Here is a 72,089-nt window from a genome sequence, read left to right on the forward strand (position 1 = left end):
ACAATGCAATCCTCCTGGGAGATGGCCATGTTGACCAACTCATTGAAGCTATCAGCCCGGACAGTGTTGAGTCGTTCCCGTGGTTTGGTATTGAGACCCCTGCGGAAGCGATCCCTCTTCTTTTCATCAGAATCAGCATGATACCCTGCATACTGGCATAAGTCGTTGAAGGCTTGTGCATACTGTAGTACCGTGCGGGTTCCTTGATTAAGGGCCAGAAATTCATTCAACTTCCGATCAAGAATGCCAGCTGGGATGTGGTGTCCTCTGAAGGCAGTCTTGAATTCCTCCCAAGATACCTCACGATCAGCGGGGAGCATAGCACGGAAGTGGTCCCACCAAGTCCGAGCAGGGCCGCGAAGCTGCTGTGCGGCGAAGCGAGCCTTGGCCTCATCAGGGCAGTCTCCTGTGAGGAGGGGAAACTTGGACTCGACGACGCGAAGCCACACGTCGGCGTCCAACGGATCCTCTGCCTTGGTGAACAAGGGCGGCTGCGTGCTCAGAAACTCCTGGTAAGTTGCCATAGCCGGAGGTCACTAATGCTGGCCTCCACCATGCTGCTGTTGGTGGGGCTGGCGCTGCAAGAGCTATCGCAGAATCTCATTCTGCTGGGCCATCAGCTCCTGCACTGTGGGAGCTGGGGGAGGTGGCGGGGGAGCTTGCTCGTTCTGCCCGCGACGCTGCCTAGCTGCCATCTGAAAACAGAGATTGTCGCCATTGTTATCCCAACTCATAGTTTCGAACGGCTAGATATCATCTCATATGGAAGGAAAATGCCATAATCATAATATTGGGTTCGAAATGAAGGTAACATGGTGACAATATCCCACAGATTTCAAAAGTTTACAGGGTTACATCAATCAGGGGAAAGTACCCATAAGCCTAGTCCAAAATGTGATTCTACTAAGCTCGCATAGGTTTCTATCCGCCTAAAAATGTCAAATCGACTGCTTAACCCTGAGCGGTGGAAGCGACACTGGATACGGGTGAAGGAGGCATCGCGGAGGTAGTCCCATTGGCACCAGGGGCTGGTCCTAGCTCCTCGGGAGCCTCTTCTCCCTCGCTTCCTGCTTCATTGGCCTCCATCTCCAGGTGGTGCATGTCCAAGTGGTCATTTGCTTCCTCGAGTTCCCTCTGCACATCGTGAAGCTGGTTCTCCAAGACATCAATAGTGTTGTCTCGGATCTCCACTTGCTGCTCTAGGGTGGTGATACGCTGGCTCAGCCTCTCCACCTGCAGATCCTTCTCCACCAACTCTGTGGATAGGTCGACCACAAAATCTTCCCGACTGTCGAGAGTGAGCTTGGCAGTCTGAGCGGTGTTAGCAAGAAGTGTCATAGCATCGCTCTAAAGGGCCTGAAGGCGGTACAGCGCACTCATGCACTGAACAGTGACCCTCCCAACCAAGTCAGGATACATTGCCCACACATCCTTCACATGGCTCACGCGGTTACACCACATGGGATCATCCTTCTTCTCGGCAGGGAAGAGTCCCAAAGGGTGCATCACCATCTCCAGGGGATGGTAGCCACAAAAAGTCGTTAGAGTCTTCATGGCTGCTGCCTCAACGGTGTCGTCCATCCTGAGTCCAATCGTCTCAGAGTCAAGAGAACGCCAACCCGGCTGAAGGGGATGAGCCTCCAAAGTCAGCCAGACCCGACAACGAGGTACCCGATGCTCCTCATACAACTGCACCGTGTACAAAGGGGGCGTAGGGTAACCGGCGGAGTTAAGCACTTCCCACAAGATGGAAGGAAAGCCATCGCGAGAAAGGAAGTCAGAACTGAAACGAGGTTCTCCTCCACTAGCGGGGGTGGGTGAATTCATCTGCGGAAGGGAATCAAAGATAAAGATTATGGTGGAAGGAAAAAGAAAAAGAGAGCCCGAATGGTTTTAAAGAAAGGGGGTTAGCTCAAATTTTTAATTCCTCTTGGTGTTTTATAATGCATGCATGCTGGAAGAAACGTTACCTCTTAAGAGAAAGATAGGGTGCCTTTTTAGGGCATCCTTAAAATATAAGTATTGGCCCACGGGGCCTAATTAATTAGCCACCTATATTTCCCTCTATGCCTAAGGCCTTTCGTCCTAGGTCTAGCGGTCCAGTCCTGACGATCTGTAGTAGTTTCTAGGCAAGTTTTAGATTTTGAAAATTGGTATTCATGGTTTACTGTCCTTCTCTGTGGTGGAATTTGCTCCGATACCAGCTGTGGCAGAACCACCCGAATTATTCCAGCTTAAGTGCCTAAGTCACGCCTCAGGGGCTGTAACACACTTAAAACGGAATAACCCGTCAGTCCTTCAGATCTAGTCTGATAGAGCCACTTAACCAGGATCAAATTTCACAATCTCACTCGAAGGTGAGTCACAGAAGAAATACAATAAAACAGGAAACCTCAAATTAAGTACTGAGTTATTACATAAATCGGAGTTTTTGAGTAGCAAATAAGAGTTCACAAAATAAAGTGCAGTGGATAATCGATGTCGTCGGTAATGAGGATAGGGGCAAGGCCTAGCCCACTATTCCTCATGCTCCTCTCCTGCCGGAGCAACATCCCACTCGACCGTCCAACCCGGTGGCAGGGTGGTAGGCCAAGTCACACCATCAACCATTTCCTGAATGGTACCTGCAAAAATGGTGCCACAAGCAAGGCTGAGTATACTAATACTCAGCTAGACTTAACCAGTGTGAGGAGTCTACTCCTCTACCTCTAGACTATGCAGCTGTTTGGCTGAGGGGTTTGGTTTGCCAAAAGCACTAGCTGTTTCTAAAATCAATTTTTAGCTTTTCAAATTCTATCATTATCAACTTAGCTAGGTTTGCTCCTTCTAAGCATTCATGATAGCAATCAATTAGTTCAATCAACAAGTTATCTCATATAACCACATTTCACTTCTTACTCGATGCAGTACAAGGAATCAAGCAGTCTCATTAGCTGCGAGAAGCAGACGATTCGAATCGAGTTTTAACCTTGCAAGGTAAACCTAAACACACGACATGTCAGGGCACTCCGTCCCCACACATGTCAACCGTCCCCATCGATTCCCCGTTCGCGTCCAGGCCTCACCGCCTTGGCGTACAATGCTCCACTGACCCCGGCTGCCGCCGTGCAGTGACCGCACTTGTACCCACCATAGCTAGCATGGGAGACCCAGTCTCAGGTCGCATGAGGGATAAAGTCCGCGCCCGGCTTCAATCAGGTACTAGGTTTACCGGTTACCATTTTTCCCGGCATGTGCTTAGTACGTTCAAAAGCTTGACTCAATTATCACACATTAATCCTTAATTCATTTTTCCCGTCTCAAGGACAAGGCATCCTCCCTAGATCCAAGTCCATAGACCAACATAAATCCCGTTATCAAGATGAATACAATCAATTCCTGACCTCGCGCGAGTGCTAGAAAATCACTCGACTTCTACCGAGATCCTGATTAGCAAGCAACTACTCGACCTAGCATACTAGTATTCATCTCAAAAAGGAATCCTAAGTTCATGCAACTAGAGGTTTCAAGCAACTCCTACACTTAAGTGCACATTTCAATCCTACAAGCATTAAGTGTAGTAAAGTAGCATATAATAATACGGTTATGCATAAAACCGGGGCTTGCCTTCAATTGCTGGGGCTGCGGGGAGATCCTCAATAGCAGCCTCTGAAGCCTGCTCCTGGTCCTCCTCTTGGACAGGTCCTTGCTCGGGGATGAGCACGTACTCTCCGTCGGCAAGATTACAATCTAATGAATGCAATGCGTAAGATATATGAATGATATGATATGTGCTTTTAGAAATTACAACTTTAAAGGTGTATGATCTTTTGAGTTTAAACAAGTTAACTTTACTTATGTAAAACCCTTTAGTGGTATACTTGGTAAATTGGGTTAAACTTAGCTAAGGTAAGTGGTAGGTTTAATTTTTTGGGGTTCCACTGAATTCCTTTTAAGTCTTAGGGATAAATGATAAGTACTCAAGTTAGACTTATTGAGGTGGGGTTTATTTCTTCTTTCCTTTTCTTTTATTCTCTTTAATGTTTTGGAGTAGGTTTGAACTACAAGTTGCTTTATAAAATTCTAAAAATTCTGCAAAAATTACAGTGGCTTGTTACTGGTGTGTGTTCCTCTGTCTCAAAATTTGGGGATCAGCAAGTGAATAGTTTTCTCTGGATAAAATTATCAAATTTTAGGGCAGAAGGGGTGCTTTGAACTACAACTATTATTTAACAGTGGGTAATTCTTTAAAACTCATTTTGCTGGCTTTTAGGTGTTATCACATGACTTGATACAAATTTCTAATCATTAATACCTTTTAATTATTTTTCTGTGGTTTTCTCAAGTTTCTAGCCAAATAGATGCTTTCTACTATCACTATATTTGAAAAACATCAAACAACAGAGTGCTTATTTTTCTTAGTTATTGTTTTGTGCAAGAGCAATCATTCTGAAGTTTGGCATCTTTTTGCTTAAGGGAAGGGGTGGTATGCATTATTTGAATTAAGTGGCCTTTCTCTAAAATCATTAGCAATTGGTATGGGTTTGCTTCTTTTTCATGGGTTTGCATTTTTCTCTGGTAGTTTATCTCATCATGGACTTAGCTAATTTTTGGTTGCCCATTATCACATTAATAGGGGTTGTTCATGATTTATTTGGAAAATGCCTTATTATCACTTTGTATTTATTTTCCTTACTTAAAAAGTTGGGCTGAGGTGCTCTGTATTTTTGTAGTGGGGCTCTGGTGGTTATAAGTCCACTGGATTTTTATTAAGCATTTTGGTTATAGTTTTGCCTCTTTAATAATTGATTTTCAGTCTATATAAGGCTAAATAAATCATTTTAATTTAACACTGGTCCAAATTAATGGTCTCTGTATTTTTCCTAGGTTCTCTGTTACATAAGTAAACTAGGAAAAATAATCTTAATCACTGTTCATTAATTTCTAATGCCTTTCTGAATTTCTCTAAGTTTTGGACAAATTAGCTTTAAATGAATAACTATATCATATTTTTCAATGCTGGGGTTCCTATTATTTTTAAACAGTGTATAAATGAGGTTTAAACATCTACAAATTTTCTTAAGTTCAGCACAGAAGAAAAACTAATTTTCCTTAATTGAACAAGGTTTAGTGGGTTTCTGTTTTTAATTTTAAACTCTAAAACTTTGAACAGAAAGCATGGGGTTTACTATTTTTAAATGATAGATCATAATATTCAGGAGCTAGCAAAATTGGTTTGACAACTTTTTATTAAGATTTCATCAAGTTATGGATTTTCTAAGTTCTCTGGTTATTTAAAAGAATAACAGAATTGGTTTAAATGGAAATCTACTTTGCACTGGGGTCCCTGGCGGGTTTTCTAAGTTTTCTTCGCGAATCAGTCCTTAGGTTACTATTCACATGAGTCACTGACGTTACAGAAAACCCCTCGGGTTCTACAAATCCTAACCCGAGGTCCTTCTTCTACCTCAAACAGTAACCGCGGCAGAGAAAAGGGCGGAGGGGCTTACCGGCGGCGAGATTGCTCCGGTGAAGTGGTCGAGGACGAAGGGGAGGTCTCGGGGATCACAACGGTGTGCGGAACGCCGTCGGAGATGGCCGGAGTCGGTCGGTCCATGCGAGCAGGCGGGGATGCTCGTCGGCGGCGAGGGGACCGGCCTGGTCACGGCGAGATAGTTCAATCAAATGGGTCAGGGAGGTCCACGGGATGCCAGAGAAGATATGAGCGCAAGGAATTGGGCGGAGACTCACTGGATAGCTCGGTCCACGCGCGGCGGCGGAAGACCGAAGTCCGGTGAGGTCGATCTCGGGCCTCCGGTGAAGTCCGGCCGGGTCCGAGGGCTTGGCGAGCTTCACGAGCTACTGGCGGAGCTAGCCGAAGCACTGGCTTGGCTTGAGGGTGGTTGGAGTGTGCTGGCCACGGTGGCCGAAGCTCTGGCGGCAATGGCGGGCGGAATTAAGCTCGCCGGAGCTAAGGAAAGGTGGCTGGCCGGTGAGGGTGAGTGCGGGGCGAAGAGAGGTGCGCCCGGGGAGGCTTTATAGGCGCGGGTGGGCACGGCCGAGGGCGTGGGCGCGCAGCGGACTTGACCGGACGCCGGGGTGAGCGCGCGCGGGGGTTGGGCGAGCTCTGGCGTGCCGACCAGGGTCGAACACGTGTGCCCGTGCGTTCTGCCCAAGTTCTGGCGCGTGTGGTCGCTCATCCGAGCCTGCTCTCGCCTTGGTCAGTGCACAAAACCTCTTCTCCTCCCTACAAGCTACCATTCTTGTGTGGGGGTCATAGGATTTTGCCTACTGGTTGCAGAGATATGGAGCCAGGAAATCTGGTCTGTCTCCCTGCCCAAACCCGAGGCAAATCCAAGGTTTTGTCGTGTCTAGGGCTCGCGTACCAATGCCATCTTTTGGCACACGACAGAGGGGTTAGTTAGACACAATTTTGTCAATGGGGCCATTAGGATTTGAGTTAGGGATCAAGGTGAACATCCCTGATCTTTGGCTCAAGGTCTGAATTTCAGAATTCTGAAATTCAGAAATCCCATTAAGTCCCCACATGAGAAGCTTGATTTGGGGTTTTATTTGAGTTAATTTGGCTAAGCTTTCTCAACATTTCTTGTTGCCCATCAAATTTACTTCAATTTTTATAATTGGCTCAATTCATAATTTTAAACTTTTCATACCCTTTTTCTTATTTTCTTCAATTTTGCTCATAGGGCTCACTTAGGGTCTTTAATTAGTGTTGCACATTCTTATCTTTTAAAAGTCTCAATTGTTTTGATCATGACACTTTTAAGTATATACTTGGTGACTTCTTTATTACTTAAGTTATTTTGATGCTCATGCTTACTTTGGTTCACATAAAATAATGATTCTTGGTTTGGCATTTGAGAGAAACCCTAGGTGACACTGGGGTGTCACACGATAACTATGTGCTCCTAAGTAATAGTGAACCGGCTGAACTTATCTCCCTATTATCCTGCCGACTTATCCTCGTTTAGTTCCAACGTCTGAGGGTGCTGCACGGGAGAATCGGATCAATGCTGTGGATATCGTTTAAATCCAGTGAGCCATCTGGGCTCGAGTTGATCTTGTGTCGATCCATTCTACCAGTGACTCCTCCCCTGGCCCACGAAGGGGTGGCCTTGCAAAATAATGGGCCCAAAGTCTTTCGCGAGGCCTTCTAGTGGACCCGGGGGATATCTGTCCCCCATAGCGGCGACGCTCTAGTGTCGCACGGCGGAGGGCCCATCGGCGATAGCCGTGCCGGTGCGCAGATGCCCTGATCCCGCTCCTAAGGGTTCTACGTGAAGCGCATAACATAGGGAATAGGGAGGGGTGGTTCTCACCGACAACAGTGGTCCGGTCGATGCTGTCCATGGAGGATGGTGGGCCCGCGACGGCGTAGAGACTCCGACGAGCAATTACAGCGTGTACCGAAGCTCTTCGAGCTGATTGGCCTTCAAAAACCTCCTCGGCGACGAACCCTGACCACCAGCACAGGCGAGAGCAGAAGCACACTCATGAATCTACGGCGGTGGGCAACGGTGCCTCTTGCGGCGCGGTTCTCGCAGTGAAGGAGGGGAACGGCTGGTCCGAGGACGGTATGGAGTTTCAAGGTTCGCAGTCTGGAAGTTCTGATGGGTTTTATCCGCGGCTCTCGCCCGTTGACGCAATGACAGTGAATGCGGCGGAATCGCGTGGCCAGTCCGCACACTTCCTGATGCGGACATCAACACCAACACGAGCACATCTACACCAGCAGCACCTTCTCCAGCCCAGGCGCTTCCACCTGGGCCAGTGACTCGGGCCCGTGCAAGAGAATTGAACTACATCATGTTGTTAAAGAACGAAGGTCCGGAAGAATAGACGACCAGCCCAATTGCGGCCCATAATGGACGACCTAGGGTTGGCCGCCCCTAGGGGCTGCGCCCCCTCTCTATTTATTCAGGAGCTGCGCCTCCTTTATTTTCCGAGTTTTGTTTTAGATCTAGCTTTAGCTACCCCAGAACACGCACAAATACGTGCTGTCCTCTGTGATTCAGAACTCCACCTCGAGTGATATTAAGATTGCTCACATCTTTTTCTTGTTCGTTCTTCGATTGCGCACAGGAAACGATCTTCGTGATCAGGCCGATCTCGCAGCAGCAAGGTCGGTAACCATTGGGAGTTGGTTCAGCGATTGCATTGGCGCTTCGGGTTCGCTCGTCGTAGTCGGATCGTGAGGGTCTACTTCCACCAAATCGGAATTATCTCCACTCACCGAAAGATCGGGCACTCCAGCTCTATCAAGTGGTATCAGATTTCCAGGTTGATCGGTGAGTTTATCGAGTGTTTTTTTCCTACAGTCCACAAAACCACATAAAAATTCAGGTTAGACCTTATCCCAGCACCCTTTTGAGCCTCGCACTTTCTTTCAATAATCTGCATTGTTGAATTTGTGTGCTTTCGCGTTATTTGTTGCTGGTTGCATTGTGTTCTTCCACCATTCAAACCCTAGCGCCGCCACCATCTCCCGTTTGATCACGCCACAAACCGAGTCAACATCGTTTCCTTGTTTTTCTCCTTCGGTTACGTAAAAAAAACAGAAAAAACAAACCGAGTCAACGACTGTTTCCTTGTTTTTCTCCTTCGGTTACGAAAAAAAACAGAAAAAAAACAAACCGAGTCAACAGCCGCCTCCTTGTTTTTCTCCTTCGGTTACGTAAAAAAAACAGAAAAAAAAGAAAACGAAGGAGAAAGAATACTGTTGTCTCATTCCGGTCGTTTTAAAACGAAGGAGAAAAATTGAGGTACCTTCCTTAAACCGGGCATAACTTTTCGCTCGGGTGTCCAAAAAATCTGAAATTTTTACAGCAGCTTGTTGACACCATTCTGAGACCGGCCAAACTCACCTTCGGTCTGTTTGGTTTCGACAAAATTGTCAAAAAAATTCAGGAAAATAAAGAAAAAAATCCGTCAAAGTTCTCGCACGCTTTTCAAAGAACTTCCTGATTTTCTGTAGACCACATCTGATCTCTGTTTTTGGTGAAACTTCGTCTAGCTCCTATTTTGTTGCTTCTTGTGCTGAGAAAAATATCAAAAAAATCATACAAAAAAAGAAAAACAAAATCACTTGTGATTCCTACTAGTGGCCTCGCTAGTACAATATTTACGGTACTGCCATTCTGCTAGTTCCATCCGTCCTTTGCACTTGTGGCCAGCAATATAGTTTCGTGTTCTGCACTATAATTCAACTTTGCATTATTGTTTGATTGTGCTAATCATTGACTTGAGTGCAGCCTACCCAAAACTCCACGTATTTCTACGACGAGCAGGCTTCTGTTTCTCGAGGCAATCGCTCATCCAATCTTTCACCGGTTCCACCTGTTGGTTGCAGTTCACCACTGTGGCTTGGTAAGAACGGATAAGAACTTGATAACAGCACTAGTGTGAGCGCCTTGTGAGCAGTACACCCCTGTTTTTGTCGTTGGTTTTTTTTTCTCCTTTTGGTGTTTTGGTGTTTGCGCTAACTATGGCAGGAGCACACGACACGGTGGATGCCCAGTTGCTGGAAGTAAGGGAACAAGTTGATGGACTTGCTGCTGACATTAGGACGATGCATGAACGACTTGATTCAACGGTCACTTCGACGACCGAGCGTTTCAACCAGCTTGACCTTGCTCAAACGGCGACTCGCACCACACTCGACACCATCCTGGCACGCCTTGATGCGTTGACCACAAAGATGGAGCAGGACTACGGCGGTCACACTGAGCAAGACGATGGAGATCGACGTGGTCGTGCACGTCGTGTGGTTCGTCATCCCCCTAATGACTTATTTTCTAAGATTAAATTTAAAATTCCACCTTTTAATGGCAAATATGATCCTGCTGCATATCTTGATTGGGAGTTAAAGGTTGAACAAAAATTTTCATGCCATGATATTGCTGCACATTCTCAGGTTAAAGCTGCTATTAGTGAATTTACTGATTTTGCTTTAATTTGGTGGCGTGAGTATAAAATGAAGCATCCCACTGCCATTCCAACCACTTGGGATCAGTTGAAAGCTGCGATGCGACATTGATTTGTGCCTTCGTATTATGCTCGTGATTTGCTTAATAAAATGCAGCGTTTTCAGCAAGGTTCTCAATCTGTTGAGGACAACGATGCTGCTATGACTACTTTATTTGAATATGCTTGCAAAGCTGAACGTGAAGTGCAGGGACGCCGCTCGAAGACATATTCTAACCCTTTTGCAGGACGAAGCTCGACATCCACCTCAGCACCAGTTCCCCCTGCACCATCCACGTCCACCACTACTCCACGTGAGAAGACGACCAAACCAGCCAGCACTGCCCCACCCACAGGTCGTACACGGGATATTCAGTGTCATCGCTGTAGAGGATTTGGCCATGTGATTCGAGACTGCCCAAACAAGCGCACTTTGCTCATTCGTGACGATGGTGAGTACTCTTCCGCTAGTGATTCTGAAGAAATTGAACATGCACTACTTGCCACTAACCATGCAGCTCAGGCGGAGGTACATGTCAACCCGGGCGACGCTGATAGGTATGAAAGTCTTGTTGTGCAGCGTGTTCTTAGTACACAGGTTGCTTTGCCCGAGAAGAATCAGCGACACACTCTGTTCCATACAAAGGGTGTTGTGCAGGAGCGGTCAATTCGCATCATTATCGACAGCGGCAGTTGCAACAATTTGGCGAGTACCATGCTGGTCGAAAAGTTATTGTTACCCACTCGTAAGCATCCAAACCCATATCACATTCAATGGCTTAATGATGGTGGTAAAATAAAAATCACGCGTTCCGTGCGTGTTCCTTTCTCCATGGGTGCTTATTCTGATTTTGTTGATTGTGATGTTATTCCCATGGAAGCATGCTCTTTGTTACTTGGTCGACCTTGGCAATATGATACTGATAGCTTGCATCATGGTCGTTCGAATCATTATTCTTTCATTTTTAAGGGTCAGAAAATAATTATACATCCAATGACACCTGAACAAATTGTTAAAGATGATCTTGCCCGAGCTGCTATAACTGCTAAACAACTTGATCCATCGCCCTCAGTTCCTTCTGAAATCAAGTTGAAGGCTCCTGTTTTACTTGCTACACGTGCTGATTTTGATGATCTACACGGTGCTCATTTGCCATGCTATGCACTTGTATGCTCTAGTGTCCTCATTTCACTTGATGATGCACCATCTTTGGCTATTCCCCCTATGGTTGCTAACCTTTTGCAGGAGTACGCTGATGTCTTTTCCAAAGACTTACCACCGGGTCTACCACCGCTTCGTGGCATTGAGCACCAGATCGACCTCATTCCCGGCGCACAGCTTCCGAACCGCGCACCATACCGTACAAATCCGGATGAGACGAAGGAGATTCAGCGCCAGGTACAGGCGTTGCTTGACAAAGGATACATTCGTGAGTATCTTAGCCCTTGCTCTGTTCCTGTGTTACTTGTTCCCAAGAAAGATGGGTCATGGCGTATGTGTGTAGACTGTCGTGCTATTAATAACATCACTATACGTTATCGCTATCCTATACCACGCCTTGATGATATGCTAGATGAGCTTAGTGGTGCCATTATTTTCACTAAGATTGATTTGCGTAGTGGTTACCACCAGATTAGAATGAAACTAGGTGATGAATGGAAAACGGCTTTTAAAACGAAATTTGGTTTATATGAATGGTTGGTTATGCCGTTTGGATTGACTAATGCTCCCAGCACTTTTAAGCGAGTGATGAATGAAGTTCTGAGGCCCTTCATAGGATTGTTTGTGGTTGTTTATTTCGATGATATCCTTATTTACAGCAAATCTAAGAAAGAGCATTTGGAACATTTAAGTGCTGTTTTTAATGCATTGCGTGCTGCCCAGTTATTTGCTAACATGGAAAAATGCATCTTTTGCACACGACGTGTCTCGTTTCTTGGTTATGTTGTTACTCCACAGGGCATTGAGGTGGATAGCAGCAAGATTGCTGCCATTCGGGAGTGGCCTACACCGACGACGGTCACACAAATTCGGAGCTTTCTTGGACTTGCCGGTTTCTACCGCAGATTTGTTCGTGATTTTAGCTCCATTGCAGCGCCTCTACATGAGCTTACAAAGAAAGATGTGCCGTTTGCTTGGAGTCATTCGCAGGAGGAAGCGTTCAACACTTTGAAAGATAAGTTAACCCAAGCTCCCCTATTGCAATTGCCTGATTTTAATAAAGTGTTTGAGCTTGAATGCGATGCTAGCGGTATTGGGCTAGGTGCTGTTTTGTTACAAGAAGGAAAACCAGTTGCTTATTTTAGTGAAAAATTAAGTGGTGCTAGTCTGAAATATTCTACTTATGATAAGGAGCTTTACGCGTTAGTGCGCACTTTGCATACATGGCAGCACTATCTTTGGCATCGTGAGTTCATAATTCATTCTGATCATGAGGCTTTAAAACATATTCGTACCCAAACAAATCTGAACCGTCGTCATGCTAAATGGGTTGAATTTATTGAGTCTTTTCCTTACATTATTAAACACAAGAACGGGAAGGACAATGTTATTGCTGATGCTTTGTCTCGTCGCTATACCATGCTGTCACAGTTAGATTTTAAAATCTTTGGTTTGCACACTGTGAAAGATCAATATGTTGACGATGCTGATTTTAAAGATGCTTTCGGCCATTGTATTAATGGGAAACCATGGGGGCAAATTTCACATACAGGATGGGTTCCTGTTTCGTGCTAACAAGCTGTGTGTTCCAGCTAGCTCGGTTCGTCTTTTGTTGTTACAGGAAGCACATGGAGGCGGTCTCATGGGGCACTTTGGCGTCTACAAGACACATGAGGTGTTGGCTGCCCACTTCTTTTGGCCTCGGATGCACGCTGATGTTGAGCGCCTTGTTGCACGCTGCACTACTTGTCAGAAAGCTAAGTCACGGTTGAACAACCATGGTTTGTATATGCCTTTGCCTGTTCCTACTTCCCCTTGGATTGATATTTCGATGGATTTTGTTTTGGGATTGCCTAGAACTAAGAAGGGGAGGGATAGCATTTTTGTGGTTGTTGATCGATTCTCCAAAATGGCTCATTTCATACCTTGTCATAAGACTAATGATGCTAGCAATGTTGCTGAATTGTTTTTTACAGAGATTATTCGTTTGCACGGTATTCCCAATACAATAGTCTCGGATCGTGATGCTAAGTTTCTGAGTCATTTTTGGAGATCTCTGTGGAATAAATTGGGAACTAAATTGTTGTTTAGCACCACTTGTCACCCTCAGACTGATGGTCAAACTGAGGTAGTTAATCGAACTTTGTCTACCATGCTTAGGGCTGTTTTAGACAAAAATTTGAAACGTTGGGAGGATTGCTTACCTCATGTTGAGTTTGCTTATAATCATGCAACACATTCTTCTACAAAGATGTGCCCTTTTCAAATTGTTTATGGTTACATTCCTAGGGCGCCTATTGCTTTGTTTTCGCTTGATGCTGCGGACGCCCCACACATAGATGCTCTTGCACATGTTGAACAAATGATTAATCTCCATGAACAAACTCAACAAAACATTGCTGCTGCTAATGCTAAATATCAGATTACTGGTAGTAAAGGTCGGAAACTAGTTACTTTTGAACCTGGTGATATGGTTTGGTTGCGTTTGAGAAAGGATCGTTTTCCTACTTTGCGCCGTTCTAAATTGATGCCTCGTGCTGCTGGTCCTTTTAAGGTACTAACCAAGATTAATGATAATGCTTATATCCTTGACCTGCCTGCGGAGTTTGGTGTTTCCACTAGTTTTAATGTTGCAGATTTGAAACCGTATGCGGGAGAAGATGAGGAGTTGCCGTCGAGGACGACTTCAGTTCAAGAAGGGGAGGATGATGCGGACATCAACACCAACACGAGCACATCTACACCAGCAGCACCTTCTCCAGCCCAGGCGCTTCCACCTGGGCCAGTGACTCGGGCCCGTGCAAGAGAATTGAACTACATCATGTTGTTAAAGAACGAAGGCCCGAAAGAATAGACGACTAGCCCAATTGCGGCCCATAATGGACGACTTAGGGTTGGCCGCCCCTAGGGGCTGCGCCCCCTCTCTATTTATTCAGGAGCTGCGCCTCCTTTATTTTCCGAGTTTTGTTTTAGATCTAGCTTTAGCTACCCCAGAACACGCACAAATACGTGCTGTCCTCTGTGATTCAGAACTCCACCTCGAGTGATATTAAGATTGCTCGCATCTTTTTCTTGTTCGTTCTTCGATTGCGCACAGGAAACGATCTTCGTGATCAGGCCGATCTCGCAGCAGCAAGGTCGGTAACCATTGGGAGTTGGTTCAGCGATTGCATTGGCGCTTCGGGTTCGCTCATCGTAGTCGGATCGTGAGGGTCTACTTCCACCAAATCGGAATTATCTCCACTCACCGAAAGATCGGGCACTCCAGCTCTATCACTTCCGCCATGGCCGGTGCGGTCAGTTGATAGGTGGGCCCAAGCACCCCGTGCGACGAACGCATGATGAGAGGTCAACGCCCGGGTAATCTGCCAGAACGGCGGGGAGGTGGGTGTTCCCACGCCCACAGATTCTGCGACCGCCTATCCACTCATCCGCGGAGGACGGAGCTTCTTACATCGCGACCCGCAAGTCAGTGGAAGCGAGAGAAGCGGGCGCGAGAGGAAGAGATCGCCAAGCGGGTCCGGATGACCAGTCGCAGAGCGTCAAGCGTGATTGCTGGAGCGACTGACTGGTGGAGCCCGCATGGCAGTGAAACGGTGAAGGAGATGGGCTGGCGCACGTGAGAGTCGAGTGGGCCGAATCCCGCGGTTTTGGCCCAACTCGGCTGTTTTTCTTTTTCTTTTAGCTTTTCTGTTTTCTTTTCTCATTTTGAATTTCAGATTCAACGTCTCCATTTAAATTCAAATTTGTTACTTATTTGTACTCATATTAATTATTCCACTTGCTCATACCCAAAATGTGATGAAGTCATTCATTTATAACTTTATTTTATATTGTATGATATTTCTCTCTTTTCTTTTCTTTTCTTTTTCTCGTTTTGTTTTCTCTTTTTTCATTTCCGAATCTAGGATTTGAATTTCAAATTTTTGTATTATAATTTGTTCTCAAATTAGGTTTTAATCTTGAACATGCTAGTGGGGTGAACTTATATATTTATAACTTTTATCTTGTCTTTTATAGTATCCAAATCTAGGTTTTAATCTAAATCTCCATCTCTTTATTGCATTCCCCTATTATTCTTTTTTTAGATTACAAAATTTCAATTCCAATCTAAGTTATAGTTTAGTAATTCAAATTTAATACCCACTAAAATTCAATCATGATGAAGTAGATATCTATTTATCCTACTTAATTTATTTGTTTGATAAATGTTTGAATTATAAGACACACTCACAGTGTTTTCTTTCTATTTAGAAAAATAGTATTTTGAATGTGGGATAAGAAGTAAAAGTTACTTCAAAATTAGATCTTCATGTAAATAAATGCTTATGGTGCATCATTTAATGATATGCATAATTATTTAGTTGAATAGAAAACTTTTCTATTTCTTCTTTTCTAAAATAGTTCTTGGTTTCAAAATTCAGTTCTCAATTTTGAACTCTCAAATATAATTTGAGATATCAGAATTTACTATTTCATTCCTTCATGTATTTGTTTTATTTTTTTTCTTATACAGATTTTGGGCATTACAAATCCTACCCCCCTTAATAGAAATCTCGTCCTCGAAATTTGTAAGGAAAGGGATGTATACTCATATTGTCTCAAAACATATGCACAAACAAAATCTCAGCATGATGCATAACTTATTAGCAAAACACAGGGTCAAATAGACCTTATTATTCCTCCTAAAATAGTATCATATCAACCACTAACTAAAGCAACATTTAGATCTTACAAATAGTAGTAACGTATATATATGTTTATGTAGCTTGGTGGAGCTGGTGGTGGTGATGGAGGTAGTGGTTGTTATTGTCGTTGTCTCTCCAACTGTGTTTGCCTTATTTCTTGACGTATCTCCAGCCGAACCTGACGTATTTCCTTGCATTCTTGTCTTATCTGATTTTGCATTTCCGTCACCAAGTCTGCCAATAGTTGTATTACCAGCATTTGGGCGGCAACCACTTGATCGATTCCAACAGGTGGAGGATTTGGAGGATTCATTTCTGTTTGTTGTTGTCTAGTAATCTTCCCTTCCTAGTATTGACCATGAGAGTTAGAAGCATATGGCAAAATAGTTTTGCAAGGGAATTTATTCGATAAGCAGAATGAATAAGCTAGTAGCTGGTTATGATCTGAAGATTCTTTAGTAGGGCTTAATCTTTGTTTTATATCAAGAATGGGATAACTAGTCGTATAAGGTGAATGTCCAAAGGTATGATAGAATTTTGTCAAGATGAGATAGTCTACATGATGTAGGTTTAAAAGTTTGTTTAATATTAGGTGAGGATAGATAGATTTAAACAAAGTCTTACTTTGCTTTTGGGATGATTGGGTTGGGCAACCTATATCATAGACTAGGTCATGGTTTCACGGACGAGTTGGTCTAAAACACCCGTTTTAGGTTTAAAAGCCCTATATAAGTATATGGTTTAGTTAATACTTGTAACATAGATTAGACCATATTAGTTTAGGTAGGGTCTAGATTAGATTGGATATAACTGGATTAAACTTAGTTTAAATTGGATAAATCTACCAGGGTAGAATATGTATTATTAATATGTGTTAGAATCCTTTGAGATAGGATGAATCATATAGTGTAGGTAGGTCAGAATCTCTGTTAGGTTAAAACAGAGGGGTTATGTAACCATCGAATGGTTAGGGTAGTTGCATATGGCCAGGCTGTTGTATGTGGTCTAGTCTAAATTGGAATCTTAGTCCAACTTGGATTAAAACATATTTATAAGAGTAGGATCCAATCTTATTTACCAGTATTATCTAACATGTTTGTCCATTAGGATAGATCTGATCAGATTAGATGGAATGAGAACTAAATTGGTATAATCAGATTAGACTATATAAGATCTACTTAATTTACTTTGGAATAGATCATGTTTGTTACACTATTATGCGATAAGCAAAGTGGTGGGATAAGAATGCTTGTTAGGGCAAAATGAGTCTCTAAGAATAAGATAGAATCTTTTGAGATTAGTTAGATCGATTAGGATAAGATGAAAATCCTTTCAAGATGAGATGAGTCTATTAAGGTAAGAGAGTATCTTTTAAGATAAGATGAATTTATTAAGATAAGATAGAATCTTTTAAGATAAGAAGGATCCATTAAGGTAAGGGATAATCTTTTAAGGTAAGAAGGGTCTATTTAAAATAGATACACTTTAATGGAAGGTAATCTAAATCGTTTAGTTATCTCATGAATTTTATTTATACCTATATGTATATGCAGATGTAATTGTGGACACTGTTCCACACTAATCACACTCAATTAAAGATCTAAATCAGACAAATATCATAAGAACAAACACTCAAGCATATAAATAACTATAAAAATAGTTTTGTTTTTGTTCCTAAGAGGAGGTCTCCTATTCCTAAAGGTCACTTTAGGCACAGGATTTCAAAGTGTGAAATCCACATTGGTCTTTAGAAGGAAAAGGTAAGAATTATCAAAGTAAATCGGAAATAGATGAGAAAATATTAAGATAAGTTTAGAAAAGAATCAGAGTAGCAAAGATAAGATTACTCAGAGTAGAATAGTAGGAGGTGAGACAGGATCAAGATAAGTATAGAAAGAATCGGAGTAGGGTAAGTAGGTAAGGGTTTGTCCATTTCTATCTAGGTTTCGTCCTGCAGTCAACATTCCTCTGATACCACTTCTGTCACACCCCGGGTTTTAAGGAACAAAGTCGGGTGCATCTCATACATGCGCCAAAGAAGACAACATATAGAATAATAGAGTGTATAGAGATAAATGTCACAATATAATTAGAGTATTTATTACATAGCGGAAGTCTTACAAAATAAAAGATAAATATAACAGGATCTAAAATCCATCATTGGCGCCAGAAAGTCAACTAGGAGACGCCACCTAGATCGAATCGAACTCCTCGATGTGTGGCTCCACTTGAACCACATGTTCTTCTCCTGTGGGGGGTGTGAGACAGCAAGGGTGAGCTCACACTTGTTCATCGCTCAACAAGTTGTGGGGAATAATGTGGCATGAACTCGCCAAAGGTGGGAGTTCATGTAAAGTGTAAGGCTGGTCAACAAAATAAAGGTTGAAGCTGAGCATTGCTTTTATAAGTTGGTCAAAATTTTATTAGCAATTACTAAGTATAAGTAAATACCAAACCTTAGTAATAATAAGTAAAAGTAATAACAAAATAATCCCAATGCGATGCAAATGACAAATAGAGATTTAATTCCATAGATTGATCATGTGAGGGTCCGAACTACTCATGACCGTGAGCACGGCTAGTATACCAGTTTTACACTCTGCAGAGGTTATGCATCTTTACCCACAAGTCATGTTACCCATCTGCCAAGGGGTCATGAATCTCATACACCTCTACCGAGGAGGCGAGACAGGGTAACAATACGAGGCCTTTACAAAGTTCCACTAGCTTCAGAAAACCCGCTACATTTTATAGGAAGCTCCAGTGCAGGAATCCCTCGCCTGACCGCCATCGCAGCAAAATCAACCCAAGGACCTCCCTACACTGACCACTCCCCTACTGCCCTTGCCCCTTTCGGGTAAGGTAGTTATCCACTAGCTTTCCTAATTAATCAGCCAGGATCGTCCCATTAATCCCTTATGGTAGCACTGTTTTCCCGGGTGGTTGCTCCATGTTCCCATTAACATAATGATCTTATCATGAACATAAATAACATAACAGAATAATAGGAACATGGATATAATGAAATATTAACCCGAAACCACATAATGCAATAGCATAACTACCCAAGTGAATCAGGGGTAAACAAGGTAAACAGGATAAACAAACTAGGGTGACCTATTAGGTCCCATCAAAATTAAACCTATGCATTGAATAGTGATAATAAAGAATATTATTGGGTAACAAAAGTGGATCAAGGGCACAACTTGCCAGGCACTTGAGATTCCAGTTACCAGGGTGATTCTCCAGATCCTCGAAACCTCGCGCTAGTCGTAGCAATACAAACAAGCATGGTATAGACAAAAATTAACATCACACCAAAACATAAGAACATACTGCATAATAATGATCTACGCGAAACTATGGGATCGCGGGATCGAGAACCACTAAGATCGGAGTCATGGTTAAGGAGTTATGATTTTATAGAAGATTTGTATGATTAAAATATTAAACTATATTATAAATTGATTACTATAAATCATATGAGAGATTATTCTATAAATAATTATCTCAACTTTAATCTAAGTCATAAATTGATTAAAGATCATTTAGTCAAATTATAACCATAAGATCAGAGGTTAATCCAATAGACATACATTAATCCAATTAACATAGGATAAACAAATTAATTATTTACAACATGTCTCGTGATAAAATAAGGTTACCAAAGTGTAGATAATTTTATTACGAAGCTAAATCAATCTGAACGGTGTAATTCGGAGTTACGGTCAAAAAGTTACGAGTTTCTAAAGATTTAAGAATCAGGTACAAAAGATATTAAGCACATAATTTTAACCTTATATTTCATAACAAAATAAGCTACCAGGGGATAAACAATATTATTATGGATCTAATGCAATTGGGATGGATCTATTTGGAGTTACGGATTGCGAGTTATGAATTTCTCAACTCCTTATGTGTTTGGTACAAACATAATTGCGTGATAAATTTTAATATAGTTTTCATGCTAGAACAATGTTACTCTGTGATACACAATATTAATACCAAATTATAGGAACTGGAATGGATTAAAAAGGAGCTAGTATGAATTTTCTATGAATTATACAGGTTTCTCCAATTAATTTCATACTAGAAATCAATTTCCATGTTTATTTATTCATTTCACTGACTTCTGGAATGTGCGTGTAATAAACAGAGAGTGCAGGGGCTCGGGTGAAAAATCTCCTAAGACACAGAGCCCAACTATGTGGACCACGGGTTGATTACTGGATTCTGTAGGGGCTCTTTTACAAAATCAAACGGCGAAGGGGTATTCGCAAACCTCGGCCGTTGGATCACCAGCCGAGGGCTCGGATTAGATCTGGAGTGCGCCGAAACGGTACGCTCGGTGGACCGTCGGATCAACGATCGAGGTTATGGATTTAATGAAGCCGAGATCTACTCCCAGTCGTTCATCAAGCCAGCAAATGGCCATGATCCTATGTACTGGAACGATATCCCCCGATTGATCATGGCCATCACTCAGCAGATCAACGGTCCACGGCATGCTCCCTCATTTCGACTACCAGGGCGGCGGCACTCTAGTGTCGCACGGCGGAGGGCCCGCTGACAATAGCCGTGCCGGTGCGCAGATGCCCCAATCCCCGCTCCTAAGGGTGCTACGTGAAGCGCATAACATAGGGAATATGGACGGGGTGGTTCTCACCGACAACAGAGGTCTGGTCGATGCTGTCCACGGAGGATGGCGGGCCCGCAGCGGCGTAGAGACTCCGGCGAGCAATTACCGCGTGTACCGAAGGCTCTTCGAGCTGATTGGCCTTCAGAAACCTCCCCGGCGACGAACCCCGACCACCAGCATGGGCGAGAGCAGAAGCACACTCGTGAATCTAAGGCGCGGGCAACGGTGCCTCTTGCGGCGCGGTTCTCACAGTGAAGGAGGGGAACGGCTGGTCCGAGGAGGGTATGGAGTTTCAAGGTTCGCGGTCTGGAAGTGCTGAGGGGTTTTATCCATGGCTCTCGCCCGTTGGCGCAACGATCACCTCGAATGCAGCGGAATCACGTGGCTAGTCCGCACACTTCCGCCATGGCCGGTGCGGTTAGCTGACAGGTGGGCCCAAGCACCCCGTGCGACGAACGCATGATGAGAGGTCAATGCCCGGGTAATCTGCCGGAACGTTGGGGAGGTGGGTGTTCCCGCGCCCACAGATTCCTCGGCCGCCTATCAACTCATCCGCGGAGGACGGAGCTTCTGACATCGCGACCCCGCAAGTCAGTGGAAGCGAGAGAAGCGGGCGTGAGAGGCAGAGATCGCCAAGTGGGTCCGGATGACCAGTCACAGAGCGTCGCACGTGATTGTGGGAGCGACTGACTGGTGGAGCCCGCGTGGCAGTGAAACGGTGAAGGAGACGGGCTGGCGCACGTGAGAGTCGAGTGGGCCGAATCCAGCGGTTTTGGCCCAACTCGGTTGTTTTTCTTTTTCTTTTAGCTTTTCTGTTTTCTTTTCTCATTTTCAATTTCAGATTCGACATCTCCATTTAAATTCGAATTTGTTACTTATTTGTGCTCAGATTAATTATTCCACTTGCTCATACCCAAAATGTGATGAAGTCATTCATTTATAACTTTATTTTATATTGTATGATATTTCTCTCTTTCCTTTTCTTTTCTTTTTCTCGTTTTGTTTTCTCTTTTTTTCATTTCCAAATCCAGGATTTGAATTTCAAATTTTTGTAGTATAATTTGTTCTCAAATTAGGTTTTAATCTTGAACATACTAGTGGGGTGAACTTATATATTTATAACTTTTATCTTGTCTTTTATAGTATCCAAATCTAGGTTTTAATCCAAATGTCCATCTCTATATTGCATTCCCCTATTATTCTTTTTTTTTGAGATTACAAAATTTCAATTCCAATCTAAGTTATAGTTTAGTAATTCAAATTTAATACCCACTAAAATTCAATCATGATGAAGTAGATATCTATTTATCCTACTTAATTTATTTGTTTGATAAATGTTTGAATTATAAGACACACTCACATTGTTTTCTTTCTATTTAGAAAAATAGTATTTTGAATGTGGGATAAGAAGTAAAAGTTACTTCAAAATTAGATCTTCATGTAAATAAATGCTTATGGTGCATCATTTAATGATATGCATAATTATTTAGTTGAATAGAAAACTTTTCTATTTCTTCTTTTCTAAAATAGTTCTTGGTTTCAAAATTCAGTTCTCAATTTTCAACTCTCAAATATAATTTGAGATATCAGAATTTACTATTTCATTCCTTCATGTATTTGTTTTAATATTATTAGTTTTTTTTCTTATACAGATTTTGGGCATTACAAGCTCGGACACTCACATGATTAATTTATGGAACTAAATTCAATTTGTCATATGCATTGCATCACAGGTGTTGTTATCACTTTTGTTCTACTACTTAATTGGGTTGATATCTGTTTATACTTAGTAATTGCTAATAAAATTTTGACCAACTTTAAAAGCAATGCTCAGCTTTAACCATCCTCTTTAGTAAGCCTTACACTTCACATGAGCTCACACCATTGGCGAGTTCATGCACATCATTCCCCACAACTTGTTGAGCGATGAACATATGTGAGCTCACTCTTGCTGTCTCACCCCCCCACAAGTCAAGAACAGGTACCGCAGGATGAGGCACATTGAGGATGATGTGATGAGTTTGTGAGTGGTCTTGGCCGTCGTCTTCCAGTCAACTTTGGGTTGCTGGATCGTTGTCTACATATGATGTAATTATTTATTTATTTTGTACAGAACTTCTATTATATAGTAAAGATGTGACATTCGTATCTGTACCACTATGCATCATATGTGTGAGACTTGGTCCCAGCACACCTAGTGTTTATTTCGCACCCGGGTCTTGGTGCCCCCGAAACCTGGGTGTGTGTAACACCCGGTTTTAAGGGACAAAGCCGGGTGCATCTTATTTATGCACCAAAGAAGACAACACATATAATAACAGAGTGTATAGAGATAAATGTCACAATATAATCAAAGTACTTATTACATAGCAGAAGTCTTACAAAATATAAGATAAATATAGATCGAACTAAAATCCATCCTTGGCGCCATAAAGTCAACTAGGAGACGCCACCTAGATCAAATCGAACTCCTCGTTATGTGGCTCCTAACCACCTGTTCTTCTCCTATGGGGGGTGTGAAACGGCAATGGTGAGCTCACACATATTCATCGCTCAACAAGTTGTGTGGAATAATGTGGCATGAACTCACTAGAGGTGGGAGTTCATGTGATGTGTAAAGCTGATCAACAGTAGGGGTTAAAGCTGAGCATTGCTTTTAATAAGTTGGTCAAATTTTATTAGCAGTTACTAAGTGTAAGAAAATACCAAACCATAATAAATAATAGAACAAAATTAATAATAAATCTCATGCAAATGTAAATGATAAATTGAATTTAAGTTACATAAATTAATCACGTGAGTGTCCGAGTCGCTCATTACCATAAGCATGGCTAGTATACTAGTTTTACACTTTGCAGAGGTTGTACCCTGTACCCACAAGTCGTCTATCCCATGTCGCCTAGCTTTCCAAGGCCCTTAGACACTACCGAGGTGAATGGCTAGGGATCCACTACGAGGCCTTTACAAAGTTCCACTAGCTTCCAAAAACCAGCTACAGTTTATGGGAAGAGCACTTGTAAGAATCTCTCGTCTGACCGCCATCGCAGCAAAATCAACCCGAGAACCTCCCTGCATGCCCCCTACTGCCCTTGCCCCTTTCGGGTAAGGTAGTCTTCCACTAGCTTTCCTAATTAGTCAGCCAAGGGCGTCCCATACCACCATTATGGTGGCACTGTTTTCTCAGGTGGTTCTCCATGTTCCCATTAACATAATGATCTTATCATGAACATAAATAACATAACAGAATAATAGGAACATGGATGTAATGAAATATTAACCCAAAACCATATAAAGCAATAGGAAAACTACCCAAGTAATTCAGGGGTAATCAAGGTAAAAAGGATAAGCAGACTAGGGTGACCTATTGGGTCCCATCAAAATTAAACCTATACATGAATAAATGACATTAAAGAACATTATTGGGTATAAAAGTGGTCAAGGGCACAACTTGCCTGGCACTTGAGATTCCAGGTACTAGAGTGATTATTCAGATCCTCGTGACCGCGCTGCTAGTTGTAGCAATACAAATAAACATGGTATAGACAAAATTGACATCACACCAAACATAAGAACAAACTGCATAATAATGATCTACGCGTCGCTACGAGATCGTGAGATCGAGAACTATTAAGATCGGAGTCATGGTTCAGGAGTTATGATCTATGTAAGATCTATGTGATTAAAATATTAAACTATCTTATGAATTGGTTAGGATAAATCATATGAGATGTTATTCCATAAATAATTATCTCAACTTTAATCTAAGTTATAAATTTACCACAAATTATATTTTGGTGGATAATGATGAGCACATTAACAAGACTAACCAACATAAGTTAATTAAAGATCTAATTATAAAAGAATGAGACATGGTACAACAAATGTTGTTATTGCATAGTAGATATTCATATGAAGCTAATGCAACTGGAACGGGTCAATTCGGAGTTCAAACGAAGAAGTTATGGATTTCCAAAGGTTTTATGTGCTTGGTACAAGATTAATTAATAGATACATTTTTAATATGGTTTTCATGTCAAAACAGAGGCACTAGGTGATAAACAATAATATTATAAAATTATATAAATTGGAATGGATTAATTTGGACTTCATATGAATTAAACAAATTCTAGCATATCTTTTTACATTAAAAATTCATTTCCATGTTTATTTATTCAATTTATAAGTCTCTAGAATGGGCACACTAATACAGGGAAGAGCAGGGGCTACAACGCAAAACGTCCCAAGACTCAGAGTGCTACGCGATGGATCGTGGTTCGCGGGTTGATTTCCCAAATTCTTCGAGGACTCTTAAGTACAACGTCCAGTCGAAAGGGTATGAGACGATACCCACCGTCTAATCCCTAGTCGATGCCCTAGATTAGATTGGCGTTATTTATAAACCCTGCTTCACGAATCACCATCGAATTAGAAATCTACAATCCACGATGCACGATTCCCACTTTCTCACATGACCGCCCGATTGCCGATCTACGGTTGTTAGCGGTTGGGACGAAGGGGTATGCAATATCACCATCGCGACCATTAAATCTGGATCGCACGGTCCCAGGCCATCTTCTCTCCCTCGCCCGGCCGGTACAGCGGCGATGCCACCCCACGGCGGCGCTTCACCGGGGTGACGCCCAACCGAGGCCCCAGGCCCTAATCCGAGTCCTATCGTGCATAAAAAGGAAGGGTACGTCGTGGCGGACACAGTGCAGTGGAACTCACCGATGACAGAGGCCCGGTTGATGCTATCCACGGAGGAGGGCAGGCCCGCGGCGGCGTAGAGACTCCAGTGAGCAATTACTGAGGCGCAGCGCTCCGACTGCGCCCAGTTGAGCCACACACGCACTCCAGAGACCGTGCAGAGAAACCCTGGCCAACTACTGCGGCCACACTGGTGTTGTTAGCACGAGACCACGACGGCAGTAAGTTCCGCCCGTGAGAATCGTGGCGTCGAATTGGTGGCTGGCGAGAGGTTGAGAATATTGTGGGGAGAAGAAGAAAGAAGTGCACGGGTCGCCCTTTGTACCTAGTCCAGGGGGGTCAACCCAGTCTGCCTACGCCCGCGAATTTTACGGCTGAGCTGTTGCATCGGCCGATCTTCACGGTGATGGATTTGGCGGCGTTCGGTTAGAAGGGGATCGAGCGAACATAATGATATAGTTGAGGTGCCCGATCTTTCGGCGAGTGGAGATAATTCTGATTTGGCGGAAGATGACCCTTGCGATCCGACTACGACGAGCAAGCCCGAGGCGCCAATGCAATCGCTGAACCAACTCCCTATGGTTACCGACCTTGCTGATGCGAGATCGGCCTGATCACGAAGATCGTTTCCTGTGCACAATCGAAGAACGAACAAGAAAAGATGCGAGCAATCTAATCTATTACTCGAGGGTGGAGTTCTGAATACACGAAGACAACGCTGATTTGCGCGTGTTCGAGAGTAGCTAAAGCTAACGTAAAACAAAACTCGAAGACAACAAAGGAGGTGCAGCTCCTGGATATATAGAGAGGGGCGCAGCCCCTAGGGGCGGCCAACCCTAGGTCGTCCACTATGGGCCGCAGTTGGGCTGGTCGTCTATTCTTCTGGGCCCTCATTCTTCAGTAGCATGACAAAGTTAAGATCTCTGGCACGGGCCCGAGTGATTGGCCTAGCTAATGAAGGAAGTGGCGCTTGATGTGGAGGTGCTGCTGGTGTAGTCGTACTCATAGTGATATCCTCATCATCCTCCCCTTCTTGAAGTGAAGTCGTCCTCGACGGCAACTCCTCATCCTCGGCCATATATGGTTTCAAATCTGCAACATTAAAACTAGTGGAAACACCAAATTCCGCAAGCAGGTCAAGGATATAAGCATTATCATTAATCTTTGTTAGCACCTTAAAAGGACCAGCAGCACGAGGCATTAATTTAGAACGGCGCAAAGTAGGAAACCGATCCTTTCTCAAGTGCAACCAAACCATATCACCTGGCTCAAAAGTAACAAGTTTTCTTCCTTTACTAGCAGCAACCTGATTTTTTGCATTAGTAGCAGCAATGTTCTGTTTCGTTTGTTCATGTATAGTAATCATTTGTTCAACATGTGCAGCAGCATCGACTTGTGGGGCGTTTGCAGCATTAAGTGAAATCAAATCAATAGGTGCCCTAGGGATGTAACCATAAACAATCTGGAAAGGGCACATCTTTGTAGAAGAATGTGTGGCATGATTGTAAGCAAATTCAACATGAGGCAAGCAATCCTCCCAACGTCTCAAATTCTTGTCTAAAACAGCCCTAAGCATGATAGATAAAGTTCTATTTACTAGCTCAGTTTGTCCATCGGTCTGAGGGTGACAAGTAGTGCTAAACAACAATTTAGTTCCCAATTTATTCCAAAGAGATCTCCAAAATGGCTTAGAAACTTAGCATCGCGATCAGAGACTATTGTTTTTGGAATACCATGTTGAAAGGGAATTAGGCTTACACCTAGTCCCTAATTAATTTTGGTGGTTGAATTGCCCAACACAAATAATTGGACTAACTAGTTTGCTCCAGTGTATAAGTTATACAGGTGTTAAAGGTTCACACTTAGCCAATAAAAAGACCAAGAGTTGGATTCAACAAAAGAGCAAAGGGGTCAACCGAAGGCACCTCTGGTCTGGCGCACCGGACTGTCCGATGTGCCACCGGACAGTGTCTGGTGCACCACCGGACATGTCCGGTGCACCAGAGGACTCCAACGCAAACTCGCCACCTTCGGGAATTTCCAGAGGCAACTCCGCTATAATTCACCGGACTGTCCGGTGTACACCGGACAGTGTCCGGTGCTACAACGGAGAGCGGCCTCAGGAACTCGCAAGCCTCGGGAACACGCAGCAGCCACTCCGCTATAATTCACCGGACATGTCTGGTGTGCACCAGACTGTCCGGTGCATCCTAGGAGCAACGGCTCTTCGACGCCAACGACTACCTGCTGTGCATTTATTGCGCGCGCAGCGCGCGCAGGAGTCAGAGTCGCCCATACTGGCGCACCGGACAGTGAACAGTGCATGTCCGGTGCGCCACCGGACATCCAGGCGGGCCCACATGTCAGAGCTCCAACGGTCAGAATCCAACGGCATTGGTGACGTGGCGGGGGCACCGGACATGTCCGGTGTGCACCGGACTGTCCGGTGCGCCATCGAACAAACAGCCTCCCAACGGCCACTTTTGGTGGTTGAGGCTATAAATACCCCAACCACTCCACCATTCATTGCATCCAAGTTTTCCAGCTTCCAACCACTTTACAAGAGCTAGCATTCATTGCAAAGCACACCAAAAGAGATCAAATCCTCTCCCAACTCCACACAAAGCATTAGTGATTAGAGAGAGTGATTTGTAGTGTTCATTTGAGCTCTTGCGCTTGGATCGCTTCTTTTCTTTCGCATTCTTTCTTGTGATCAAACACTCACTTGTAATTGAGGCAAGAGGCACCAATCGTGTGGTGGCCCTTGCGGGAAGTTTGTTCCCAAGTGATTTGAGAAGAGAAGCTCACTCGGTCCAAGGGACCGTTTGAGAGAGGGAAGGGTTGAAAGAGACCCGGCCTTTGTGGCCTCCTCAACGGGGAGTAGGTTTGAGAGAACCGAACCTCGGTAAAACAAATCCGTGTGTCTCACTTCATTATTTGCTTGCGATTTGTTTTGCGCCCTCTCTCGCGGACTCGATTATATTTCTAACGCTAACCCGGCTTGTAGTTGTGTTTATATTTGTAAATTTCAGTTTCGCCCTATTCACCCCCCCTCTAGGCGACTATCAATTGGTATCGGAGCCCGGTGCTTCATTAGAGCCTAACCGCTCGAAGTGATGTCGGGAGATCACGCCAAGAAGGAGATGGAGACCGGCGAAAAGCCCACTACAAGCCACGGGAGCACTTCATCGGAAGAGTCTCGCACCAAGAGGAAGGAGAAGAAGAAGGACTCCTCCAAACGGAAGGAGAAAAGATCTTCCTCTTCTCACCACAAAGAGAAGAAGGAAAAATCTTCTTCTCACAAGTCGCATCGGAAAGGCGACAAGCACAAGAGGATGAGAAAAGTGGTCTACTACGAGACCGACACTTCATCAACATCGACCTCCGACTCCGATGCGCCCTCCGTAACTTCTAAATGCCAAGAGCGTAAGAAGTTTAGTAAGATCCCCTTACACTATCCTCGTACATCTAGACATACTCCATTACTTTCCGTTCCATTAGGCAAACCGCCAACCTTTGACGGTGAAGATTATGCTAGGTGGAGTGATTTAATGAAATTTCATCTAACCTCACTCCACAAAAGTATATGGAATGTTGTTGAGTTTGGAGCACATGTACCATCCGTAGGGGATGAGGATTATGATGAAGACGAGGTGGCCCAAACCGAGCACTTCAACTCCCAAGCCACAACCATACTCTTAGCCTCTCTAAATAGAGAGGAATACAACAAGGTGCAAGGGTTGAAGAATGCAAAGGAAATTTGGGACCTACTCAAGACCGCGCACGAAGGTGATGAACTCACCAAGATCACCAAGCGGGAAACGATCGGGGGGGAGCTCGGTCGCTTCCGTCTTCGCCAAGGGGAGGAGCCACAAGACATGTACAACCGGCTCAAGACTTTGGTGAACCAAGTGCGCAACCTCGGGAGCAAGAAGTGGGATGACCACGAGGTGGTTAAGGTTATTCTTAGATCACTCATTTTCCTTAACCCCACTCAAGTTCAATTAATTCGTGGTAATCCGAGATATACTCAAATGACCCCCGAGGAAGTTATCGGGAATTTTGTGAGCTTTGAATGTATGATCAAGGGCTCCAAGAAGATCAACGAGCTTGATGAACCCTCCACATCCGAAGCACAACCCGTGGCATTTAAGGCGACGGAGGAGAAGAAGGAGGAGTCTACACCGAGTAGACAACCAATTGACGCCTCCAAGCTCGATAATGAGGAGATGGCTTTAATCATCAAAAGCTTTCGCCAAATCCTCAAGCAACGGAAGGGGAAGGATTACAAATCCCGTTCCAAGAAGGTCTGCTACAAGTGTGGTAAGCCCGGTCACTTTATCGCTAAATGTCCATTATCAAGTGATAGTGACAGGGATATTGACAAGAAGGGAAAGAGGAAAGAAAAGAAGAGGTACCACAAGAAGAGGGGCGGCGATGCCCACGTGTGCAGCGAGTGGGACTCCGACGAGAGCTCCACCGACTCCTCCTCCGACGAGGACGCCGCCAACATCGCCGTCACCAAGGGACTCCTCTTCCCAAACGTCGGCCACAAGTGCCTCATGGCAAAGGACGGCAAAAGGAAGAAGGTAAAATCAAGATCCTCCACTAAATATGAAACCTCTAGTGATGAGGATGATGCTAGCAATGAGGAGGATAACTTGCGCGTTCTTTTTGCCAACCTTAACATGGAACAAAAGGAAAAACTAAATGAATTGATTAGTGCTATTCATGAAAAAGATGACCTTTTGGATTCTCAAGAGGATTTTCTAATTAAAGAAAACAAGAAACATGTTAAGGTTAAGAATGCTTATGCTCTAGAGGTAGAAAAATGTGACAAATTATCTAGTGAGCTAAGCACATGCCATGACACTATTGCCAACCTTAGAAATGAGAATGCTAAATTAATTGCTAAGGTTGATTCACATGTTTGTAATGTTTCAATTCCCAATCTTAGAAATGATAATAATGATTTGCTTGCTAAAATTGAAGAATTAAACATTTCTATTGCTAGCCTTAAAGTAGAAAATGAAAATTTAATTGCTAAGGCTAAAGAACTAGATGTTTGCAATGTTACAATTTCCGATCTTAGAGATAATAATGATATCTTGCGTGCTAAGATCGTTGAACTTAATTCATGCAAACCCTCTACATCCAGTGTTGAGCATGTTTCCATTTGTACTAGATGTAGAGATGTTGATATTAATGCTATTCATGATCACATGACTTTGATTAAACAACAAAATGATCATATAGCAAAATTAGATGCTAAAATTGCCGAGCATAATTTAGAAAATGAAAAGTTTAAATTTGCTAGAAGTATGCTCTATAATGGGAGACGCCCTGGCATCAAGGATGGCATTGGCTTCCAAAGAGGAGACAATGTCAAACTTAATGCCCCTCCTAAGAACTTGTCTAACTTTGTTAAGGGCAAGGCTCCCATGCCTCAAGATAACGAGGGTTACATTTTGTACCCTACCGGCTATCCTGAGAGCAAAATTAGGAGAACTCATTCTAGGAAGTCTCACTCTGGCCCTAACTATGCTTTTATGTATAAGGGTAAGACATCTAGTTCTAGGCAACCAACCCGTGCTAAGTTGCCTAAAAGGACAACTCCTAATGCATCAAATGAGCATGACATTTCATTTAAGACTTTTGATGCATCTTATGTTTTAACTAACAAATCCGGCAAGGTAGTTGCCAAGTTTGTTGGGGGCAAACACAAGGGGTCAAAGACTTGTGTTTGGGTACCCAAAGTTCTTGTATCTAATGCCAAAGGACCCAAAACCGTTTGGGTACCTAAAGTCAAGAACTAAACTTATTTTGTATGTTTATGCATCCGGGGGCTCAAGTTGGATACTCGACAGCGGGTGCACAAACCACATGACAGGGGAGAAGAATATGTTCTCCTCATATGAGAAAAACAAAGATCCCCAACAAGCTATCACATTCGGGGATGGAAATCAAGGTTTGGTCAAAGGTTTGGGTAAAATTGCTATTTCACCCGACCATTCCATTTCCAATGTTTTTCTTGTTGATTCATTAGATTACAACTTGCTTTCTGTATCCCAATTATGTCAAATGGGCTACAACTGTCTATTTACTAATATAGGTGTTACTGTCTTTAGAAGAAGTGATGATTCAATAGCATTCAAGGGAGTGTTAGAGGGTCAGCTATACTTGGTAGATTTTGATAGAGCTGAACTCGACACTTGCTTGGTTGCTAAGACTAACTTGGGTTGGCTCTGGCACCGCCGACTAGCTCATGTTGGAATGAAGAATCTTCATAAGCTTCTAAAGGGAGAGCACATTTTAGGACTAACAAATGTTCATTTTGAGAAAGACAGGATTTGTAGCGCATGCCAAGCCGGGAAGCAAGTTGGCACTCATCATCCACACAAGAACATCATGACTAGTGACAGGCCACTGGAGCTCCTACACATGGACCTATTCGGCCCGATCGCTTACATAAGCATCGGCGGGAGTAAGTACTGTCTAGTTATTGTGGATGATTATTCTCGCTTCACTTGGGTATTCTTTTTACAGGAAAAATCTCAAACCCAAGAGACCTTAAAGGGATTCTTGAGACGGGCTCAAAATGAGTTCGGCTTAAGGATCAAGAAAATAAGAAGCGACAACGGGACGGAGTTCAAGAACTCTCAAATCGAAGGTTTCCTTGAGGAGGAGGGCATCAAGCATGAGTTCTCTTCTCCCTACACTCCTCAACAAAATGGTGTAGTGGAGAGGAAGAATCGAACTCTATTGGACATGGCAAGAACCATGCTTGATGAATACAAGACACCGGATCGGTTTTGGGCCGAGGCGGTCAACACCGCTTGCTATTCCATCAACCGATTATATCTTCACCGAATCCTCAAGAAGACATCCTATGAACTCCTAACCGGTAAAAAGCCAAATATTTCATATTTTAGAGTTTTTGGTAGCAAATGTTTTATTCTTGTTAAAAGAGGTAGAAAATCTAAATTTGCTCCTAAAACTGTAGAAGGCTTTTTACTAGGATATGACTCAAACACAAGGGCATATAGAGTCTTTAACAAGTCCTCAGGACTAGTTGAAGTTTCTTGTGACGTTGTGTTTGATGAGACTAACGGCTCTCAAGTAGAGCAAGTTGATCTTGATGAGATAGGTGAAGAACAGGCTCCGTGCATCGCGCTAAGGAACATGTCCATTGGGGACGTGTGTCCTAAGGAATCCGAAGGGCCTCCACATGCACAAGATCAACCATCCTCCTCCATGGAAGCATCTCCACCGACTCAAAATGAGGTTGAAGCTCAAGTTGATGAAGTAGAAGATCAAGCAAATGAGCCACCTCAAGATGATGGCAATAATCAAGGGGGAGATGCAAATGATCAAGAAAAGGAGGATGAGCAAGAACCAAGGCCGCCACACCCAAGAGTCCACCAAGCAATACAACGAGATCACCCCGTCGACACCATCCTCGGCGACATTCATAAGGGGGTAACAACTAGATCTCGTGTTGCACATTTTTGTGAACATTACTCGTTTGTTTCCTCTATTGAGCCACACAGGGTAGAGGAAGCACTACAAGATTCGGATTGGGTGGTGGCGATACAAGAGGAGCTCAACAACTTCACTAGAAATGAGGTATGGCATTTAGTTCCACGTCCTAACCAAAATGTTGTAGGAACCAAATGGGTCTTCCGCAACAAGCAAGATGAGCATGGTGTGGTGACAAGGAACAAAGCTCAACTTGTGGCCAAGGGATACTCCCAAGTCGAAGGTTTGGATTTCGGTGAAACCTATGCACCTGTAGCTAGGCTTGAGTCAATTCGCATATTATTGGCCTATGCTACTTACCATGGCTTTAAGCTTTATCAAATGGACGTGAAAAGTGCCTTCCTCAATGGACCAATCAAAGAAGAGGTCTATGTTGAGCAACCTCCCGGCTTTGAAGATAGTAAGTACCCTAACCATGTCTATAAGCTCTCTAAGGCGCTTTATGGGCTCAAGCAAGCCCCAAGAGCATGGTATGAATGCCTTAGAGATTTCCTTATTGCTAATGGCTTCAAAGTCGGAAAGGCCGATCCTACGCTATTTACCAAAACACTTGAGAATGATTTGTTTGTATGCCAAATTTATGTTGATGATATCATATTTGGGTCTACCAACGAATCTACATGTGAAGAGTTTAGTAGGATCATGACACAAAAGTTCGAGATGTCTATGATGGGGGAGTTGAAGTATTTTCTAGGATTTCAAGTCAAGCAACTCCAAGAGGGCACCTTCATTAGCCAGACGAAGTATACTCAAGACATCCTAAGCAAGTTTGGAATGAAGGATGCCAAGCCCATCAAGACACCCATGGGAACTAATGGGCATCTCGACCTCGACACGGGAGGTAAGTCCGTGGATCAAAAGGTATACCGGTCGATGATAGGTTCTTTACTCTATTTATGTGCATCTCGACCGGATATTATGCTTTCCGTTTGCATGTGTGCAAGGTTCCAATCCGACCCTAAGGAATCCCACCTTACGGCCGTAAAAAGAATCTTGAGATATTTGGCTTATACTCCTAAGTTTGGGCTTTGGTACCCTCGGGGATCCACTTTTGATTTAATTGGTTATTCGGATGCCGATTGGGCGGGGTGTAAGATTAATAGAAAGAGCACATCGGGGACTTGCCAGTTCTTGGGAAGATCCTTGGTGTCTTGGGCTTCAAAGAAGCAAAATTCGGTCGCTCTTTCAACCGCCGAAGCCGAGTATATTGCCGCAGGTCATTGTTGCGCGCAATTGCTTTGGATGAGGCAAACCCTGCGGGACTACGGTTACAAATTAACCAAAGTCCCTTTGCTATGTGATAATGAGAGTGCAATTAAAATGGCCGACAATCCCGTCGAGCATAGCCGCACTAAGCACATAGCCATTCGGTATCATTTTCTTAGGGATCACCAACAAAAGGGAGATATCGAGATTGCATACATTAATACTAAAGATCAATTAGCCGATATCTTTACCAAGCCTCTTGACGAACAAACTTTTACCAAACTTAGGCATGAGCTCAATATTCTTGATTCTAGAAATTTCTTTTGCTAACTTGCACACATAGCTCATAAATATACCTTTGATCATGTCTCTTTTATATATGCTATGACTAATGTGTTTTCAAGTCTATTTCAAACCAAGTCATAGGTGTATTGAAAGGAAATTGGAGTCTTCGGCAAAGACAAAGGCTTCCACTCCACTCCACAACTCATCCTTCGCCGTCACTCCGAGCATCTCTTTCCATCTTTGGTATAATCTTCACTCCTTTAATTATGACCAAAGGAAGGGAAAGTAATTTGAAGGGCTCTAATGATTCCGTTTTTGGCGATTCATGCCAAAGGGGGAGAAAGGTTGAGCCCAAAGCAAAAGGACCGCACCACCACCAATTTCAAAAACTTAGTGTTTTCCAAGAGTATTTTTCAATTGGTATCTTATTGAGTTCAAAAGGGGGAGAAAGTAGTATTTCAATTTGAATCATCAAAACCCTCTTGAACACTAAGAGGATGATTTCATTTAGGGGGAGTTTTGTTTAGTCAAAGGAAAAGCATTTGAAACAGGGGGAGAAAATTTCAAAACTTGAAAATGCTTTGCAAACTCTTATTCATTTACCCTTGACTATTTGCAAAAGAACTTTGAAAAGATTTACAAAAGATTTTTGCAAAAACAAAACATGTGGTGCAAGCGTGGTCCAAAATGTTAAAGATGAAGAAACAATCCATGCATATCTTGTAAGTACTTATATTGGCTCAATTCCAAGCAACCTTTACACGTACATTATGCAAACTAGTTCAATTATGCACTTCCATATTTGCTTTGGTTTGTGTTGGCATCAATCACCAAAAAGGGGGAGATTGAAAGGGAATTAGGCTTACACCTAGTCCCTAATTAATTTTGGTGGTTGAATTGCCCAACACAAATAATTGGACTAACTAGTTTGCTCCAGTGTATAAGTTATACAAGTGTTAAAGGTTCACACTTAGCCAATAAAAAGACCAAGAGTTGGATTCAACAAAAGAGCAAAGGGGTCAACCGAAGGCACCTCTGGTCTGGCGCACCGGACTGTCCGGTGTGCCACCGGACAGTGTCCGGTGCACCAGAGGACTCCAACGCAAACTCGCCACCTTCGGGAATTTCCAGAGGCAACTCCGCTATAATTCACCGGACTGTCCGGTGTACACCGGACAGTGTCCGGTGCTCCAACGGAGAGCAGCCTCAGGAACTCGCCAGCCTCGGGAACGTGCAGCAGCCACTCCGCTATAATTCACCGGACATGTCCGGTGTGCACCGGACTGTCCGGTGCATCCTAGGAGCAACGGCTCTTCGGCGCCAACGGCTACCTGCTGTGCATTTATTGCGCGCGCAGCGCGCGCAGGAGTCAGAGTCGCCCATACTGGCGCACCGGACAGTGAACAGTGCATGTCCGGTGCACCACCGGACATCCAGGCGGGCCCACATGTCAGAGCTCCAACGGTCAGAATCCAACGGCATTGGTGACGTGGCGGGGGCACCGGACATGTCCGGTGTGCACCGGACTGTCCGGTGCGCCATCGAACAAACAGCCTCCCAACGGCCACTTTTGGTGGTTGAGGCTATAAATACCCCAACCACTCCACCATTCATTGCATCCAAGTTTTCCAGCTTCCAACCACTTTACAAGAGCTAGCATTCATTGCAAAGCACACCAAAAGAGATCAAATCCTCTCCCAACTCCACACAAAGCATTAGTGATTAGAGAGAGTGATTTGTAGTGTTCATTTGAGCTCTTGCGCTTGGATCGCTTCTTTTCTTTCGCATTCTTTCTTGTGATCAAACACTCACTTGTAATTGAGGCAAGAGGCACCAATCGTGTGGTGGCCCTTGCGGGAAGTTTGTTCCCAAGTGATTTGAGAAGAGAAGCTCACTCGGTCCAAGGGACCGTTTGAGAGAGGGAAGGGTTGAAAGAGACCCGGCCTTTGTGGCCTCCTCAACGGGGAGTAGGTTTGAGAGAACCGAACCTCGGTAAAACAAATCCGTGTGTCTCACTTCATTATTTGCTTGCGATTTGTTTTGCGCCCTCTCTCGCGGACTCGATTATATTTCTAACGCTAACCCGGCTTGTAGTTGTGTTTATATTTGTAAATTTCAGTTTCGCCCTATTCACCCCCCCTCTAGGCGACTATCAATTGGTATCGGAGCCCGGTGCTTCATTAGAGCCTAACCGCTCGAAGTGATGTCGGGAGATCACGCCAAGAAGGAGATGGAGACCGGCGAAAAGCCCACTACAAGCCACGGGAGCACTTCATCGGAAGAGTCTCGCACCAAGAGGAAGGAGAAGAAGAAGGACTCCTCCAAACGGAAGGAGAAAAGATCTTCCTCTTCTCACCACAAAGAGAAGAAGGAAAAATCTTCTTCTCACAAGTCGCATCGGAAAGGCGACAAGCACAAGAGGATGAGAAAAGTGGTCTACTACGAGACCGACACTTCATCAACATCGACCTCCGACTCCGATGCGCCCTCCGTAACTTCTAAATGCCAAGAGCGTAAGAAGTTTAGTAAGATCCCCTTACACTATCCTCGTACATCTAGACATACTCCATTACTTTCCGTTCCATTAGGCAAACCGCCAACCTTTGACGGTGAAGATTATGCTAGGTGGAGTGATTTAATGAAATTTCATCTAACCTCACTCCACAAAAGTATATGGAATGTTGTTGAGTTTGGAGCACATGTACCATCCGTAGGGGATGAGGATTATGATGAAGACGAGGTGGCCCAAACCGAGCACTTCAACTCCCAAGCCACAACCATACTCTTAGCCTCTCTAAATAGAGAGGAATACAACAAGGTGCAAGGGTTGAAGAATGCAAAGGAAATTTGGGACCTACTCAAGACCGCGCACGAAGGTGATGAACTCACCAAGATCACCAAGCGGGAAACGATCGGGGGGGAGCTCGGTCGCTTCCGTCTTCGCCAAGGGGAGGAGCCACAAGACATGTACAACCGGCTCAAGACTTTGGTGAACCAAGTGCGCAACCTCGGGAGCAAGAAGTGGGATGACCACGAGGTGGTTAAGGTTATTCTTAGATCACTCATTTTCCTTAACCCCACTCAAGTTCAATTAATTCGTGGTAATCCGAGATATACTCAAATGACCCCCGAGGAAGTTATCGGGAATTTTGTGAGCTTTGAATGTATGATCAAGGGCTCCAAGAAGATCAACGAGCTTGATGAACCCTCCACATCCGAAGCACAACCCGTGGCATTTAAGGCGACGGAGGAGAAGAAGGAGGAGTCTACACCGAGTAGACAACCAATTGACGCCTCCAAGCTCGATAATGAGGAGATGGCTTTAATCATCAAAAGCTTTCGCCAAATCCTCAAGCAACGGAAGGGGAAGGATTACAAATCCCGTTCCAAGAAGGTCTGCTACAAGTGTGGTAAGCCCGGTCACTTTATCGCTAAATGTCCATTATCAAGTGATAGTGACAGGGATATTGACAAGAAGGGAAAGAGGAAAGAAAAGAAGAGGTACCACAAGAAGAGGGGCGGCGATGCCCACGTGTGCAGCGAGTGGGACTCCGACGAGAGCTCCACCGACTCCTCCTCCGACGAGGACGCCGCCAACATCGCCGTCACCAAGGGACTCCTCTTCCCAAACGTCGGCCACAAGTGCCTCATGGCAAAGGACGGCAAAAGGAAGAAGGTAAAATCAAGATCCTCCACTAAATATGAAACCTCTAGTGATGAGGATGATGCTAGCAATGAGGAGGATAACTTGCGCGTTCTTTTTGCCAACCTTAACATGGAACAAAAGGAAAAACTAAATGAATTGATTAGTGCTATTCATGAAAAAGATGACCTTTTGGATTCTCAAGAGGATTTTCTAATTAAAGAAAACAAGAAACATGTTAAGGTTAAGAATGCTTATGCTCTAGAGGTAGAAAAATGTGACAAATTATCTAGTGAGCTAAGCACATGCCATGACACTATTGCCAACCTTAGAAATGAGAATGCTAAATTAATTGCTAAGGTTGATTCACATGTTTGTAATGTTTCAATTCCCAATCTTAGAAATGATAATAATGATTTGCTTGCTAAAATTGAAGAATTAAACATTTCTATTGCTAGCCTTAAAGTAGAAAATGAAAATTTAATTGCTAAGGCTAAAGAACTAGATGTTTGCAATGTTACAATTTCCGATCTTAGAGATAATAATGATATCTTGCGTGCTAAGATCGTTGAACTTAATTCATGCAAACCCTCTACATCCAGTGTTGAGCATGTTTCCATTTGTACTAGATGTAGAGATGTTGATATTAATGCTATTCATGATCACATGACTTTGATTAAACAACAAAATGATCATATAGCAAAATTAGATGCTAAAATTGCCGAGCATAATTTAGAAAATGAAAAGTTTAAATTTGCTAGAAGTATGCTCTATAATGGGAGACGCCCTGGCATCAAGGATGGCATTGGCTTCCAAAGAGGAGACAATGTCAAACTTAATGCCCCTCCTAAGAACTTGTCTAACTTTGTTAAGGGCAAGGCTCCCATGCCTCAAGATAACGAGGGTTACATTTTGTACCCTACCGGCTATCCTGAGAGCAAAATTAGGAGAACTCATTCTAGGAAGTCTCACTCTGGCCCTAACTATGCTTTTATGTATAAGGGTAAGACATCTAGTTCTAGGCAACCAACCCGTGCTAAGTTGCCTAAAAGGACAACTCCTAATGCATCAAATGAGCATGACATTTCATTTAAGACTTTTGATGCATCTTATGTTTTAACTAACAAATCCGGCAAGGTAGTTGCCAAGTTTGTTGGGGGCAAACACAAGGGGTCAAAGACTTGTGTTTGGGTACCCAAAGTTCTTGTATCTAATGCCAAAGGACCCAAAACCGTTTGGGTACCTAAAGTCAAGAACTAAACTTATTTTGTATGTTTATGCATCCGGGGGCTCAAGTTGGATACTCGACAGCGGGTGCACAAACCACATGACAGGGGAGAAGAATATGTTCTCCTCATATGAGAAAAACAAAGATCCCCAACAAGCTATCACATTCGGGGATGGAAATCAAGGTTTGGTCAAAGGTTTGGGTAAAATTGCTATTTCACCCGACCATTCCATTTCCAATGTTTTTCTTGTTGATTCATTAGATTACAACTTGCTTTCTGTATCCCAATTATGTCAAATGGGCTACAACTGTCTATTTACTAATATAGGTGTTACTGTCTTTAGAAGAAGTGATGATTCAATAGCATTCAAGGGAGTGTTAGAGGGTCAGCTATACTTGGTAGATTTTGATAGAGCTGAACTCGACACTTGCTTGGTTGCTAAGACTAACTTGGGTTGGCTCTGGCACCGCCGACTAGCTCATGTTGGAATGAAGAATCTTCATAAGCTTCTAAAGGGAGAGCACATTTTAGGACTAACAAATGTTCATTTTGAGAAAGACAGGATTTGTAGCGCATGCCAAGCCGGGAAGCAAGTTGGCACTCATCATCCACACAAGAACATCATGACTAGTGACAGGCCACTGGAGCTCCTACACATGGACCTATTCGGCCCGATCGCTTACATAAGCATCGGCGGGAGTAAGTACTGTCTAGTTATTGTGGATGATTATTCTCGCTTCACTTGGGTATTCTTTTTACAGGAAAAATCTCAAACCCAAGAGACCTTAAAGGGATTCTTGAGACGGGCTCAAAATGAGTTCGGCTTAAGGATCAAGAAAATAAGAAGCGACAACGGGACGGAGTTCAAGAACTCTCAAATCGAAGGTTTCCTTGAGGAGGAGGGCATCAAGCATGAGTTCTCTTCTCCCTACACTCCTCAACAAAATGGTGTAGTGGAGAGGAAGAATCGAACTCTATTGGACATGGCAAGAACCATGCTTGATGAATACAAGACACCGGATCGGTTTTGGGCCGAGGCGGTCAACACCGCTTGCTATTCCATCAACCGATTATATCTTCACCGAATCCTCAAGAAGACATCCTATGAACTCCTAACCGGTAAAAAGCCAAATATTTCATATTTTAGAGTTTTTGGTAGCAAATGTTTTATTCTTGTTAAAAGAGGTAGAAAATCTAAATTTGCTCCTAAAACTGTAGAAGGCTTTTTACTAGGATATGACTCAAACACAAGGGCATATAGAGTCTTTAACAAGTCCTCAGGACTAGTTGAAGTTTCTTGTGACGTTGTGTTTGATGAGACTAACGGCTCTCAAGTAGAGCAAGTTGATCTTGATGAGATAGGTGAAGAACAGGCTCCGTGCATCGCGCTAAGGAACATGTCCATTGGGGACGTGTGTCCTAAGGAATCTGAAGGGCCTCCACATGCACAAGATCAACCATCCTCCTCCATGGAAGCATCTCCACCGACTCAAAATGAGGTTGAAGCTCAAGTTGATGAAGTAGAAGATCAAGCAAATGAGCCACCTCAAGATGATGGCAATAATCAAGGGGGAGATGCAAATGATCAAGAAAAGGAGGATGAGCAAGAACCAAGGCCGCCACACCCAAGAGTCCACCAAGCAATACAACGAGATCACCCCGTCGACACCATCCTCGGCGACATTCATAAGGGGGTAACAACTAGATCTCGTGTTGCACATTTTTGTGAACATTACTCGTTTGTTTCCTCTATTGAGCCACACAGGGTAGAGGAAGCACTACAAGATTCGGATTGGGTGGTGGCGATACAAGAGGAGCTCAACAACTTCACTAGAAATGAGGTATGGCATTTAGTTCCACGTCCTAACCAAAATGTTGTAGGAACCAAATGGGTCTTCCGCAACAAGCAAGATGAGCATGGTGTGGTGACAAGGAACAAAGCTCAACTTGTGGCCAAGGGATACTCCCAAGTCGAAGGTTTGGATTTCGGTGAAACCTATGCACCTGTAGCTAGGCTTGAGTCAATTCGCATATTATTGGCCTATGCTACTTACCATGGCTTTAAGCTTTATCAAATGGACGTGAAAAGTGCCTTCCTCAATGGACCAATCAAAGAAGAGGTCTATGTTGAGCAACCTCCCGGCTTTGAAGATAGTAAGTACCCTAACCATGTCTATAAGCTCTCTAAGGCGCTTTATGGGCTCAAGCAAGCCCCAAGAGCATGGTATGAATGCCTTAGAGATTTCCTTATTGCTAATGGCTTCAAAGTCGGAAAGGCCGATCCTACGCTATTTACCAAAACACTTGAGAATGATTTGTTTGTATGCCAAATTTATGTTGATGATATCATATTTGGGTCTACCAACGAATCTACATGTGAAGAGTTTAGTAGGATCATGACACAAAAGTTCGAGATGTCTATGATGGGGGAGTTGAAGTATTTTCTAGGATTTCAAGTCAAGCAACTCCAAGAGGGCACCTTCATTAGCCAGACGAAGTATACTCAAGACATCCTAAGCAAGTTTGGAATGAAGGATGCCAAGCCCATCAAGACACCCATGGGAACTAATGGGCATCTCGACCTCGACACGGGAGGTAAGTCCGTGGATCAAAAGGTATACCGGTCGATGATAGGTTCTTTACTCTATTTATGTGCATCTCGACCGGATATTATGCTTTCCGTTTGCATGTGTGCAAGGTTCCAATCCGACCCTAAGGAATCCCACCTTACGGCCGTAAAAAGAATCTTGAGATATTTGGCTTATACTCCTAAGTTTGGGCTTTGGTACCCTCGGGGATCCACTTTTGATTTAATTGGTTATTCGGATGCCGATTGGGCGGGGTGTAAGATTAATAGAAAGAGCACATCGGGGACTTGCCAGTTCTTGGGAAGATCCTTGGTGTCTTGGGCTTCAAAGAAGCAAAATTCGGTCGCTCTTTCAACCGCCGAAGCCGAGTATATTGCCGCAGGTCATTGTTGCGCGCAATTGCTTTGGATGAGGCAAACCCTGCGGGACTACGGTTACAAATTAACCAAAGTCCCTTTGCTATGTGATAATGAGAGTGCAATTAAAATGGCCGACAATCCCGTCGAGCATAGCCGCACTAAGCACATAGCCATTCGGTATCATTTTCTTAGGGATCACCAACAAAAGGGAGATATCGAGATTGCATACATTAATACTAAAGATCAATTAGCCGATATCTTTACCAAGCCTCTTGACGAACAAACTTTTACCAAACTTAGGCATGAGCTCAATATTCTTGATTCTAGAAATTTCTTTTGCTAACTTGCACACATAGCTCATAAATATACCTTTGATCATGTCTCTTTTATATATGCTATGACTAATGTGTTTTCAAGTCTATTTCAAACCAAGTCATAGGTGTATTGAAAGGAAATTGGAGTCTTCGGCAAAGACAAAGGCTTCCACTCCACTCCACAACTCATCCTTCGCCGTCACTCCGAGCATCTCTTTCCATCTTTGGTATAATCTTCACTCCTTTAATTATGACCAAAGGAAGGGAAAGTAATTTGAAGGGCTCTAATGATTCCGTTTTTGGCGATTCATGCCAAAGGGGGAGAAAGGTTGAGCCCAAAGCAAAAGGACCGCACCACCACCAATTTCAAAAACTTAGTGTTTTCCAAGAGTATTTTTCAATTGGTATCTTATTGAGTTCAAAAGGGGGAGAAAGTAGTATTTCAATTTGAATCATCAAAACCCTCTTGAACACTAAGAGGATGATTTCATTTAGGGGGAGTTTTGTTTAGTCAAAGGAAAAGCATTTGAAACAGGGGGAGAAAATTTCAAAACTTGAAAATGCTTTGCAAACTCTTATTCATTTACCCTTGACTATTTGCAAAAGAACTTTGAAAAGATTTACAAAAGATTTTTGCAAAAACAAAACATGTGGTGCAAGCGTGGTCCAAAATGTTAAAGATGAAGAAACAATCCATGCATATCTTGTAAGTACTTATATTGGCTCAATTCCAAGCAACCTTTACACGTACATTATGCAAACTAGTTCAATTATGCACTTCCATATTTGCTTTGGTTTGTGTTGGCATCAATCACCAAAAAGGGGGAGATTGAAAGGGAATTAGGCTTACACCTAGTCCCTAATTAATTTTGGTGGTTGAATTGCCCAACACAAATAATTGGACTAACTAGTTTGCTCCAGTGTATAAGTTATACAAGTGTTAAAGGTTCACACTTAGCCAATAAAAAGACCAAGAGTTGGATTCAACAAAAGAGCAAAGGGGTCAACCGAAGGCACCTCTGGTCTGGCGCACCGGACTGTCCGGTGTGCCACCGGACAGTGTCCGGTGCACCAGAGGACTCCAACGCAAACTCGCCACCTTCGGGAATTTCCAGAGGCAACTCCGCTATAATTCACCGGACTGTCCGGTGTACACCGGACAGTGTCCGGTGCTCCAACGGAGAGCAGCCTCAGGAACTCGCCAGCCTCGGGAACGTGCAGCAGCCACTCCGCTATAATTCACCGGACATGTCCGGTGTGCACCGGACTGTCCGGTGCATCCTAGGAGCAACGGCTCTTCGGCGCCAACGGCTACCTGCTGTGCATTTATTGCGCGCGCAGCGCGCGCAGGAGTCAGAGTCGCCCATACTGGCGCACCGGACAGTGAACAGTGCATGTCCGGTGCACCACCGGACATCCAGGCGGGCCCACATGTCAGAGCTCCAACGGTCAGAATCCAACGGCATTGGTGACGTGGCGGGGGCACCGGACATGTCCGGTGTGCACCGGACTGTCCGGTGCGCCATCGAACAGACAGCCTCCCAACGGCCACTTTTGGTGGTTGAGGCTATAAATACCCCAACCACCCCACCATTCATTGCATCCAAGTTTTCCAGCTTCCAACCACTTTACAAGAGCTAGCATTCATTGCAAAGCACACCAAAAGAGATCAAATCCTCTCCCAACTCCACACAAAGCATTAGTGATTAGAGAGAGTGATTTGTAGTGTTCATTTGAGCTCTTGCGCTTGGATCGCTTCTTTTCTTTCGCATTCTTTCTTGTGATCAAACACTCACTTGTAATTGAGGCAAGAGGCACCAATCGTGTGGTGGCCCTTGCGGGAAGTTTGTTCCCAAGTGATTTGAGAAGAGAAGCTCACTCGGTCCAAGGGACCGTTTGAGAGAGGGAAGGGTTGAAAGAGACCCGGCCTTTGTGGCCTCCTCAACGGGGAGTAGGTTTGAGAGAACCGAACCTCGATAAAACAAATCCGTGTGTCTCACTTCATTATTTGCTTGTGATTTGTTTTGCGCCCTCTCTCGCGGACTCGATTATATTTCTAACGCTAACCCGGCTTGTAGTTGTGTTTATATTTGTAATTTTCAGTTTCGCCCTATTCACCCCCCCCCCTCTAGGCGACTATCACATGTAAATGAATAATTTCTCTAAAGAACAATTCAGCAACAATGCTAGCATCATCAGTTTTATGACAAGGTATAAAGTGAGCCATTTTAGAGAATCTATCAACAACCACAAAAATACTATCCCTCCCCTTCTTAGTTCTAGGCAAGCCCAAAACAAAGTCCATAGAAATATCAAGCCAAGGAGAAGAAGGGACAGGCAAAGGCATATACAAACCATGGTTGTTCAACCGTGACTTAGCTTTCTGACAAGTAGTGCAGCGTGCAACAAGGCGCTCAACATCAGCGCGCATCCGAGGCCAAAAGAAGTGGGCACCCAACACCTCATGCGTCTTGTAGACGCCAAAATGCCCCATGAGACCGCCTCCATGCGCTTCCTGTAACAACCAAAGACGAACCGAGCTAGCTGGAACACACAACTTGTTAGCGCAAAATAGGAACCCATCCTGTATGTGAAATTTGCCCCATGGTATCCCATTAATACAATGGCCGAAAGCATCTTTAAAATCAGCATCATGAACATATTGATCCTTCACAGTGTGCAAACCAAAGATTTTAAAATCTAGCTGTGACAGCATGGTATAGCGACGAGACAAAGCATCAGCAATAACATTGTCCTTCCCGTTCTTGTGTTTAATAATGTAAGGAAAGGACTCAATGAATTCGACCCATTTAGCATGACGATGGTTCAGATTTGTTTGGGTACGAATATGTTTTAAAGCCTCATGATCAGAATGAATTATGAACTCACGATGCCAAAGATAGTGCTGCCATGTATGCAAAGTGTGCACTAAATCGTAAAGCTCCTTATCATAAGTAGAATATTTCAGACTAGCACCTCTTAATTTTTCACTAAAATAAGCAACTGGTTTTCCTTCTTGTAACAAAACAGCACCTAGCCCAATACTGCTAGCATCGCATTCAAGCTCAAAAACTTTATTAAAATCAGGCAATTGCAAGAGGGGAGCTTGGGTTAACTTATCTTTCAAAGTGCTGAACGCTACCTCCTGCGAATCACTCCAAGCAAACGGCACATCTTTCTTTGTAAGCTCATGTAGAGGCGCTGCAATGGAGCTAAAATCATGAACAAATCTGCGGTAGAAACCGGCAAGTCCAAGAAAGCTCCGAATTTGTGTGACCTTCGTCGGTGTAGGCCACTCCCGAATGGCAGCAATCTTGCTGCTATCCACCTTAATGCCCTACGGAGTAACCACATAACCAAGAAACGAGACACGTTGCGTGCAAAATGTGCACTTTTCCATGTTACCAAACAAGCGAGCAGCATGCAAAGCATCAAAAACAGCACGCAAATGTTCTAAATGCTCCTCTATAGACTTGCTGTAAATAAGGATATCATCGAAATAAACAACAACAAACAAACCTATGAAGGCCCGTAGAACTTCATTCATTAAACACATAAAGGTGTTGGGAGCATTAGTCAATCCAAATGGCATAACCAACCATTCATATAAACTAAATTTCGTTTTAAAAGTCGTTTTCCATTCATCACCGAGTTTCATTCTAATCTGATGGTAACCGCTACGCAAATCAACCTTAGAGAAAATAACGACACCACTAAGCTCATCTAACATATCATCAAGGCGTGGAATAGGATATCGATAACGAACTGTGATGTTATTAATAGCACGACAATCTACGCACATACGCCATGACCCATCTTTCTTTGGAACGAGTAAAACAGGAACCGAGCAAGGGCTAAGAGACTCACGAATGTAACCTTTATCAAGCAGCGTCTGCACCTGGCGTTGGATCTCCTTCGTCTCATCTGGATTTGTACGGTACGGGGCGCGGTTCGGAAGAGAAGCGCCGGGGATGAGATCGATCTGATGCTCAATGCCACGGAGCGGAGGAAGACCCGGTGGTAAGTCCGTAGGAAAAACATTAGCATACTCCTGCAAAAGGTTAACAACAGCAGGGGTATATCCAAAGACAGTGCATCATCAAGTGGCACAAGCATGCGCGAGCATACAAGTGCATAACAGGGCATATGAGCTTCATGGAGATCATCAAAATCAGCACGTGTAGCAAGTAAAACAGGAGAGTGCAACTTGATTTCGGATTTAATAGGTGCGGCTGATGTCGATTTGACTTGTTGTGTAGTTTTAGCAGCCCTAGTAAGATCATCTTTCAAAATTTGGTCAGGGGTCATTGGATGTATAATTATTTTCTGGCCTTTAAACATGAAAGAATAATGATTTGAACAACCATGATGTAAACTATTAGTATCATATTGCCAAGGTCGACCCAATAACAAAGAGCATGCTTCCATAGGAATAACATCGCAATCAGCATAATCAGAATAAGAACCCAGCGAAAAGGGGACACGTACCGAACGTGTTACCTTTATTTTACCACCATCATTAAGCCATTGAATGTGATACGGATGTGGGTGTGTGCGAGTGGGCAAGGATAATTTCTCTACCAACACTGTACTTGCCAAATTGTTGCAGCTGCCACTATCGATGATGATGTGAATCGACCGTTCATGCACAACGCCCTTGGTATGGAATAGAGTGTGTCGCTGATTTTTTTCGGCCTGGGCAACCTGTGTGCTGAGAACACGCTGCACAACAAGACTCTCATACCTATCAGCGTCGATGGGATCAACGTGGACTTCCTCATTTTATGCATGGTTAGTGGCAATCATAGCATGACTAGTTTCCTCGGAATCACTGGCTGAAGAGTACTCACCATTGTCACGTATAAGCAAGGTACGCTTGTTTGGGCAGTCCCGAATCATGTGCCCAAACCCTCTGCAACGATGGCACTGAATATCTCGTGTACGTCCTGTGGAAGAAACAACACCTTTGGCAGGGGGCGCCGCTGGCTTGGCTGTCCCTGTGTGCGGTGTAGTGCTAGGCATAGAAGGTGCAGGGCTGGAAGGAGTTGAGATGTGTGTCGAACCCCGGCCTACAAAAGAGTTAGTATATGTCTTTGATCGTCGTCCCTGCACTCCACGTTCAGCTTTGCAAGCATATTCAAACAATGTGGTTATATAAAAATAAGCCTTATAATCAAGTATATCCTGAATTTCCCTGTTCAAACCACCACGAAAACGCGCCATAGCAGCGTCATCCGACTCAACCAAACCACAACGAAGCATACCTTTTTGTAACTCCTGGTAATATTCCTCAACAGATTGTGAACCTTGTTGAAAACGTTGCATTTTGTTAAGTAAATCACGGGCATAATAGGAAGGAACAAATCTGTGGCGCATGGTAGTTTTTAATTGAGTCCAAGTAGTGACACTGTTAATGGGAAGTTTTTGTTTATACTCACGCCACCAAATTAAAGCAAAATCAGTAAATTCACTAATGGCAGCCTTCACTTGGCTATTAGAAGGAATATCATGGCATGAAAATTTCTGTTCTACCTCCAATTCTCAATCAAGATATGCAGCAGGATCATATTTACCATTAAAAGATGGAATTTTAAATTTAATCTTAGCCCATAAGTCATTAGGGGGATGACGAACCACATGGCGTGCACGACCACAGTGATCTCCATCTTCCTGCTCAGTGTCACCGCCGTAGTCCTGCTCCATCCTTGTGGTCAACGCATGAAGGCGTGCCAGGATGGTGTCGAGTGTGGTGCGAGTCGCCGTTTGAGCAAGGTCAAGCTGGTTGAAATGTGCGGTCGTCGAAGTGACAGTTGAATCAACGCATTCATGCATCGTCCTAATGTCAGCAGCAAGTCCATCAACTTGTCCCCTTACTTCCTGCAACTGGGCATCCACCGTGTCGTGTGCTCCTGCCATAGTTAGCGCAAACACCAAAACGCCAAAAGGAGAAAAACCGACGACAACAGGGGAATGGTGGTGACAACTTGCTCAATGGAATGTTGTTATCAAGTTCTTATCCGTTCTTACCAAGCCACAGTGGTGAACTGCAACCAACAGGTGGAACCGGTGAAAGATTGGATGAGCAATTGCCTGGAGAAACAAAAACCTGCTCGTCGTAGAAATATGTGGAGTTCTGGGTAGGCTGCACTCAAGTCAAGGATTAGCACGATCAAACAATAATGCAAAGTTGAATTATAGTGCAAAACACGAATTTTTTTCTTTATTTTCCCAAATTTTTTTGGCAATTTTATCGAAACCAAACAGGACAAAGGCGAGTTTGGCTGGCCTCAAAATGGTGTCAACAAGCTCCTGTAAAAATTTCAGATTTTTTGAACAACCGAGCGAAAAGTTATGCCCGGTTTAAGGAAGGTAGCTCAAGTTATGGTTAAAACGACCGAGATGAGACAACCGCTTTGTTTCCTTTCCCTATTTTTTTGTTTGTTCTCTGGTTCTATCCTTTCTCTTTCATTTTCTTTTTTTTCTTTTCTTTTTTTTGTTTCTGTTTTTTTTACGTAACCGAAGGAGAAAAACAAGGAAACGGTGTTGACTCGGTTTGTGGCGTGATCAAACGGGAGATGGTGGCGGTGCGCTAGGGTTTGAATGGTGGAAAACACAATGCGACCAGCAACTAATGACGCTAAAGCACACAAATTCAACAATGCAGATTATTGAAAGAAAGTGTGAGGCTTAAAAGGGTGCTGGGATAAGGTCTAACCTGAATTTTTATGTGGTTTTGTGGACTGTAGGAGAAAAAAACACTCGATAAACTCACCGATCAACCTGGAAATCTGATACCACTTGATATAGTTGAGGTGCCCAATCTTTCGGCGAGTGGAGATAATTCCGATTTGGCAGAAGATGACCCTTGCGATCCGACTACGACGAGCAAGCCCGAGGCGCCAATGCAATCGCTGAACCAACACCCTATGGTTACCGACCTTGCTGATGCGAGATCGGCCTGATCATGAAGATCATTTCCTGTGCGCAATCGAAGAACGAACAAGAAAAGATGCGAGCAATCTAATCTATTACTCGAGGGTGGAGTTCTGAATACACGAAGACAGCGCTGATTTGCGCGTGTTCGAGAGTAGCTAAAGCTAACGTAAAACAAAACTCGAAGAACAAAGGAGGCGCAGCTCCTGGATAAATAGAGAGGGGCGCAGCCCCTAGGGGCGGCCAACCCTAGGTCGTCCACTATGGGCCGCAGTTGGGCTGGTCGTCTATTCTTCTGGGCCCTCATTCTTTAGTAGCATGACGAAGTTAAGATCTCTGGCACGGGCCCGAGTGATTGGCCCAGCTAATGAAGGAAGTGGCGCTTGATGTGGAGGTGCTGCTGGTGTAGTCGTACTCATAGTGATGTCCTCATCACATAAGGGGTCCGCGAAGATGCAAAAGGGAACGCAGAGCCCCATGGTAATCCCTTGTAGTCGCGCGGGGGTCGGTTCGTGGTAGTATTATCCGATTCCGAGGATCACGCAAGGTCTAAGCTCGCGGGCGAAGGAAGGGGGCAGGACTGACGAGTGGGCCCATCAAGCGGTGACAGGAGGCGGTGGAGAGAACTGGGCCACATGGCAGAGATGAGGTAGGCGTAGTGGTCACTGACCCAGGCGGCCCACATGGCAGGTGTGCGTACGCGGGCGGGGATCGCTGGGCCACGAGTGGAAGAAGGGAGTTGGGCTGCGGAATGGATAAGTGGATGTGGGCCAGGGGCAGGGGAGAAGTCGGCCCATGCGCAGGTTTGCTTTTCCTTTTCTTTTTTTATTCTCTTTTATTTTCTATTTGAATTTGAAATCAACACAAGTTTGAAGTTCAAACCCTTAATTTAGATACACATATAGAACTTCATCATGATGTGCAAAAACATATTTTATATATTTATTTTATTTTAGTTCTTTTAGACAAGCTTCCAATCATATAATAGACAATAGTCCATACCTTATTAATTCTAGGGAAATAAAATTTATATTGTAGATTATATATATATTAAGAAATAATTTAATCCTAATTCTTCTATATAACCTAATCCAAAGGCAATTTAGTTTATCTAAGGATCTTTAATTATATATTTTTTTAACATATTCTTTTTGGGAGTAGAAACTTCCAAATTATGATTATCTTTAAGGAAAGGCGTTTTGATTTAAAACCTTTGGGGAATTTTCCTTGTCTTCACAAAAATTGAACTTTAGGGTGTTACAATGTGAAAGTTACCCTACCTCGCTTCCTTGGTAGAGAGGTGTATGGGGCTCATACAACCCCGTGGTAGATGGGTAACATGAATTATGGGTAAAGATGCACAACCTCTGCATAGTGTAAAACCGTTATATCAGCCGTGCTCACGGCCATGAGCGACTCAAACCCTCACATGAGTAACTTATGGAATTAAATTTAATTGGTCATTTGCATCGCATTGTGGTTTATTTATTAATTATGATCTCTTATTATTTGGGTTGGTATTTACTTATACTTAGTAACTGCTAATAAAATTTGACCAATTTATTAAAAGCAATGCTGAGCTTTAACCATTATTTGTTGATCAGCCTTACACTTCACATGAGCTCCCACCTTTGGTGAGTTCATGCACATTATTCCCCACAACTTGTTGACCTATGATCTTTTGTGAGCTCACCCTTGCGATATATAACCCTCCCACAGGAGAATAACAGGTAGCCCAGGAGGAGGACTACTACTAGGACTACGAGGAAGTCTAGGTGGTGTCTCCCAGTCAGCTTGATGGCACCAAGGAATAATTATTTAGTTCTCTTTATTGTTATCGTTTATTTTTTTAAGACTCTTCCACTATAAATAATGATTGTGACATTTATCTCTATACACTTGGTCATTATATGTGATGTTCTTCTTTGGCGCACATATGAGACGCACCCAGCTTTATCCCTTAAATCCGGGTGTGACATCACGCCTGCAGTACTGCCGGTCGAATGGTGGGGGTAGTACTTCAGGTCAGGTTGTCAGCTACCCCACTGAATAACGAACAGTACTGTGAAAGCGCACGCCGTGCAGCATCCTGCATGGCTGCCTCGGTAGTGTCCAGCTCAGTAATAGAGTAATGCTCTGAGAGGGCCTCTTCACCCCGGAGATCATCATCCGGACGGCGCACTAGGCAAGTAGCCTCCCACTGGTACTCGATAGACCAAGTGTGTCTGTCGAAGGCCTGACATATCAAGGTGTCGAGAGCGTCGTATAAATGACAACCACAAGCGGCGTCACGAGTGATGGGTCTCGCGATCCATCCTTATGGCTCCTGCTCCTCCAAAAGCTCTGTGTTGTGGCTCAAACTGCCACCGTCATCGTCGTCATCTCCGTCAGGGTCTCCTCCAGCAGCTGGGGTGCCCTATGATGGTGCCGGGGGCACCTCTAGCTGAGGCGTAGGGGAGAGCTACCTCGCAGACTCCACCTCCTACTGAGGCGAGGGGTAAGAGTCCTGATGCTCCTGCTCCTGGCGTCGACGCTCCTGCTCCTAGTGCAGGTGGCGGTGAAGTCTCTCCAGGTGGCTCGACTGTCCTATCACCGTGCGGCGCAGTGGACGCTTCGCATGGTGAGAGGGCAAGAAAGGGATCACCGACTTACATGCAGTGCATCTAAGATGGGCCATCTACAAAAGACATCGTAAGTACAAGAGTGAGAACAGAACTATATGACTAGCAAGTAAACCAAAAGCCAAGTGAGATAAAAATTTTGTAAGATGAGTATATAGATAGTAATATAACATATAATTGGTCAAGATGACCAACTTTTGAAGTGACACCAAAGGTCAAGGTGAGAATAGGGTCTATAGTCCTTAAAGTGACCTTTCGTCTAGGTTAGCGGTCCTACAGTCAGCAAGGCTTTGATACCACTTATGTGCACACCCGATTTTGGAAGGCAAATCGAATGTGATCCATCTATGTGTCAGGATCAGAAACTCACGTAAATAGTGATTACATAGTTGGACATCATCACACATTGTTCAAAATAAATAGCGGAAATAATACTTTATTACATCAAGATGTCCAAGACATCCACAGAGTCATTAACATAACATAGTCATTGTCATAATCAAAGTGTGGAATACTAAACGTAGTAGATAAGGCCTTCACAGGCAGCTCACTAGGGGTTTGCCACTGTTGGGGGCCTTCGTCTTCCAAAGGTCCTCAGAAACACAACTTAACAATGTCTTTCAAGTGTGACATGTGAACAGGCACCTTTGGACTCGGGTTAAAAGTATGCACGATGTGAAGAGAATGGTCATGACGAAGGCTGGTGTTGCTCTGAAGCTACGAGCAAAGGAGCTTCGGCTAAATGGCGGAAAAAAGGAACCGACTTAAAGGGAAAAGGCTATTTAGTCCTCATATAGTTGTCCGTAAGTCAATGGTAAATATGAAGGGCATGAATGTAATTTCTGACAGGCTGCGTCTTGTGCCTACAAATAGATGAACAGTACCCCTGTACTGTTCACGCTGACTTGTATTCGCTTGTGCGTCACGCTTGTACTTTTACCTTCTATCAAGCCGAAGGTACATTTGTAATTCAATATTGTTTCTGTCTTTCCAGGATAATATGATGAGAATGAATTAATAATGTTATATGATTATTTATGTTGTCTCTAATATTTCATATGCTTTTGCTTTTATTAACATATACTACGATCATGAAGGTATGTCCTTCATGACCTTCGTCTGAAGATCATTATATCCTAAGGAAAATAATGCTTCGAAGGACAAAGGGGCATTAACATTTAACGTTTTCTGTTGCCTTGTTCTTAATTCATAGCATTTGAGAACAAGTCCCCAACATTGGCGCCCACCTCCGGTGAACTCTTTCGACCACCTTCGGCAAGCACTGACCTTCGTCATGCCGCCGAAGAAAGCTTCAGCGACAGGGGTTGCTGCACTGCAGCCACTGGACCCAAACCAGGAAACTCTTTCTCTCCGAGAAGCTCGAAGCCAGAAGAGGAAGGCCACCAGTCCAACACTCCAGGAGGAGGAATTGGACCAAGAGATCAAAGACATGGAAATCATCCATCAGCAAGTACAAAGAAAGAAGGAGAAGATGGCGCGGCTGGCTGATGTTCAAAGGAAGATCGACGAAGCTACTGAAGAAGTGCGCCATCTTGTTCAAGATGAACAAGACCGAAGGCCCCAACACAGGGAGCTTCGTCAAGAAGGCTTATTCAACAAAGATGGATGGTATGATGATTTCAATCATGATATCTTTACTTTTGATGATGCTTCTCCCTTGGCAGCAGAATTGCAGGCTACCCCATGGCCCCCGTCATACAAGCCACCTCAGCTTCCCATGTATGATGGGCACTCAGACCCAAAGCAGTTTCTGATGAGCTACGAAGCAACTATATCTTCGTATGGGGGCAATACTGCAGTCATGGCGAAGTCCTTTGTCATGGATGTTCGGAATGTAGCCCAAGCATGGTATTCTTCTCTTCGGCCAGGGACTATCACATCGTGGCAGAAGCTTAAGGACATGCTGGTGACCAGTTTCCAAGGTTTTCAGACAAAGCCAGTCACAACTCAGGCCCTGTTCCAATGCACGCAAGACCATGAGGAATACCTCCAGGCGTATGTCCGAAGGTTCTTGCGATTGAGGGCACAAGCGCCCATGATGCCCAATGAAATTGTCATTGAGGCCATGATTAAGGGCCTTCGGCCAGGACCTACGGCTCAATACTTCGCCAAGGAAGCCCCCACAAACTCTTGAGAAGCTGCTCCAGAAAATGGATGAGTACATCCGGGCTGACAACAACTTCCGCCAAAGAAGGGAGGAAGCTTACAGATTCTCGGAAATGACCAGGGGCTTCGAAGGAAGAATCCACCCGAGGCATGTCAGGTCAATCCATAATTCCACTCAGAGTGATGACAAAGGGAGTCAGCCTCAGAGGTCGCAATACACCTCACAATCTTCGGGGCAACAACAAAGCTCTTTATGCCACCAGCTCTAAGGGGCAGAGGCGCCAGGGGCTTCGGGGGAAGATTTGGGGATCAGCCTAGAAAGATCTACTTCTTATTCTGTGGTGAGGACAAGGGCCATACTACAAGAATGTGCCAAATCACCATTCAGAAGCAAAAGGAGATAGCAGAAGCCGAAGCTCGGTAGAATCAGACGAAGCAGGTCTTGCACACTGCTTCGTGCCATTCTCCCTACATACCAGAGTATGTGGGCAGTCATCCTGCAGCTTCTGTTGCTTTGGCTAGCCATTCACAGGCTTCCTGGACACAACTCCCACCCCCACCATCACTACAACCGACCTATTCCCGAAGCCAGTAGCCAGAAGGGCACCAGCACTATCAACAGCAACGGGAATTCAGGGAGGAATCCGAAGCTCGCACAGTCAACAGTACTGTGCCGGAATCAAAGCACATTTATTGAGAGATATCCTACCTCTAAAAAATTTCTCACATTCTATGTAATTTTGTTTTTCAATAAGGAACAAGTAATGTAAATTTAGTTTTAATTCCTTGTAATAGTTTCGTTTCTATTAAAATGAAATATATCTTCTTCACAGATTTACGAAGCTCAAAAATTGCCGAAGCTCAAAAGTCGTTCCTAAGGGAATACAGAGCTAGATAAATACCAAAGCTATAAAAAAAGACGTTCCTAAGGGAGCGCAGCGTAAGTTTTGACGAAGCTACAAAAAAAGACGTTCCTAAGGGAGTGCAGCGTAAGTTTTGACGAAACTACAAAAAAGTCGTTCCTAATGGAGCGCAGTGTAAGTTTTCTGATCAAAAGTCGTTCCAAAAGGAATGCAGAGCCAAATACCGGCGAAATATAAGGTGAAGAAGTTCAAAAGATGTTCCTAAGGGAATGTAGAACTTACACCGAAAAGTCAACGGTGATACCGCCGAAATAGAAGGCGAAGAAGTTCAAAAGACGTTCCTAAGGGATGCAGAACTTACACCGAAAAATAAGTGGTGAAGCCGAAAAATAAACGGCAAAGAGATTCCGATCGTTCCTAAGGGGACGCAAAGATGGTGTGTTCCAGTGTGGGCGTGTGGGTGTGTATCTTCGGCATTAGCATCATCCTTCGCATCATATCATCACATCATACATCATATTGCACCGATGACACGAATTGAATACGGAGTCGACCTTCGGAGACTTCTTTATAACAAATGAAAATGTGCTAAGGCACAAAGTAAGCTAAGAAATACAACTTCATAAGCACTATTGCAAAAGAAGGCATCCTTTGTTTACAAAGCTGGGATGTTTTTACGAAGCATGGATATTTTCACGAAGCACAGATCTTTTTCTTTACGAAGCATGAAAAGAAGGGAAGGTGTTTTTTCGCCGAAGGCTCAAAAACGGTATGTATATAAAGTTTCATGCATCGCAAAGAACTGAATTACAAATAATTTACATATTAGATTCAAAAATATGCACATCGAATATTACAGTCTTGTTACAGCAAAGCTACATTGATCATCTAAAAACATTTTTACAATAAGTACTAATCCTCTTTCAGGACCTTCTCCTCAACTTCATTTAACAACTTGTTAACAACTTTATCAACAATAGATTCGGCCATATTGATGATCTCTATTGCTTTCTTCGTTTTTGGGTCGGCCAGGGGGTCGAACGGTTCCGGTGGAGGAGATAGTATAGCTATAGTAGAAAAAGTTAATCAGTTCGAAGTCACGAAAACAAATGCCATAGCGAGATGCCGCGAAACAATACCTATGCGCCTCTCGCGCTCTGCATCTTCTTCAGCTTGATTAGCTTGTACTCGGGCGTCATGGATGTCTTTTTCACTTTTCTTCATAATTTCGTGACCCATTTCTCGGCCACCATTTATCCAGATGTCACTATAAAATTTTCCGCCCATTAAACTTGCTTCAGCCGAGGGATCTTTTGTATCATCCACGGAGAAGGCAGCTTCGGCCTGGGTCAGGGTTTTGACATGGTCACAACCCGCCTTCTCCAGGATGGCTGAAATTCCTCTTGCACCGAAGAACGCGCAGACATCCCCGTGATCACTTAGAATTTCTTCAAAAGCTTCGGCCTCTCCGCTTATCCATTCGATAACACCTTCAGGGTCGCCTCGTACGAAGTTGTCTTCATTAGAATAAGCGCCCACGTTGGCAAAGCTAGCCATTATCTTCTCCACGCAGCCCAAAGATTTTTCAAAACATCTTTCCTTGGATGAGCGAAGTTCTTCAACTGTTTTCTCTAAATAGTTTTTCCAATATTCGCTGGCCTCTCGGTTAGCTTCTGCGAGAGCGCATTTTTCTTTGGCCTCTGCCAATTGTTTTCGAAGGTCTTCGATCTCATTATTTTGAATCTCAGCTTGAGCCTTGGAACTAGCTTCATCTTCTTTCACATTGTTTACCAATGAAATCAATATTTTGTCTTTTTCAAGGCCATCGTTCCTTAACTCGATCACCTCTGAACGAAGGTTGTTCAGAGCCATTGTATACCCTTCATCTTCAATGTTTTTCTGTGCTCTAAGGGCATTGCTAAGGATTAAGACCTGCAAGAGGAGGACAATATTAAGTATAAACAAATGAAATATTTCGTTTTCAAAATACAAAATTGGGTTTTATACCTTGATGCTATTATGTGCTAAACTGTTAGCTAGTTCATCCTTTGATAATATTGAAAGGCCATCTTCCAGCTTCGGAAATCCGAAGCTTCTACCTATCTCCGGACAGACAGATATCTCTTTATTATCTGGGAGACAGTATAAAAAATCTTCTTCCCCACTACCATTGAACACTAATGCCCCCTTCGGGTATTTCAATTTTTGGGCATAATGTTGTGCTTCTCATTTTTCTTCCTGAGAAAGTCCCTTTCCCGAAGCATGGCGGATGATGTAATCAATGCTCTCTTTTAAAGCTTCGGGAGCAGGAGTTGCAACATTTTCAAACGAAATTTGCTCTGTGGCCTTTTCTTCTGTTGCTTTTTCTTCAATTCCGGCAGGCTTTATCTCAGTGGGCTCTGAAGGCCCAACTTCGGTTTCAGTTTGAATTATTATAGCTTCGACTTCTGACTGTTTCGTTTCAGCTTCGGGTTGCGCCTTGGAAGTTTCGGCAATTTTTCTGGTAGGAGTAGGATTCAAGGTTCTTGTTGTTTCTAGTACAACATCTAGCACGTTCGCCATCCTTCTCCTTTTAGGAGTTGCGGTGGAGCCTTTTTGCATCTTCGGCACTATTGCCTCTGTTGAAGGGCTTAAAACTTCTAGCATTCTTGGCATCTCTACAATTTTTGGCCCTTTAGTTTTATCTTTGTCAGCCTTCAGTTCAACTAGCTTAACCAAAGGTACCTTCGGCGTTGTAGCCGACTCTTCAGTCCTCTGCACGGGAGGAACGGTTTCCTTTGTCTTGGCAGATGAGGAGGTCCCTTCGCCAAGTTCAAGTATCACAGCCGGTTCGATGTAGCGTGGCCGGTGAGTTAGGACCTTCAATTTTTTTCCCTTTCGGCACAGGCTCGTCTGGGGTGGCCAAAGCAGCAGCTTTCCTCTTTTTCCCCTATCCTCGTAGCGGATAGCGGTAGTCAGGGTAAACGAAGCCAATGGCATCAAAAACTCTGTTCAATCTCTTCTTTCCCCGAGTTCCGAAGGCTGTGGATAATGCATTATCTTCTGCCTTGGAATATGATCCAAGCAGTTCATCACTTGTAGCTTCGATACATTTCAGCCAATCGTCGTTGGTTCATCGAACTTATCCCCAAATCTGAATGTATATTTTAGCCGGACTAGATCACCTTCGTTAGACTTGGTGATGGTCTCCTTCGGCATCTCCTAGCTTTCTGCAAGTGGCCATACTCTGAATGCTATATGCTCTTGAATTAAATCTCGTGTACCAATAAAGAAGCAGACTGTACTGAAGGCCTTCTGACATGCTTCGGTGGCATCATCAATTTCGACCTTCGGCTTTCGGAGGCCGAAGCGGGACCAGATGGGCGCATAATAACTTCATTAATATCTTCCCTTGCTTTCAAATCATTTTTTACATAAAACCATTCTTCCATCCAAGCTCCGGGCCATCTCTTTCGAAATGTTGGTACTAGGTGGCTTGCGTTGGAACGAGCGATAAACCCATAACAACCAAAGTTGTTGTGGTACTATTCTTTACCCATGGCCTTCGTATCATATAGCAATTCATGCATATTGCAGAAGCACTTTGCGCTTGGTTCTAACCCCTGGCTCCTTACTGCCCACACAAAATCCCCATCCTTATTATGGCTTTAGGGGTGATCTAATGGAGAAATATTTGGAACGTCTTCAGCACTTCAACTACAAACTTACTCAAAGGGAACCGAAGTCCAGCCTTGAAGAAGCTTCGGTAGATCACAACTTCATTTTCTTTAGGGGCAGGGACGTTGTTGTCTCCACCGGCCCTCACAATAGACATATCTCGGAAATACCTCCCTCTCATGTTCTCTAGATGACTTTGTTTGATGGTTGATTTTCCGAAAATTGAATGACTTGGCCTCCAGGGCCGATCCTTAGAATCTTCATCCCCACTTTCTACATCATAGCTGTCGCTATCACCAGTATCTTCAGACAGGCCCTCCAGTATCTCCTTAGTAATCTTCTCTGTATTTGTTTTTGCCATTGACTCAATAAATCCAGCAATATAAGGATTCACAGCCTTCTTCTCCTCAAAAAGCTTCTCCTCTTTAGTTAGCTTCGTCTCAGCAGCAACCTTCTTGTCTTGAGATATTTCTTCTTCAGAAATGACGAAAATGCGTCTTTTTTACCGAAGCTCAGAGAGCTCGAAAAACCAGCAAGTGTTAGTGAGCAAAGAGCTATGAAATTGAGAAAATAAAGCAAATGGCACAAGCAGTGTATCAAATGCAGCTGGTGTGAGTTCTTATTTATACGCTCAGCACGGTCCAAATTGGGGGGGCACGTCCGTCATTGACTGTTGCTATTCTAGCAAAGGGAAGGTGTTTTTTCGGACCTTCGGCTTAAGGCCTTCGTCCATGTCACAGTCTGAATTAGTTATCTCAAACAAATTAATACTGAGAGGGGCTACTATTGGGGGCCTTCGTCTTCCGAAGGTCCTCAAAAACACGACTTAACAATGTATTTCAAGTGTGACATGTGAACAGGCACCTTCGGACTCGGGTTAAAAGTATGCACGATGTGAAGAGCATGGTCGTGACGAAGGCTGGTGTTGCTCCGAAGCTACGAGAAAAGGAGCTTCGGCTAAATGGCGGAAAAAAGGAACCGACTTAAAGGGAAAAAGGCTATTTAGTCCTCATATAGTTGTCTGTAAGTCAATGGTAAATATGAAGGGCATGAATGTAATTTCTGACAGGCTGCGTCTTGTGCCTATAAATAGATGAATAGTACCCCCCGTACTGTTCACGCTGACTTGTGTTCGCTTGTGCGTCACGCTTGTACATTTACCTTCTATCAAGCTGAAGGTACATTTGTAATTCAATATTGTTTCTGTCTTTCCAGGATAATATGATGAGAATGAATTAATAATGTAATATGATTGTTTATGTTGTCTCTAATATTTCATATGCTTTTGCTTTTATTAACATATACTGCGATCATGAAGGTATGTCCTTCATGACCTTCGTCTGAAGATCAATATATCCTAAGGGAAATAATGCTTCGAAGGACAAAGGGGCATTAACATTTAATGTTTTGTGTTGCCTTGTTCTTAATTCATAGCATTTGAGAACAACTCCCCAACAGCCACTAACACAATTAGAACTCGTCGTAGTCCTAAAACTCCTCAAAGTCCTCCATGTTGCATGCATCTCCTCCTGAGCACTGATTGCAATGGGAACAACCTGGGGTTGGGGGTTTTTTTAAAGCAAGGGTGAGTACACATCAACGTACTCAGCAAATGTCCCATTTGGCTAAAGTGGACTAGCAATATGTGGAGTTAAGGTTAAAGCAGTTGATTTTAGTTGGTCAGGTATTTATTACTAGTAGTAAGCCAAGTTTTAGTAATAAACCCAGTTATTACCCAAAAGTACTCCCTCCAAGAGGAAATACCAGAAACCACAGTTATAATAGTCACCATTAATCATCATCATAAAGTATCCAAAGTTATTCTAATCAAAGAGGATCCCAAGGCTGCTCTTTACCGTGAGCACGACTGATATACCGGTTTCTAACACTCTACAAAGGTTGCACACTTTACCCACGAGACATGATCCCTTTTTGCCTCGGGTCGATCAAACCCTCAAACACTACCAAGGTGAGTAGGCAACGTTTCACTATGTAGCCTTTACAAAGATACCCTAGATGTCATAGCCACCTGTTAGGTTTCTCTAGTTTGATAAACACAGTACTTATCCCCACAAGAAGTACTGCCTATCTCGGGGATCACATAACTTAAATTCATTTATCTTAATGAATTACTAAAATTATGCCAGGGATGGGTTCATATATTTGAGAGCACCTAGAGGGGGGTGAATAGGTGATCCTGTAAAAACTTGAAACTTAATGCCACAAAACTTGATTAGGAGTTAGCACACTAAAGCCAAGTGGCTAGAAAGGAGTTCTTGCAAGACACGATAACCACAAGAAGATCAACACAGATAGGCACAGTGGTTTATCCCTTGGTTCGGCCAAGTCCAACACTTGCCTACTCCACGTTGTGGCGTCCCAACGGACGAGGGTTGCAATCAACCCCTCTCAAATGGTCCAAAGACCCACTTGAATACCACGGTGTTTTGCTTTGTTTACTATTTCCCGCTTGCGAGGAATCTCCACAACTTGGAGCCTCTCGCCCTTACAATTTGATGTTCACAAAGAAGCACGGAAGTAAGGATGGGATGAGCAACGCACACAAGACACAAAATCAGAGCACAGTACGCACACAAGTCACAACTCGAGCTCACAACACAACCCAAAGAGTTTTCTACTCAAATGGAGCTCTAGTTGCTATCACAAAGAATCTAATGCGCGGAATTGGAGTCTTGGTGCTTAGGAATGCTAAGAGAATGCTTAGTATTCTCCTCCATGCGCCTAGGGGTCCCTTTTATAGCCCCAAGGCAGCTAGGAGCCGTTGAGAGCATTCCAGGAAGGCAATTCTTGTCTTCTGTCGTCTGGCGCACCGGACAGTCCGGTGCGGATTTCTTTCCTTCTTTGGCGAAGCCGACCGTTGGAGATTCAGAGCCGTTGGCGCACCGGACACTGTCCGGTGCACACCGGATAGTCCGGTGCCCCCTTCTGACCGTTGGCTCTGCCACGCGTCGCGCGCGGATTACGCGGCCGACCGTTGGCCCGGCCGACTGTTGGCTCACCGGACAGTCCGGTGCACCACCGGACAGTCCGGTGATTTATAGCCGTACGCCGCCGACGAAACCTGAGAGCAGCCAGTTCGCCAGAGCCAGCCTGGCGCACCGAACAATGTCCGGTGCACCACCGGACAGTCCGGTGCACCCAGACTGCGCAGAGTCTTGGCTGCCCAGCCAAGTCTTTTCCAATTTGGTCTTTTCCTGTTTCTAGCACTTAGACACAATACATTAGTCTCCAAAACAATGTACTAAGTCTTATAAACATACCTTTACTCTTGATTTGCACTTTGTCCATCATTTGGCATAGATTAACACATGACCACTTGTGTTGGCACTCAATCACCAAAATACTTAGAAATGGCCCAAGGGCACATTTCCCTTTCAATCTCCCCCTTTTTGGTGATTTATGCCAACACAACAAAAAGCAACTAAAAGAAGTGCAACATCAATGCAAATAAGAGCACAGATTTGTTTTGATTCAAATTTGGCATATTTGGATCATTCTTTGCTACCATTTGGTTTTGTTTTTGCAAATTAACCTCAATTTCCTATCTCTAAGTCAAACACACTTGTTAAGACATAAAGAGAGTTGTTCCAAGAGAAATTGATCAAAGATTTCAAAAACTCCCCCTTTTTCCCATAATCAACCATTCTCCCCACAAGAGGCCAACTTTTGACAAAAGAGACAATAAGAGATTTTTGACAAACCAAAAGCTCTATTCTACTATTTTCAAAATTCTCAAGTGGTAGCTGATCCATTTATTGCTTTGGCCTTATTTTCTCCCCCTTTGGCATCAAGCACCAAAACGGGATCAATCTTGGCCCTTGAACCCCATTGCCTCACCAAAATCTTCAACTAAGAGTAAAAGGACAATAAGAGCATGGAGATGAACTTGGAGTTAGTTATTCTTTCATCGGAGTGCAGTGGAAGTCTTGCATGGTCCAAGTCCACCTTTTCCCTTTCAATCCTCCTTTGAGACTAAATTAAGAAAACTCGAGCACATGATTAGTCTCAAAGGATCAAGTTGTAGCACATCTCCCCCTAAGTATGTGCATCACTCACACATGGACTTTTGAGGTCCGGGGAGTGTTTGTACAACTTGAACACCATAAAACAACAAAATGCTTAAGGAACATGATCAAGGCATAAAAACACATGTATGATATAAATCAATCCAAGTTCCGCGAATCTAAGACATTTAGCTAACTACGCAGCTTGCAAAAGGTCGACTCATCTAGAGGCTTGGTAAAGATATCGGCTAGCTGGTTCTCGGTGCTAACATAAAACACTTCGATATCTCCCTTTTGCTGGTGGTCTCTCAAAAAGTGATGCCGGATGTCTATGTGCTTTATGCGGCTGTGTTCAACAGGATTGTCAGCCATGCGGATAGCACTCTCATTATCACATAGGAGTGGGACTTTGCTCAGATTGTAGCCAAAGTTGATGAAGACATCCACACTACTGATGCATCTATACCAATACAAGTACCAATTTCTGGTCCCATTACTCGCGCTCGTGCTCGTCAACTCAACCATCAGGTGATTACACTCTTGAGTTCATGTCCATCATATTTAGACCATGGAGACCCGTGCACTCTTGTTTTGCTTAGGAATCAGGGAGAAGACCGAAAGGGAAAAGGATTTGAACATGCTGGATTCGGACTGCAGAAGAACACCAACTTGTGACGGTCACCACGGTCAGATGCGGGCTCGGATTGGAATGTTCAAGCACAACATGGAAAGCTTATCAAGTCTACTTTCATATGGATCCGGAATTATAGTCATATCTGTTCTGAGGCCGCCGTAATCATTGTTTTCTTACCGAGACATTTCCTGCCTTTTCTGCCCATGGTGCTGCGTCACCCTATTTTGGCCCAATGGGTCGTGTATCAAGTTAGGTCCATTAGGGACGCATCCTAGGGTTGCAGCACGACCCCAATACCCTTGTGGTCGTCCTCCCATGTTTATAAACCCCCTAGCCGCCACCAAGAACAGCGGGTTTTGTTTAGATCAAGTTTAGCTCTCGCTACTTGCTTGCAAGCGCGCGTGCTAGTTCAGCCGCCCGTCTTCTTGTCTTCGGAACCCCACCATATTGGAGTTTGACTTTGAAACCTACATTTAGATCTGGTAATTCAGTACTTGTTCTACTTGTTCTTGCTAGTTCTTCGATTGCTTGCAGGACGAGTGCCCTAGTGGCCAGGGTGTCACGCTCCACAAGATCGTGACAGCCATAGGAGGTGGTGTATCGGTTGCTAAGGCGCAGCGTCTTTGGAAGGCTGTAGTCGGGCCGTGAACGTCGTCTCCTCCCCCAATCGAGTTATTCCACACCCTCTCATCGAAAGATCGGGCAATCACCCAACGGGTGCACATCAGTTGGTATCAGAGCAAGGTTTATCGGTGAGAGATTTACTTTTCTTCGCTGTTTTCTTATCTCCTATAGTCCAGAAAAAGCCAAAAAATAGTAGATTAGTTTTACCGCAATCCTATAAACCATTGAGCATTTACTAGTACTACTTAGTTAGGGCTTGTTGAGTTTTTGGTTGCATCGGTTGTGTCGAGTTGCTGGTCTTAGTTTATTCCTTTAGAGTTTTGAGTTCTACCACGTTTTGGTCACCACGAAATCCACCATCACCAAAAACATCTCTGGTTCGTTTTTGCCACCACGGATACATATCATATCCGATTTGGAAGTTTAAATACAATCTGGAAAGCTTATCTTATCTTCTTTCCAACGGATCTGACCTTATCTCAAAATTCGTTCTGAGCGCTCCGCAATCATCGTAGAGATTTCTGGACTTCCTATATTAACAAGATTTGTTAAATCTGATTTAAAGGGGTTGTTAACAATATCTTTATTGTTTGGGTTGTCATAGTGAAAAAAAAGGGTTTAGGCCCCTGCAAAAAAAAACAGAAGAAGAAGAAAAAAAAGAATAGAAAAGAAAAAAAAGGAAAAGAAGAAGAAGGGGGCTGAATCTCTAAATCTGTTGTTTCTCTTTGTGCTGTGCTAGTTGTTCTTTTTCAGTGACTACCTTTGTGCCTAGGCTCACGTCTCTAGCCTGGTTTAGCCTAGGACCAGCACAGTACCACCGTTGAACGATTATTCAGCTTGCTTTTGTAACTAACGTGGTACTAGTGTATTCCTTGCTTCAGCCCACCTACAACTCTACATATTTCGACTACAGTTTGACAGGTCGTGTTGCTGCGGCACCGATACACTTATTCCACGGTTGCAGACTTGTTGGTTGCTGACCCCTCCTGTTGTGCAAGGTAAGAATTGGTAAGAGCTTGTGTGGCAGGTTGAGAGTGAGCGCCTTGCAGTAGCTACATCCTAATAGTTGTAGAGTTTTTATTCCTTCACGTTTTTTTTCTTGTTGCCTCTGTTCGTCTAACCATGGCAGGATTGGAGGTTGATGATGCTTCTCGTAATATGCCACACTCTCCTCGCACCAAGGGTATCATACAACACTTTGTAAGGCTAGTGAAGACGCACACAGAAGGTCTTGATAATGACATGCAGGTGACGAATGAAAAGATGGGGCAATTGGAGGCCACACAGATCGACACGAACACCAAACTTGCAAATGTGGAAATGACAGTTGCTCATATTGACAAGAGCCTTGTCGCACTCTTGAGGCGGTTTGATGAGATGCATGCTAATATCAATGGTGGGCGTGATGAGGGCGCCGAAGGTAACTGGGATGACTATGTTGCTGATACTGAACAAGATGACCAAGAAGCACCTAATCGCCGGCGACTACGTACTAACCGTAGAGGTATGGGTGGTTTTCACCGACGTGAGGTACATGGTAATGATGATGCTTTTAGTAAGGTTAAATTTAAAATACCTCCTTTTGATGGTAAATATGACCCTGATGCTTACATTACTTGGGAGATTGCGGTTGATCAAAAGTTTGCATGCCATGAATTTCCTGAGAATGCGCGGGTTAGAGCTGCTACTAGTGAGTTTACTGAATTTGCTTCTGTTTGGTGGATAGAACATGGTAAGAAGAATCCTAATAACATGCCACAAACTTGGGATGCGTTGAAACGGGTCATGCGGGCTAGATTTGTTCCTTCTTATTATGCACGTGATATGTTAAACAAGTTGCAACAATTGAGACAGGGTACTAAAAGTGTAGAAGAATATTATCAGGAATTACAAATGGGTATGCTGCGTTGTAACATAGAGGAGGGTGAGGAATCTGCTATGGCTAGATTTTTGGGCGGGTTAAATAGGGAAATTCAGGACATCCTTGCTTATAAAGATTATGCTAATGTAACCCGATTGTTTCATCTTGCTTGCAAAGCTGAAAGGGAAGTGCAGGGACGACGTGCTAGTGCAAGGTCTAATGTTTCTGCAGGAAAATCTACACCATGGCAACAGCGCACGACTACATCCATGACCGGCCGTACACTAGCACCAACTCCCTCGCCAAGTCGACCAGCACCCCCGCCTTCCTCCAGCGACAAACCACGTGCATCTTCCACAAATTCAGCAACCAAATCTGCCCAGAAACCCGCAGGTAGTGCCTCTTCAGTAGCTTCCACAGGTAGAACAAGAGATGTTCTGTGTTATCGATGCAAGGGCTATGGACACGTGCAGCGTTATTGTCCTAATCAGCGTGTTTTGGTGGTAAAAGACGATGGTGGGTATTCCTCTGCTAGTGATTTGGATGAAGCTACACTTGCTTTGCTTGCGGCTGATGATGTAGGCACTAAGGAACCACCCGAAGAACAGATTGGTGCAGATGATGCAGAGCATTATGAGAGCCTCATTGTACAGCGTGTGCTTAGTGCACAAATGGAGAAGGCAGAGCAGAATCAGCGACATACGTTGTTTCAAACAAAGTGTGTCATTAAGGAGCGTTCATGTCGTTTGATCATTGATGGAGGTAGCTGCAACAACTTGGCTAGCAGCGACATGGTGGAGAAGCTTGCACTTACGACCAAACCGCACCCGCATCCATATCACATTCAATGGCTCAACAATAGTGGTAAGGTCAAGGTAACCAAGCTGGTACGAATTAATTTTGCTATTGGTTCATATCGTGATGTTGTTGACTGTGATGTTGTGCCTATGGATGCTTGTAATATTCTGCTAGGTAGACCATGGCAATTTGATTCAGATTGTATGCATCATGGTAGATCAAATCAATATTCTCTCATATACCATGATAAGAAAATTATTTTGCTTCCCATGTCCCCTGAGGCTATTGTGCGTGATGATGTTGCTAAAGCTACCAAAGCTAAAACTGAGAACAACAAGAATATTAAAGTTGTTGGTAATAACAAAGATGGGATAAAATTGAAAGGACATTGCTTGCTTGCAACAAAAACTGATGTTAATGAATTATTTGCTTCCACTACTGTTGCCTACGCCTTGGTATGCAAGGATGCTTTGATTTCAATTCAAGATATGCAGCATTCTTTGCCTCCTGTTATTACTAACATTTTGCAGGAGTATTCTGATGTATTTCCAAGTGAGATACCAGAGGGGCTGCCACCTATACGAGGGATTGAGCACCAAATTGATCTTATTCCTGGTGCATCTTTGCCGAATCGTGCGCCATATAGGACAAATCCAGAGGAAACAAAAGAAATTCAGCGACAAGTGCAAGAACTACTCGACAAAGGTTACGTGCGTGAGTCTCTTAGTCCGTGTGCTGTTCCGGTTATTTTAGTGCCTAAAAAAGATGGAACATGGCGTATGTGTGTTGATTGTAGGGCTATTAATAATATCACGATACGTTATCGACACCCTATTCCACGTTTAGATGATATGCTTGATGAATTGAGTGGTGCCATTGTCTTTTCTAAAGTTGATTTGCGTAGTGGGTACCACCAGATTCGTATGAAATTGGGAGATGAATGGAAAACTGCTTTCAAAACTAAGTTCGGATTGTATGAGTGGTTAGTCATGCCTTTTGGGTTAACTAATGCACCTAGCACTTTCATGAGATTAATGAACGAGGTTTTGCGTGCCTTCATTGGAAAATTTGTGGTAGTATACTTTGATGACATATTGATCTACAGCAAATCTATGGATGAACATGTTGATCACATGCGTGCTGTTTTTAATGCTTTACGAGATGCACGTTTATTTGGTAACCTTGAGAAGTGCACATTTTGCACCGATCGAGTTTCGTTTCTTGGTTATGTTGTGACTCCACAGGGAATTGAGGTTGATCAAGCCAAGGTAGAAGCGATACATGGATGGCCACCAAAGACTATCACACAGGTGCGGAGTTTCCTAGGACTTGCTGGCTTCTATCGCCGTTTTGTGAAGGACTTTAGCACCATTGCTGCACCTTTGAATGAGCTTACGAAGAAGGGAGTGCATTTTAGTTGGGGCAAAGTACAAGAGCACGCTTTCAACGTGCTGAAAGATAAGTTGACACATGCACCTCTCCTCCAACTTCCTGATTTTAATAAGACTTTTGAGCTTGAATGTGATGCTAGTGGAATTGGATTGGGTGGTGTTTTGTTACAAGAAGGCAAACCTGTTGCATATTTTAGTGAAAAATTGAGTGGGTCTGTTCTAAATTATTCTACTTATGATAAGGAATTATATGCTCTTGTGCGAACATTAGAAACATGGCAGCATTATTTGTGGCCCAAAGAGTTTGTTATTCATTCTGATCATGAATCTTTGAAACATATTCGTAGTCAAGGAAAACTGAACCGTAGACATGCTAAGTGGGTTGAATTTATCGAATCGTTTCCTTATGTTATTAAGCACAAGAAAGGAAAAGAGAATATCATTGCTGACGCTTTGTCTAGGAGATATACTTTGCTGAATCAACTTGACTACAAAATCTTTGGATTAGAGACGATTAAAGACCAATATGTTCATGATGCTGATTTTAAAGATGTGTTGCTGCATTGTAAAGATGGGAAAGGATGGAACAAATATATCGTTAGTGATGGGTTTGTGTTTAGAGCTAACAAGCTATGCATTCCAGCTAGCTCCGTTCGTTTGTTGTTGTTACAGGAAGCACATGGAGGTGGCTTAATGGGACATTTTGGAGCAAAGAAAACGGAGGACATACTTGCTGGTCATTTCTTTTGGCCCAAGATGAGAAGAGATGTGGTGAGATTGGTTGCTCGTTGCACGACATGTCAAAAGGCGAAGTCACCGTTAAATCCATACGGTTTGTATTTGCCTCTACCCGTTCCTAGTGCTCCTTGGGAAGATATTTCTATGGATTTTGTGCTGGGATTGCCTAGGACTAGGAAGGGACGTGATAGTGTGTTTGTGGTTGTTGATAGATTTTCTAAGATGGCACATTTCATACCATGTCATAAAACTGACGATGCTACTCATATTGCTGATTTGTTCTTTCGTGAAATTGTTCGCTTGCATGGTGTGCCTAACACAATCGTTTCTGATCGTGATGCTAAATTTCTTAGTCATTTTTGGAGGACTTTGTGGGCAAAATTGGGGACTAAGCTTTTATTTTCTACTACATGTCATCCTCAAACTGATGGTCAAACTGAAGTTGTGAATAGAACTTTGTCTACTATGTTAAGGGCAGTTCTAAAGAAGAATATTAAGATGTGGGAGGACTGTTTGCCTCATGTTGAATTTGCTTATAATCGATCATTGCATTCTACTACAAAGATGTGCCCATTTCAGATTGTATATGGTTTGTTGCCTCGTGCTCCTATTGATTTAATGCCTTTGCCATCTTCTGAAAAACTAAATTTTGATGCTACTAGGTGTGCTGAATTGATGTTAAAACTGCATGAAACTACTAAAGAAAACATAGAGCGTATGAATGCTAGATATAAGTTTGCTAGTGATAAAGGTAGAAAGGAAATAAATTTTGAACCTGGAGATTTAGTTTGGTTGCATTTGAGAAAGGAAAGGTTTCCTGAATTACGAAAATCTAAATTGTTGCCTCGAGCCGATGGACCGTTTAAAGTGCTAGAGAAAATTAACGATAATGCATATAGGCTAGATCTGCCTGCAGACTTTGGGGTTAGCCCCACATTTAACATTGCAGATTTAAAGCCCTACTTGGGAGAGAAAGTTGAGCTTGAGTCGAGGACGACTCAAATGCAAGAAGGGGAGAATGATGAAGACATCCACACTACTGATGCATCTATACCAATACAAGTACCAATTTCTGGTCCCATTACTCGCGCTCGTGCTCGTCAACTCAACCATCAGGTGATTACACTCTTGAGTTCATGTCCATCATATTTAGACCATGGAGACCCGTGCACTCTTGTTTTGCTTAGGAATCAGGGAGAAGACCGAAAGGGAAAAGGATTTGAACATGCTGGATTCGGACTGCAGAAGAACACCAACTTGTGACGGTCACCACGGTCAGATGCGGGCTCGGATTGGAATGTTCAAGCACAACATGGAAAGCTTATCAAGTCTACTTTCATATGGATCCGGAATTATAGTCATATCTGTTCTGAGGCCGCCGTAATCATTGTTTTCTTACCGAGACATTTCCTGCCTTTTCTGCCCATGGTGCTGCGTCACCCTATTTTGGCCCAATGGGTCGTGTATCAAGTTAGGTCCATTAGGGACGCATCCTAGGGTTGCAGCACGACCCCAATACCCTTGTGGTCGTCCTCCCATGTTTATAAACCCCCTAGCCGCCACCAAGAACAGCGGGTTTTGTTTAGATCAAGTTTAGCTCTCGCTACTTGCTTGCAAGCGCGCGTGCTAGTTCAGCCGCCCGTCTTCTTGTCTTCGGAACCCCACCATATTGGAGTTTGACTTTGAAACCTACATTTAGATCTGGTAATTCAGTACTTGTTCTACTTGTTCTTGCTAGTTCTTCGATTGCTTGCAGGACGAGTGCCCTAGTGGCCAGGGTGTCACGCTCCACAAGATCGTGACAGCCATAGGAGGTGGTGTATCGGTTGCTAAGGCGCAGCGTCTTTGGAAGGCTGTAGTCGGGCCGTGAACGTCGTCTCCTCCCCCAATCGAGTTATTCCACACCCTCTCATCGAAAGATCGGGCAATCACCCAACGGGTGCACATCAAAAGTCCCTGAGGGTTTGCCTCATCCAAAGTAGTTGCGCGCAACACTGTCCTGCGGCAACATACTCGGCCTCAGCGGTGGATAGGGCAACGGAAGTTTGTTTCTTAGAGCTCCATGACACCAGGGACCTTCCTAAGAATTGGCACGTCCCCGATGTACTTTTCCTATCGACCTTACATCCAGCATAATCGGAGTCTGAATATCCAATCAAGTCAAAGGTAGACCCCTTTGGATACCAGATCCCGAAGCAAGGCGTAGTAACTAAATATCTAAGAATTCGCTTCACAGCCACTAAGTGACACTCCCTTAGATCGGATTGAAATCTAGCACACATGCATACACTAAGCATAATATCCGGTCTACTAGCACATAAATAAAGCAAAGACCCTATCATAGACCGGTATGCCTTTTGATCAACGGACTTACCTCCTTTGTTGAGGTCGACATGTCCGTCGGTTCCCATTGGAGTCTTTGCAGGCTTGGCGTCCTTCATCCCAAACCGCTTTAGCAAGTCTTGTGTATACTTTGTTTGTGAGATGAAGGTGCCATCCTTGAGTTGCCTCACTTGGAACCCAAGGAAGTAGTTCAACTCGCCCATCATCGACATCTCGAATTTCTGAGTCATCACCCTGCTAAACTCTTCACAAGACTTTTGGTTAGTAGAACCAAAAATTATGTCATCGACATAAATTTGGCACACAAATAAGTCACTGTCACAAGTCTTAGTGAATAAAGTTGGATCGGCTTTCCCAACCTTGAAAGCATTAGCAATTAAAAAGTCTCTAAGGCATTCATACCATGCTCTTGGGGCTTGCTTAAGTCCATAGAGCGCCTTAGAGAGCTTACACACATGGTCGGGGTACCGTTCATCCTCAAAGCCAGGGGGTTGCTCCACGTAGACCTCCTCCTTGATTGGTCCGTTGAGGAAAGCGCTCTTCACATCCATTTGGAACAACCTGAAAGAATGGTGAGCAGCATAGGCTAACAATATGCGAATTGACTCTAGCCTAGCCACAGGAGCAAAAGTCTCCTCAAAGTCCAAACCTGCGACTTGGGCATAACCTTTTGCCACAAGTCGTGCCTTGTTCCTTGTCACCACCCTATGCTCGTCTTGTTTGTTGCGGAACACCCACTTGGTTCCCACAACATTTTGCTTGGGACGAGGCACCAGTGTCCAAACTTCATTTCCCTTGAAGTTGTTGAGCTCTTCCTGCATGGCCAACACCTAGTCCGGATCTAGCAAGGCCTCTTCTACCCTGAAAGGCTCAATAGAAGAGACAAAAGAGTAATGCTCACAAAAATTAACTAATCTAGAGCGAGTAGTTACTCCCTTGCTAATATCACCCAAAATTTGGTCGACGGGATGATTCCTTTGAATCGTCGCTCGAACTTGAGTTGGAGGTGTCGGTTGTGCTTCTTCCTCCATTACATGATCATCTTGTGCTCCCCCTTGATGAACATGTTCATCGTCTTGAGTTGAGGGATGCACCATTGTTGAGGAAGAAGGTTGCTCTTGCTCCTTTTGTTCATGTGGCCGCACATCTCCA

The sequence above is a fragment of the Zea mays genome, chromosome 6 (genome assembly GCF_902167145.1).
Source record: "Zea mays cultivar B73 chromosome 6, Zm-B73-REFERENCE-NAM-5.0, whole genome shotgun sequence".
Taxonomy (NCBI): Eukaryota; Viridiplantae; Streptophyta; class Magnoliopsida; order Poales; family Poaceae; genus Zea; species Zea mays.